This window comes from Girardinichthys multiradiatus, chromosome 6, assembly GCF_021462225.1.
Source record: "Girardinichthys multiradiatus isolate DD_20200921_A chromosome 6, DD_fGirMul_XY1, whole genome shotgun sequence".
NCBI classification, from domain to species: Eukaryota; Metazoa; Chordata; class Actinopteri; order Cyprinodontiformes; family Goodeidae; genus Girardinichthys; species Girardinichthys multiradiatus.
The window spans coordinates 7,140,633-7,201,580 of NC_061799.1; the positions used below are offsets into that span (position 1 = coordinate 7,140,633).

General features: G+C 38.8%; 1 protein-coding gene across 1 annotated transcript; it reads right to left on the bottom strand.

The window, feature by feature from the left end:
* Positions 1-18,446: 18,446 nt before the first annotated feature.
* On the bottom strand, positions 18,447-57,062 carry tbl1xr1b (tbl1x receptor 1b). The gene is made up of 16 exons (XM_047369068.1): positions 56,874-57,062; positions 54,517-54,573; positions 52,566-52,669; positions 52,239-52,384; positions 51,863-52,073; positions 48,292-48,418; positions 45,771-45,912; positions 40,491-40,554; positions 40,311-40,408; positions 38,217-38,277; positions 37,705-37,826; positions 36,142-36,216; positions 35,921-36,048; positions 31,781-31,946; positions 31,551-31,652; positions 18,447-19,292 (listed from the first exon to the last, which is right to left on the bottom strand). Exons 3-16 carry the CDS (start codon positions 52,621-52,623, stop codon positions 19,266-19,268), a joined length of 1,527 nt encoding a protein of 508 aa, XP_047225024.1. The 5' UTR covers positions 52,624-52,669; positions 54,517-54,573; positions 56,874-57,062; the 3' UTR covers positions 18,447-19,265.
* Between the last annotated feature and the right edge of the window lie 3,886 nt (positions 57,063-60,948).

The following is a 60,948-nucleotide window of genomic DNA, read 5'->3' on the forward strand; positions in this document are numbered from 1 at the left end:
TGGTGTCAGATGTCTGAGTAAGTGAAATGTTCTGCTAAATTTAACACGTGTAAAGTAATGCATTATGGTACTGAATAAGGGTTAAAGGCCCAAAGGGTTAAAGGCCCTTCTGAATAAGGGTTAAAGGCCCAAAGGGTTAGAGTCCCGGTGAAATAAGGGTTTGAGTCTCATAGTTGGAAGATACTACAAATTCTGTTTCCTGAGTTTGGCAACTCCACATGTTTTCTGACGAGAATTCATGATTTTGCTGGGTTGAAGTCTCTTGGTGTGGGAAACTATAAAGTAAAAGAAGGTTAGAGTCCTTCTGCGGGGTTCGAGGCCCCATAAACCAGTAAAAGAAGGTTAGAGTCCTTAAAATAGGGTTAAAAGTCCCCTAAGTTGTGCATTGTATTCTGGAGTCAGAAAACTAAGACCGGGCAAAAAAAACACAAAGGTTTGAATGCTGTGTTTTATTTGAGTTCTGTCTCAATAAAACCAGATTACAGATGTGGTAAAACTTAAAAACACATAGTCAAAAGTCCCGTGAAGCTATGAGCAGGCTGTGAGCCTGTGAGATCAGTAACAGTCAGGGTGTGAGTGTGTTATAAATAACATTTGTAACAAGACCAGCATGATAACCTATGAACTGAATACGATAATTCAGCAAGACTAGTTAGAAACTGGAGCGCATTTAGCGCACTCCAATAATAGATAGAAGTTGCATAAAACATAAACACATTTTCCTTGGTAAAACAAACCTTTAAAATGAGAATGGAAAAAATTGGGTTATTTTTGAAGGTAAGAAAGATTCTGATTGGACAGTGGTACCACACAAAAATTAAACTAATCTCATGTTTCCTAAAAGACTGCATAGAAAAGGCCTTCAGAACCGTAGAGTTATTTTCCACCACAGTACCAAGTTTTTTAAGCATGCTTTTTCTTTATTTTAAAACAGATCTGTATTTTTGTTTTGTTTTTGGCTTTTTAGCATAATGTTTGTCTGAAGCTTCTTATGAACTGGGTTAGGAGCAAATATGATCTGAGGTAAATTAGGAGCGTTGAACTAGTGATTTTTAAATCTGATTATTGTCCAAGCAGAAATAATACACTAACAGGTCTGGGGATATTCAACCAATCCTTCAAGAGAGTTAACATCATTGTTCAATGCAGTAGTACTCAACCTGTGGTTCCTGGACTCCTGAAGCCCGCAAGCCATAGATTTTGGGTCCATAAAATTATAATATTTAATTAAAGGTAGACCGATTACCTATTAAAATAGATCTAGGACAATGAGGGTTTTCTAGTCATTTGGTGGTTTTAAAATGCAATAATACTCAAAATTTCTACTCTGGGGAACACAGATTGGGGTTGAAGAGTTTTGTTTTGGAACCAAGATTAGGATTTTTACAACGGAATAAAGACAAGTAAAATCCTTCATTTTAGGAAAAGAAAAGAAATAAAGTCTCCTTGTTTGATTTCTTAGGGTTTAAAGATTAAAAGAATACATAGGAGTACAAAGGTACACAAGGTGATTTCAGATTACTAAAAGATAAAATATTGGAACATTTATCAGCATTTGGATTATTAAAGAGGGGTTCTAGTAATCATTTTCTCCCCAACTTTCAAAATTTAAAGAGCCAAATTGAGGAAAATTATGTGTCTTCCCTTTGAAACATTATGTGGAAAAAGTCCAGTTTGGAGTCAAGTTTCTTATTTTAATTTCTGATTAAGTCAAACACTGCAGTTTTTGTTTAGTTTGGGTATACTATAAAAATGTCAACGCCAGCTTAAAATACTTCTTTGCATTTAACCTGAGCAGAGAAATTCTTGAATGCAGCTGCGATCAAATTGAGCAAAACAAAAAGAGAATTATAACAATAACTCTCAGGATTGTAGTTATTATTATTACAGAGTTACAGTACAAAGAATTGGCAAAAGGTTTCAGCATCAGTGAATTTGGATTCATTTAAGAGAAAACTGTTGCTGTGCTTCTGAATAAATACTTTGTGCACTCATCTTAAAAAGGATCCCGAAGATTGTCATATCAAAATTAATCAATTATAGCATTAAAAGATATGGCTGAGAAAACATATTCTGAAAAGAGATTGTTAAAAATTTCTTTGAATTCTTGAAGTTTCAAATTTGGCCATTTGTCTGTCTTTGATGTTTTGTGTTTGTTTTATTGGAATGAATGTTTGATTATATGTTGCATGACACAATAATTCCATATTTGGCTCAGATTGTGTGCATTCTTGATTTTTCCTCTTTGAGAGAAGTTAAATTTCAGCTCTGTGAAACGACCTTGACAAAGAGATGCAGCTGCCTGAAAACAAAGATAAACTTCTGCAAACAGCAGAAGCCTGTCTCTACTGAGAGATGAAGATTGTAACTCTACCCTGCATGTGTCAAACTCAAGGTCCGCGGGCCAATACCGGCCCGCAGAAGTTTAGTGATTCTCTAGAAGTAGAGCCTTTTAATATGGTGATTGTGTGCTTGAATGTTATCTTATCAATCAATAAGCAGTTTTGTCTACATTCTGCCACAATCTGCCTTTTGAAAATGTTTTGAACCTTACTCTTTATGTATAAAAAAAAAAAAGAAAAATTGGCTAAAGTCTGCAGACACAAAATGAACCTGGATTGAAGCTCTAACTAAGTTTATTTAATCTGAGATCCTCTCCAAATGCAACAGTATATGTCAGTCTACATGAGATACTAACAACTTCACCTACTGGTATAATATAAAGATCTGATTGAATATGTGAAACAAACAATGATGAAAGTTTTTCAACAGGTGATGCTCATCCAGGAGGAAGACAGTGTTCCTAGGAAATGCAGCTCATTCATTAACAATCAATTTTTCTCTTATAGGTGGAAGTTTTGCTGACTAATCATAGGCTGGATCTATGAAACATTATGTGCACAGAACAAATGACCAAGGTTCTGACTGACTTATGAACCTCACTGACCTGACAATGATAACATGACACCCAACAGACAACACCTTTAAGGTGGACCCCACTAAGACCACCTTATTGATTCTTGGTATATTAAAAAAAAAAGAATTGAAGCGTTCAAAACAGACCTAGTGGAAACAAAAAGGGTTATGAGGAAACAATGTGCATTTTAAGAATAATAGAAGTCAAATTATGTTCAAATTTTTGCAAAGAAAATGACTCTGACAGAGAAATAAGTAAGTAGTGTGTGAATGTGTGTGAATGGGAATGACGGATTTCATTGTAATGCATCTTTGAGGGACCTTAAAAGCGCTAATAAAGGTCTGATGTTTTGATGATCTTTGCCAAATTTATATCTTAATAAGGTTTCCAGAATCTTTCCTGAAAAATCATATAAAAATAGCAAAAGTTCTACCTGTATTAAAAAATACTGATAACCATAAGAAAGTTCATAGATCCGTCTTCAATTTTTCATAATTCTTTCACAAACAGGGTATTTAAACTTTCATGTGGCCAAATGTCTGTGTTTGACTTTGTGTTTTTGTGAAATAAATGTCTGTTTCATGTTATGTAAAAATTAGAGTCTTCAACATTACCATAATAATATTAGGTCAGTTCTCTATGGTAAAACAAAAAGATTTTAACAGATGTTTAGACTTTTTCCAGTCAGGTTCAAAATGATTGAATTAGACTCAAACTTAACATAAGATGAAATGAACCTTAACAGAATTACTGGACTGGACTGAAATAGAGAAAACTTGAGTTAATTGAAACAAACTTTAGTTACTTGAACTAAATACAAAGCTGACTGAAACTGGATGTTGTATCTATAAAACTGGGTAAGACAAACTAAGATTATAAGATATAATATGCCCTTCATTTTTTTGTGTTCATCAGTGAGTGAGTTTTTATTTTTTATTTTTAATAAGAACTAAACCAAGCACTATTTAAATTAATAGCAACTACCAAAAATAGTGATCTCATTTTAAATGTAATGAGGACTTACTTTATTGAAAAAAAAATAAAATAAAGTCCCCAATAAAATAAAATATGATAAAAAAGAATAATAAGAATTTGGAGAAACAGAGGCTTTAAAACCTCTGCAGGAACAGCACTGACACTGTTGAAAGTAGAGGAAATAACTTTGCATATGTTTCCACAAAAGGCTGCATCTAAATTTTCCCTCACACCGAACATGTCAGATCTGTTATTTATAGATGCAGACATCCTGAAAGACTCACACTGACTGCAGCAACAGAAGTTAAAACTTGGCTGAACAGTGGACCTGTTAAACAGAATGATATCTATCAGATAGAAGATAAACCAATCCTCCCGAAACATTTATACAGCACAGCGGCTACAGTGACACATAGGGAAGACCCACGTGTCAAGGGGGGAATATGTTACATCTGGTAAAGCATTAATTCTACACTATACATTTTTCTGACTATTCAAAGAATTTTTGCAAATCATGCATAATGTGTTGCAAACTCTGCAGGAGGAGTAGTGAATGTATCGCTGAGGAATGTACAAAAAAAGTCTTCCCAACCCTTCCCCATGTCTCCTTCTTCAGGTTTCAGGGTAAATTCCATAGGGGGTGCAAACTAACATAACGTTTCAGAGCAAATCTGCATCCTATGTGTAAATTTGACGCTAAAATCGAGCCGCTTATGCTTGTTTTTTGGGGATATTTCTAAAAGGGAATGGCTGAGGAAGGAGGAAAAAGAGGGGGAGGTGGATTGTTTAAGTAAAGCGCAGCTTATAGCCCAACTTTGAGCCGTTATTGGCCTCTCCCCAAGATAGTCTGCGTCTCCAAATCGCAACCCCCCCATTAAGCACCACTGAGTCCAGAGCTTCTGTTTTCCGTGAGACTGATTTAATTTTATTGTATATTTTTCAGATCTTTATAAAAAATCATTATCTTTGCAATTGTTTTTTTCCTGTAACACCATTTAAACCCATACTGACCGCTTCGGACAGCCAGAGAGTGGGGGAATACTGGCTGTGAACGCCATGTTGAGGGAGAGCCTTCCAGTAACAGCATTGATACAAACAATCTTTGCGTTAATGCAGCTCCAGTTTAGGTGCAAACAGATGTTTTCTATGGCACGGAGGTGTTTCACAATACTACAAGGAGGGGGAAAAATAAAAAAAAAGAGGATAGTTTCTGCTCAGTCTGCCGTGGGATCATACCCTTCATCTCATTAGAAAATGGCGGGTGTTGCACCCTTCCCCTCCCCTCCATTCAAAAAAAAAAATATGCAAGTGCATAAACCTCCATGGTAGCAAAAATCGATATCTTGCAAGAGATTGCTCGAATTGTTTTTATATTTCTGCTTTTCTCTTTTTGCATTGTTTTAAAAAAAAAAAAAAAAAGCTTCAGCCAAGAATCTGTATGTTTTGTTGTTTGCACCACTTCCTAACAAATCCAAAAGGCTGGAGAAGAGTGACTTAATCGATCTATAGCAAGTCAAACGATTATTTACACATGATCCTATTTTATTATGATAAAAACAATGATTTAGTTTGCTTTAAAACGACTCATAGGAGCTACAAACACACCGTTATAGTATTATTTGGATTCAAAGGGCAACAAATGTCTGTATTCATTTTTCCTGAACTTTTAATTGTGATCTGATCCAATTCTGATGCAAATCCTGTGCAGCATGGGGTGTAAATTAATCATTTGACAACTTTTACTTGTTTTAAAATTGTATTTTACCACATTTATACCTTACAGTTTAATATCAAAGTTATTTAAATGCCTTTTAAGAAATCTGTATTATAACTTTCCTCCTGCAGCCTGAGCTTCTGTTTTGGTTTACAGTTTTCATTTTTGACTGATGAGCTAAATTTGTTTTCACATTTTTTAAACACCTTAAATGTAATCAGGTTTTGCAATGTCATGCATGAAAGAAGTAAAAAAATAAATGTGTTTTTGCATCAAGTTACCAAATATATTTCAATGATTATTGTAATTTTAAATGTGTCATTTAAAGAATTTGCTTTGTGTTTAGTAATTTTTCTTTTTAAAACATTTACTTACAGCATCTGAAACTGAAATAATATTTAAAAGTGTTAAGTGTAAACACCCGTTAACGTTATTCGTAAGTGATAAAAAACATTTATTTAGACTATTTTAGCAAGTTTGTTTGGATCAATGAAGCTGTCATATGTTGTGCTAGATTTTTTTTTTACCACTTAGGGTTTGCAAGAAATAATTATAATATGAGGATATTTTCAAATTTATAGTAAATTCATTTCTCAGACTGACAAAATTTTGCATTTATGATGCATTCAGGAATCATTTTTAATGTGAATAAATATCCTATAAACCCCCTCCAATATCTAGTTTTTATGAAACACTTTCAATTCCTATACTAAATGTTAAAAAATATTACATTTTGGTTTGTGTGTCATCTGTATTTTCTGTTAATCAGCAAAGCACATAGAATCCCATGCTTACTATTTCAACATAATCAGATCAGAAGACCTGTTTTTAAGCCTTTACCCCTCACCAGTTTTTGTTTTCAACCAACATTTGTGACATTTTCAATGGCTTCCAACTGTCAGACACAGTCCTGGTAGCTATCTTCAATTTGACTACAAATGCATGATAAAGATTTACTGTAATACATCTAAATTGGAAAACATGGGTGATAACTTCAGCGTAAAATTTTTGAATGAACTGATTTAGTTTGGAATCGGAATCCTTGTTTTTGCTTCCCGTCTGAGCATCAAGCTAAGGTGATCAAAAGGAAGTGGTCAGAACCCGGTTGGACCGGTCCATTCCAGGTCACAGAAAGAACCCCACACGCGGTGAGGCTCAAAGGTAAAGGTGACACCTGGTGCCATTGGGGTGTTGGGACCATACAGCCATGGGTTTCAACACTAAAACTCCGGTACATACTTTCCTGGAACTTTTCAAAATAAAGAGCATTAACCTTCTTCCAGCACAGCCAGGAAAGGGGGTAACTGCGGACTGCCTGTGGCGCCAATACCCAAATAAAAGCCCCACCTTTCCACAAGTCTTTTTCTTGGCTGGAGATCTTGGAACGAGAAGTCGGAAGAGGTGGTTGTCGGTGGTGAGACTACGTCGAAGAAGAACGGTTTTGGTGCGGCGCGGGAAAAACAAAAATAGAAATATATCGGATTCGGAAAAGGTGGATTTGGGCATAAAGTGGTATGTGAATGGTTCGGTTGGAAATGGAGACAGGAAATGAGGAAGACATGGATTTTGAAGGGTGGACGCCAGCTGGGAGAGGAAGAGGGAAAGGACGTGGAAGAAATAAAATAGATGAAGGAAAGGGAATTGGTGATATCCAAGGTAGCAAGCAAGAATTGGAAGGAAGCAGTTCAGAAGAAGAAAGGATAGTTAGGAGAAAAGTTATGAGGGAGGAATTTAAAATAATATTAAAACTTAAGAACGAGGAAGAACAGGATAACATCAGCCCCATTGTGGTGTCAAGAGAGATAAAAAAGAAAATTGGAGATGTTGAAATGGTAAAGATTTTGAGAGATGGAAACTTATTGGTAGTTTGTAAAAATGAAGAACAAAAGAACAAGGCTTTAAAGGTGGATAATATCTGCAAGAAAACGGTGTTGGAGAAAAAAATCATGGGAGAAAATAAAAAAATTAGAGGAGTGATTTATGGTATCCCTCTAGATGAAGATCTTGATAAAATTAAGAGAAGTATTATTGGTGCAAAAGTGAATAACTTGAAGAGATTGTCAAAAACAATAAATGGAGAAAAAGTAGGAAGTATATCAATCCTCAATGAATTTGACGAAAAAGAGTTGTCACAAAACATCAAAATAGGTTATCTCAGCTTTCAGGTTAGATCTTATATCCCTCCACCACTTCGTTGTTTCAAATGTCAAAGGTATGGACACATAGCAGCAGTTTGTAAAGGGAAGCAGAGATGTCCAAAATGTGGTGAAGATCACAAGTTAGAAGAATGTAAAGAAGAAGTACAAGAAAAATGTTGTAACTGTGGAGGGCAACATAGAGTTACGTATGGAGGATGTGAAGTAAGGAAGAAGGCAAAAGAAATCATACAGATTAAAATGACTAAAAACATAAGCTATGCAGAAGCAGTTAAAAATGTGAAGGAACAGAAAACAAGAAAGATTGAACAAATAGCAAATCAAATTCCACAGCAAAGCAAAGTACAGTCAGAAGAAAATGTTACAATATCAGTAGAAAAACTAATATTATTCGTAGCCTATGTTATCAACTGTACTGACCAAGCCAAGCATAAAACTGAGAAGATTAAAATAATAGTGAGAGGAGCTGAAAAGTTTTTGGGGTATTTGTGTTCAGGAAACATGGTTAAAAACAACATTGGATTTTGTGATAAAAGGATATGATGGTGTAAGAAGAGATCGACAGGAGAGAAGTGGAGGAGGATGTGGAATATTTATTAAGCAAGGGATACAATATCAGGTATTAGGGAAAGGGAAAGAACTTGAATATATAGTAATTGAGATATGGGAACAAGAAGGTAAATTTAAAATAATACATTTTTATAATCCATGTAAAACATTGTCAATTGAAATAATGGAGTAGTTAAATGAATATTTGGAAGGGAAAGTAATTTGGTGTGGAGATTTTAATGCAAATAGTACATTGTGGGGTAATTGTAATGATAAAAATGGACAAGTTATAGAAGAATTAATGGAAATAAAAAATCTAGTATGTATTAATGATGGGAGGGGAACAAGAATCAATGTAAGAACAGGGATGGAATCAGTTATTGATTTAACAATGGTTTCAAATGGTTTAGCTGGTAGTTGTGAGTTGATAAAAAATCAACAATAGGTAGTGATCATTATCCCATTACAATAAGAGTAGGATTAACTTTAAATAATAAGAATATAAATGTCAATAAAAAACTAAATTTTAATAAGGCAGACTGGACTAAATTTAGATACTTGAGTCAAATAAACTTAGAGAAAGTAGATATGAGAATGGATATAAATGATGTAAATTTAAAAATGTGTAAGGTAATCATGGAAGCAGCAGATAATTCTAAAAAGAAAGTAGGGTGTAAAAGTAATAAGAAAATGGTACCATGGTGGACAAATGAATGTAAAGAAGCAATAAAGTTAAGAAATAAAGCATTTAAGGTACTAAAAGAAAATCCAATTTATAAGAATTTAATTGATTATAAAAGAAAGCAAGCAATAGTAAGGAGAACTATTAAGAAGGTAAAAAGAGAATATTGGAGAAATTTCTGTAGCACAATAGGGAAAGAAACAAAAATAGAAAAAATTTGGAAAATAATTAAAAGAATGAATGGCATAAAGAGAGAGTTTGAATATCCTATATTAAAAATAAATAATATAAATATAGTAAAAGATGAAGATAAAGTTGAAATATTGGCAAGAATATTTAGTAAAATTAACAGTTCAAATAATATTAGTGAAGAGGGAAGAAAAGGAAGAGAAAATACAAAACTTATATATAAAGATGTATTACAGAGTGTTGAAGAAACAAATAATCTGTTAAATGTTGAATTTACTAAAGCTGAATTAAATTATGCACTTAGGAAGACAAAAAATACAGCACCAGGTAAAGATCAAATTTGGTACAGAATGATAAGGCAACTTGGTGGAAAATCGAATGATATAATATTACAATTATATAATAAAATATGGGAGGAGGGAAAATTACCACTGAGCTGGAAGGAATCAATTATAGTACCAATAGCTAAACCAGGAAAAGATAAATCAAATCCAGGAAATTATAGACCAATAGCCTTAACATCAAATCTATGTAAAATAATGGAAAAAATGATTAATAGTAGACTAGTATATTATTTAAATAATAAAGGATATATGTCAAAGTATCAAAGTGGTTTTAGAAAAGGGAGGAGTACTAATGATCCAATGCTATGCTTAGAGCATGAAATTAGAAGAGCACAGGTAAATAAAGAAAGTGTAGTGGCTGTATTTTTTGATATAGAAAAAGCATATGATATGATGTGGGTGGAAGGATTATTAATTAAATTACAAATGCTGGGCATTAAAGGGAAAATATTTAAATGGATCAAAGATTTTTTAACAAATAGAAAAATACAAGTTAGAATTGGGGAAGTGATCTCAGGAAAATATATAGTAGAAAATGGAACTCCACAGGGGAGTATTATAAGTCCGTTATTGTTTTCAATTATGATAAATGATGTATTTAAAGATATTGGAAAAGTAATGGGATGTTCACTTTTTGCAGATGATGGAGCTGTTTGGAAAAGAGGAAAAAATGTAGATTTCATTGTAAAGAAATTACAAGAGGTTATTATTGAAATAGAGAAATGGGCGTTACAATGGGGATTTAAGTTTTCAGTTGAAAAAACCAAAGTAATGATATTTAATCAGAAAAAAATAAACAAGGAAATAAAGTTAAAATTATATAACCAAGAATTAGAGCAAGTAAAGTACATAAAATTTTTAGGATTATGGTTTAATGAAAAACTAAAATGGAATATACATATTCAAAAAGTTGTTGATAAATGTAAGAAAAGTTTAAATATTATGAGATGCTTGGCTGGCAGTGACTGGGGAGCAGATAGGAAATCACTAAAACAGATTTACACAGGAATGATAAGATCTAACATAGACTTTGGTTGTATAGTTTACGGTTCAGCAGCTAAAACACATCTGGTTAAATTAGATATTATCCAACATCAGGCATTAAGATTATGTACTGGAACATTTAAAACTACACCAACAGCAGCAATAGAAATAGAAATGGAAGAAATGCCGTTAGAGTTAAGAAGAATAAAACTAGAAATAAATTATTGGTTAAATTTACAAGGTAATAACTTGGATCATCCAATTTGGGAAATGTTAAATCCATGTTGGGAAAAAGAAAAGAAAGAAATGAAGAGTTTTGGATGGACAATTGAAAATAAAGTAAAAGAATTTAAAATAATTGATTTAGAAATTAGTCAAACATCACCAATATCAATTATACCACCATGGATTCTACCAGAAACTACAGTAGATATGTCAATAATGGAAAAGAAGCTAGATATATCTTCCATAGTAGATAGTTATTCAGTACAGATACATTTAAATAATTATTATAGATATATTCAAATATATACAGATGCATCAAAAATAAATGGAAAAGTAGGAATAGCTTTTGTAGTACCAGAATTCAATCTAAAAATAGGAAAACGAATTACAGACGGCTTATCAGTATACACAGGAGAAATATTGGCTATATTATTAGCTTTACAATGGGTAGAAGACATAAAACCATTAAAAACAGTCGTTTGCTCAGATTCAAGCTCTGCATTATTAAGTTTAAAATATAATCAATCAGATAGTAGGATGGACATTTTATTAGAAATATTTCCTACAGTATACAGAATACAAAAAATGGGCTTGATAGTTATATTTGTGTGGGTTCCAGCACATATTGGAGTAGAAGGAAACGAGAGGGCAGATAAAATAGCAAAGAGGATAATTCAAAATCCTATTAGTTTTATAGTTAAAACAAGTAAATCTGAGGGAAAGAGTATTGTTCAAGGAAAGTTGATGGAAAAATGGCAAAAAAGGTGGGATGAAGGAAAAACAGGAAGATGGTTTTATAAAATTCAGAAGATAGTAGGAGAAAGAAGAAATGGAAGACGAAATAGAAAGGAGGAAAGATTGATAACAAGGTTGAGATTTGGGCATATAGGACTTAATTATACACTTTTTAAAATTCAAAAGCATGATACTGGTAAATGTGATTACTGTGGAAAATATGAAACAATAGAACATGTTATATTAGAATGTCATAAATATGAAAGAGAAAGAAGATATATGAGAAGAGAGTTTGAAGGTATTAAGGAAAAGGTTAATTTATTAGATATTTTGAGGAAGAATTTAGGGAGTAAACATATACAAATAGTGATTCGTTTTTTAAAGAAAACAAAATTATTTCATAGAATTTGATTATAGTAGATAAAATTGTGAAAGTATGGAGGATATAGAAGGGTAGAATACAATGTAATGTGTAAGTATGTCTATTTGTATATATACATATAGGTAAGATATATTTATTTATTTAATATGTAGAATTAAATATATATATATATATATAAATAGATAGACCGACACGAACCACACTCCATACCAGTAAGTGGCGGTAATGCTACTAAAAGTTTGTTGCTAACCGCCAATAAAACCAATAAGAAGAAGAAGAAGTCTTTCTCTTCCATACGGCCTTCCAGAGGGACCGGTCAGGAGGGAAACATCGCGCTGAATGTCTTTTGCTGGCAAAAAGACATAAATTCAACTGGATCCAAGGAGGCCATACGATCATGTGCAAAGTTAAGTAGAATGAAATACTGTCTGTGTATCTGGTATTTTCATTCATGAACGGGGAAATTAAGGTGTAAGAGTTGCTTACAATTTCTCTTCGAGGCCCCACAGAAGCAAACGGTGTTCCGAGAGAAGCCGGTGGAGAAGCTGTTTCGAAAAGCCGAGTCTGGAGGAAAGACTACGGCCGCAACCGTGTTTACGGTAACGAACAGCTGGTCACCTTCTGATCGGGAGAAACTGAGGAAGTTAGCGGGAAGCTAACTCTTTGTTCACAGAACAAACGCACCTTCTGATCGGGAGAAACTGAGGAAGTTAGCGGGAAGCTAACTCTTTGATCACAGAACAAACGCACCTTCTGATCGGGAGAAACTGAGGAGGCTAGCGGGAAGCTAACCTTTGTTCACAGAACGAACGCACCTTCTGATCGGAAGAAACTGAGGAAGTTAGCGGGAAGCTAACCTTTGTTCACAGAACAAACGCACCTTCTGATCGGGAGAAACTGAGGAAGTTAGCGGGAAGCTAACTCTTTGTTCACAGAACAAACGCACCTTCTGATCGGGAGAAACTGAGGAGGCTAGCGGGAAGCTAACCTTTGTTCACAGAACGAACGCACCTTCTGATCGGAAGAAACTGAGGAAGTTAGCGGGAAGCTAACCTTTGTTCACAGAACAAACGCACCTTCTGATCGGGAGAAACTGAGGAAGTTAGCGGGAAGCTAACTCTTTGTTCACAGAACAAACGCACCTTCTGATTGGGAGAAACTGAGGAGGCTAGCGGGAAGCTAACCTTTGTTCACAGAACGAACGCACCTTCTGATCGGAAGAAACTGAGGAAGTTAGCGGGAAGCTAACTCTTTGTTCACAGAACAAACGCACCTTCTGATCGGGAGAAACTGAGGAGGCTAGCGGGAAGCTAACCTTTGTTCACAGAACAAACGCACCTTTGGATCGGAAGAAACTGAGGAAGTTAGCGGGAAGCTAACTCTTTGTTCACAGAACGAACGCACCTTCTGATCGGAAGAAACTGAGGAGGCTAGCGGGAAGCTAACCTTTGTTCACAGAACAAACGCACCTTCTGATCGGAAGAAACTGAGGAAGTTAGCGGGAAGCTAACTCTTTGTTCACGACGGATATCTTCTTCAAACTTCGCCCTTGGACAACATTCCCTCAACAGTTTCAGAGGTTGGGTTTGGGCAGATTAACAGTTAGGATTAAATGATCTAAACGTTTTCATGTTATGAAGTTTGTTTTGTGGAACTCGGCTATCTTGGTGCTAGCATGCTACCTGTAGCACCCAGGCCGGTTCGTGTTCTTTGTATGTTTTAAAGCTAAGATAAACTTTATTTAAAGGGTGGTTTTAACCAGAACATTGCTCATAACGCGCCGTCAGCGCTTATGCATTTTAACCCTGGTATTTTAAAGGTAAGTGTTGATTCTGGTGCTAAGCTATCTCTAGCTTAGCACTTTAGCTAGCTTCTTTGTTAGCCCAACGGCCAGCCGGTAAGAACACATGTGCTAGCATTAAGGCTAGTCAACAGAAAGGTTGTTAGTTTTCAAGCTAGTGAATAATAGTCCCTGAACATCATTTGCTAGAGTTGATAACTAAGTAAACACCATTAAGCCCCATTTCTCCAGAAAGATTTGGCTCTTTTCCAAAATACTCAATAATATTTCTTCAAATATTATTTTAATAAATGAAGGCAGTTAATTAGACACCGTTGAGAATTAGTCATCCAGGAGGTTGGTTTTATTCAGCAGATCATTATTTAAAACATTATTTTATTAAACTAATATTTAATCTGATCTTGCATTGTGAATGGTTGTCTAAAGGTTGCTGATTATTTTCTAAGTTAGTTCCACAACTAACTTAACTTCACTTCCAGATTCTTCAAGATAATCCTTGGTTCTCAAACATAAACATTGCATGGTAATGTTGCATCACTCTTTTTGGTCATAATTTCTAATCATCTTTAATCAACTTGTTTATATTGTACATAGTCCATTAGTCTTCGTTATTCTTTAATTCTGCTTGGTAGTTTAGTTGAATTGTTTTAGCATAGTAAAGAGTTTGTTGATTGAAATATATTTGACTTTGAGTTGACTTATTTTTGTTAATAAATTCTTGTATTTTAAGAAATTGTGTGAATTCATTCCATATAAGTGCAGAGTTTATGCTGTTCAATAATGTAAGAGCTCGTCTCACACCTTTCTATTCTGTCCTAATACCATCGCCTTACTGGGCTGGTATTCACAGGACAATCCTTAACAGACCCAAATATTATTTGCTAAAATATTTATATTAAATAATATTCTCAGATTCATATTTACAACAGGGGTCAGTGTACCGCAGCCGAGAATCCACAGAGGTCTCTCACAGAAGTCAAGTCCAGGAAAATTTGAGAGAGAACACGACAACAGAAGAGCCACCTCCTCACCCTACAGAAGGGGCAGAATAATCCCTAGGGGTGAGGAGAAGTCATCATACCCATAGGTTAGTCTACACCTTGGGTTCAACAATCTGCAAAAGTATTCATACTCACATAGGGGCAGAATAATCCCCTGGTATGAATCTCAGGCTCCAGGTCAGTCTACACCTGTGAGTTGAAGACGACCAGGACAGCATACAGCAGAAGAGGCGGAAGTGATTGAGCTTCTCTCTCACAGGGTGGTTGTAAGCTGCCCTCCCACCCAGAACAGAACTGAATTTAAAAAAAATACTGAACTAAAACGTTTGTGTCTGTAAATTTTGTTTACAGGTATCAAAGATTATATTACTCACAAGTATTACCAGGAATGATGATGAGGAGCAGGAAGGCATGCTGAAGATTTAAAGTTGCTTAAAATATAACCTGTGGGGAATTTGGGGAATTAGAGAGTGAAGTCTTAACAGACTTCAAAAGGGGGAAATTGTTGGAAAATATTCATGCTATGCTTATAGGATTTGTATTGCTATGCTTAAGTATGTTTAATAATGTGTGTGTTTGACTTAGGTTACTTTTGCCCAGTGACGACAAGATATTTCTGTATGTAAGACTTACTTTTGCCCAGTGACAAGATATTTTTATATTTCTACATATAATAGGAAGTGTTGAATAGTCAGCTGAATTGGTGTCAGACAGCCAGATATGAAATCAGACAGTCGATTAAAATGTATTTTTGTACATGCCTGGCTTTTGAATAAAGACTGCTGTTCTTGGGGAAGTAATCAGAAGTTTCGGAAGGATTCGGACGATCTTCTCCCTGTACAGGCATCTAAAGACTGCAGTCTCCGTGTTTCTTTTAATTACTTTGTTTTTTTATTAATAACAGTATAGGAGGTCTTAGCTTTACCAAACAAACGAGCATGCAGGAGTTTAGGGACAACTCCAACAAAAGATAATTTTCTTTTTACTATGTTCAAAGTTTACACATGCTGAGATGCCTTTAAACAATGTGGGAAATCCCAGATGATGTCAGGGCTTGTAAGCTTCTAATTCGCAGCATCTACAGGTCCTTCTCAAAATATTAGCATATTGTGATAAAGTTTATTATTTTCCATAATGTCATGATGAAAATTTTACATTCATATATTTTAGATTCATTGCACACTGACTGAAATATTTCAGGTCTTTTATTGTCTTAATACGGATGATTGTGGCATACAGCTCATGAAAACCCAAAATTCCTATCTCACAAAATTAGCATATTTCATCCGACCAATAAAAGAAAAGTGTTTTTAATACAAAAAACGTCAACCTTCAAATAATCATGTACAGTTATGCACTCAATACTTGGTCGGGAATCCTTTTGCAGAAATAACTGCTTCAATGCGGCGTGGCATGGAGGCAATCAGCCTGTGGCACTGCTGAGGTCTTATGGAGGCCCAGGATGTTTCGATAGCGGCCTTTAGCTCATCCAGAGTGTTGGGTCTTGAGTCTCTCAACGTTCTCTTCACAATATCCCACAGATTCTCTATGGGGTTCAGGTCAGGAGAGTTGGCAGGCCAATTGAGCACAGTGATACCATGGTCAGTAAACCATTTACCAGTGGTTTTGGCACTGTGAGCAGGTGCCAGGTCGTGCTGAAAAATGAAATCTTCATCTCCATAAAGCTTTTCAGCAGATGGAAGCATGAAGTGCTCCAAAATCTCCTGATAGCTAGCTGCATTGACCCTGCCCTTGATAAAACACAGTGGACCAACACCAGCAGCTGACACGGCACCCCAGACCATCACTGACTGTGGGTACTTGACACTGGACTTCTGGCATTTTGGCATTTCCTTCTCCCCAGTCTTCCTCCAGACTCTGGCACCTTGATTTCCGAATGACATGCAGAATTTGCTTTCATCTGACAAAAGTACTTTGGACCACTGAGCAACAGTCCAGTGCTGCTTCTTTGTAGCCCAGGTCAGGCGCTTCTGCCGCTGTTTCTAGTTCAAAAGTGGCTTGACCTGGGGAATGCGGCACCTGTAGCCCATTTCCTGCACACGTCTGTGCACGGTGGCTCTGGATGTTTCTACTCCAGACTCAGTCCACTGCTTCCGCAGGTCCCCCAAGGTCTGGAATCGGCCCTTCTCCACAATCTTCCTCAGGGTCCGGTCACCTCTTCTCGTTGTGCAGCGTTTTCTGCCACACCTTTTCCTTCCCACAGACTTCCCACTGAGGTGCCTTGATACAGCACTCTGGGAACAGCCTATTTGTTCAGAAATTTCTTTCTGTGTCTTACCCTCTTGCTTGAGGGTGTCAATAGTGGCCTTCTGGACAGCAGTCAGGTCGGCAGTCTTACCCATGATTGGGGTTTTGAGTGATGAACCAGGCTGGGAGTTTTAAAGGCCTCAGGAATCTTTTGCAGGTGTTTAGAGTTAACTCGTTGATTCAGATGATTAGGTTCATAGCTCGTTTAGAGACCCTTTTAATAATATGCTAATTTTGTGAGATAGGAATTTTGGGTTTTCATGAGCTGTATGCCAAAATCATCCGTATTAAGACAATAAAAGACCTGAAATATTTCAGTTAGTGTGCAATGAATCTAAAATATATGAATGTTACATTTTCATCATGACATTATGGAAAATAATGAACTTTATCACAATATGCTAATATTTTGAGAAGGACCTGTAGATGATTTCGTATTACAGAACTTGTGGCCACTTTATATCTCTTAGTCTAAATATTGTTTTTGTATATGTCTTGACTTTGTGAAAAGAACAAAACACTCAATAAATATACAGTTTAAAAAAGGAAGACATAGAGATGAAAGTTATCAAAGTAGTGCAATGTGGTAAAGCGTGTAATCTGTGCAGCAGTGCAACATTATAACAGCTTGAGGCAGAAAGGTTTGCAGCAGTCTGGTGGTTTTGTTTCTGGTGTTGTGGTATGGTTTGCCTGACAGCAGCAATACCAGAGAGGGTGTGAGGAGTCTCTGACAATGTTCAGGCTTGAAACAGACCCTTGATCGAGGGTCAGGACCCACCAATGACATTTTCATCTCCCCTCACTATCCTCTGCAGGGCCCTGTTGGTCATATTGCAGCCAGAGTACCAGCTCCTTACCTGTGCACCCTTCCTCTTTAGGATAGGTAGTTGCTGGAAGCATCAGTTTCAGAGAGCATAGCAAGGTTCAGAGGTAAGCAATGAAATACATTTAGGCAATAAAACAGCAACATTCTGATTTTCAGCTACAGTATGTGCTTGTGTGTGTCATGGATCAAAGGTTTTTTCTATTCAAGGTGTATGTGTGTCTACTGCACATGTGAGCCCATATAAAATTCCTAATTGAATTTTAAACGTTTTAATTAGACATTATATGAAAATATGGTGAATACGGGGCCTGGTTAGTAATCAGAATCTGTTCATAGGGTAACTAGTTCTGCGCTCCTCTTGTCTTTATGTACGACTGGCAAGAAGAAAACGTGGAAGATGGTGTTCTGGTCAGATGAGAGAAAAAGTTCTTGACTTGCATGCAACACATCAATCTGAGCATACCATCCCTACAGTGAAACATGGTAATGGCAGCATCATGTTATGGGATGCATTTTTTCAGCAGGAACATAAAAGGTGCTTAGACTTGTTAGGAAGGAGCTAGATACAGGGCGATCCTTGAAGAAAACTGTTAAAGGTTGCAAAAGACTTGAGACTTAAGCAGCGGTTCAACTTCCAAAAGAGCTCAGTCAAAGTCCAGACCTAAATCCATTTAAGAATCTGAGAAAAAACTTGAAAGTTGATTTTCACATATGCTCTTTATTTAATCTGACTGAGCTAAAGCTTGTTTGGAAATATGAACGGGTCAGCTGTTTTCTCTATGCAGCTGTTACTGCAACTGTATACAAATGATTAGCAAACTTTTCACTATGCGTGTATGGTGTTGGACTATCACACAAAATCCCAATAGACTAGACAGAAGTTTCTGGCTGTAACTCGAAAGTTTTAAGGGATGTGAATACTTTTGCAAGGCACTGCTCAGTGGTAAAAATGGCAACAACAGAAACATCTGCGGGACATAAAAAGAGTTAGCATTTGTCATAATCTTTAAATCTGCATTTTCTGCATTCATGGAAGCAGACAGGAAATGAACAGATCTTCAAATGAAGGAAATGAAAATCCAATGGAATTTCTCAGAAACCCCTTCCTTCCCTTCCACTTACATGTCCTTATATAAATCGAGTTAAGGGCATTAAAGCCCACATGCAGCTCTCTGCAGGGCAGCAAATTCTGATGTGTATAAAATGCACACACCAACAGGTAACAAAACCTGTACAATTCCGATCTAGTGGAAAAGAAGATGAAAGGATGGAAGGATCCTGGAGTTTTGGTTGCTCTGTTGTGGATCCAAGGAATGTTAGACATACTCTTCCGATGTCCATACTGTCCAGACCGGGTTGTGTCTGATGACCATGTCCATGAAGAAGCGAGTGCTCTCGTCGTCTGCGACGGCGTGCCGCGGACTCTGATGGGACTACAGCAGTGTGGTGGACAGGCAGGGAAAGTCATTTGGCCATGAACACATTCGTAGTCGGTCCATAGCTCCTTCACACTGGTGTCATTTCCGCATTTCTAGCACACAAACCTGTAAAAGAGAAAGCCACAAGGGATTAGACTGTTGCTTTTCCTGTGCCTCATCACCTTCAGCATCTGCAGGGTGGAAATTTTTATCAGCCCACACTAAGAGAACTTTGATCTTTATCAGCAGACTTGCTGATAAAGATCACAAACACTTGCAGGAACCACTGCATAGAACCGCGGCTTCAGGCTCATCTCAGCATGTATGAAAGAGCTGCTGCTACATGTGCGCAGATTTACAAAATTCCTTTGTAGTTTGCCATGAAAAGAGATGAAGTTTCACATTGTGTAGAGACTGGTTGAAATACACAGCAGCAGTAGCCAACATGTGGCTCCTGAGTATTCAGATGGCAGATGACAAAAGTTGTTGGTCCCCTATCACAGTGAACCACAAATGTGTTTTCTAAATAAGGCTGGACAGCGCTGAGTGGAGACGACAAAATTAATCAGCTCAAGCGGCCCCGACAGGGAGATAGGATTTCAAAATAAAATCCAGCTCCCACTCTCTCTGTCAGTGACATGTTAAACACATGTGCCTCAGGAGGAAGTGAACTCATGAACTCAAACTCAATATCAGGGACTGTAAAGTGTCTCAGTTTTCATACTGTCTCGTATTTCTTTGATATGGTTTATTTAAACATCTGATTAACTATTAAACTATAATAAATGTGTATTTACAAGGGGTGCACAATAACGGGCCGATATTAGGAAATTATGACATCATATTTATCTGATTGATATCATAATGAATAGCCCCGATATATGTTGGTCAGCATGGTGATGTGGGTGCTTTTTTTTTTTTTATCAAGGACTCTCTCCTACATGACACCTGGATGTGCCATCACTACAATTGGATAAAAAAACCTTTCTAACTGGGAAAATAAAAATTCATTAAAATACTCCCTCATACCAGGAAACATCTCGGTCATAATTTTATTTAATTATTAATAGTGTTTTACCAACTTCCACGGTATGTTGCGCACAAACTACAAAAATATAAACGTAAAAAGGTCGAAAGAGTAACTATCAAACTGGGAGCGGGTATCTTCCGACTCCACTCAAATGCAGCACATGTGCAAACGTGTGTTAACAGAAAACATGGCGGCTGTAGTTTGAAACTTCTTTTAAAGTTTCAGAGGAAGACAATGCGGTGGCTTTGTGTAACAAATGTTTAAGTTACGTTTCACGAGGAGGGAAACACAGCATGACCTTTAACACGTCAAACTTGATCAGTCACCACAAACATAACCATCGTTGTTGACGCAGTATTCCAAGCATATCAGGATCCTCGCGCTGCTTAAGACGCTAGGTACAAGCCAGCCCTCAAGAAGCCATCTGGATTAAATACATTGACGAGGCTTTTGACAAATCTAGAAAGGACACAAGGGCTGAAGGGATTAAAGACTGACTTGACCACCAACCTTCACCCTTGTTGAAGATAGAGGCTGTTCTCAGCTCATTAGCCACTCGGAGCCGCGGTTTACTATGCCGAGTTGCTGCTACTTTTCTGATGTGTGTCTTCCAGCCAGGTATGATGTGATCGTCAAATGCGTTCGCACATTGCTTGACAGCAATGTAAATGACATAAGCTTCACCACTGATATATGGACTTGTGATGACAACCCTGTAAGCATGATGAGACATAGTCCAAAGTTGTCAGTGGTGCATTATTTTTGTTTCTATATTGTGAGGAATGGACTTTATCAGTTTGAATAACTGATTAAAATGATATATTATTAATATAATTAAATAAATGTACTTGGAATCTAAATTGTGGAATGCCCTTTTTACTTTGTATTTAATCAGTTCTAGAAGCATTTATGTATCAATAGGTAATGGAACTATTTAAAAAGATGTTAATTTCAGATATGGTTTTATTTGATGTATTTTAGCAAATGTTGGCTTGTTAATAGTTTTTAATTTCGAAAATCGTATCTTAATTTATTGAGTCAACTGTTTTTAGTATTTATTACAGTATTAATTTCATGATTTTGCACTTTTGCTTACTGGTCTTATCTCCAGGTATGTTATAGGCTATCAATTATTATTGGTTATCAGCCTTTGGAAGAAGAAAGTTATCGGTCATCGTTATCAATAAAAAAAAAAAAAAAAAAAAACTGTTATCGTGCATCACTAGTGTTTAGAATTTCACCACGAAGCAACTTTTGAATTCTTTACTGATTTTGCACACAACAGTGCATTTAATCCTGATTAAGAACTGGAATATTTGCTCAGCACTAAGAGATACAGATAGACATACGGAAAGATAAATAAATAGATATATACATGGACAGATACATGACGGCGGGTTTGTTCAATAACTGTTAAAATAGATTACGGTATTTATATTGATTATTATGCTATATTAATTGATAGTAGTTATTGATTGGGAATTTTGGAGGTCACTTTGGTGACTTAGGTTCAACTGTGGAAAGAAACACATTAACAGACCTATTTGGATTCTTCATGTACATCTTTCTCTATGGACTTTGAAGAGAATAGCAATGTGGGGCAGGGAGCTACATGATATGTGTCTCAAGAAGTCAGGTGAAGAGACAACTGGAGAGACTGAATAGGAATAAGGCTGCAGGTCCAGATCATGTCAGCCCTAGAGTCCTGAAGGCCTGTGCAGAGCAGCTCTGTGGGATTCTGCAGCACCTCTTCAACCTTAGCCTGGCCCAGAAGAAGGTTCCGGTGTTGTGGAAGACCTCCTGTCTTGTTCCGGTACCAAAGAAAAGTCATCCATCAGTCCTCAATGACTATAGACCTGTTGCCCTGACATCCCACATCATGAAGGTCCTAGAGAGACTCCTGTTGGCCCACCTGAGTAAGCAAACAGTAAACTATCAGGACCCCCTTCAGTTTGCTTATCGCTGTGGAGTTGGAGATGAAGATGCCATCATACACCTGCTTCAACAAACCCACTGTCATCTGGACAAAGTCAGCAGCACTGTGAGGATCATGTTCTTTGATTTCTCCAGTGTATTTAACACAATCCAACCTGATTTGCTATGTCAGAAACTCCAGAAGACTCAGGTGGAGGCCTCAACAATCTCCTGGATCAAAGACTACCTGACAAACAGACCACAGTTTATGAGACTGAAGGGTTGTGAATCTAACCAGGTAGTCAGCAGCAGAGGAGCACCACAGGGGACTGTACTCTCACCATTCCTTTTCACTCTGTACACCTCAGACTTCCAGTACAAGACAGACTCCTGTCATCTGCAGAAATACTCGGATGCAGTCGTGGGGTGGATCAGAGATGGACAAGAAGCTGAGTACAGGAAGGTGGTGTACCGCTTTGTGGCATGGTGTGGAAACATTCATCTCATTTTGAACGTGACTAAAACAAAGGAGATGATTGTAGATTTTAAGAGAAACAGGAATAAGTCAAAAACTATTTCCATCATGGGAGAAGAGGTGGAGGTGGTGGAGGAGTATAAATACCTTAATGTTCACCTGGACAACAGACTAGAGTGGAGATGCAACTGTGAAGCCATCTACAAGAAGGGACAGAGCAGACTGTACGTCTTGAGGAAGCTTAGGTCCTTTGGTGTTTGCAGCAAGATGCTGCATATCTTCTATAAGTCTGTTGTGGAGAGTGTGATCTCTTCTGCCATCATCTGCTGGGGAAGCAGCATCAGAGCCAGGGACTTAAAAAAGCTCAACAAGCTGATAAAAAAGGCTGTCTCTGTTCTGGGGACTCCTCTTGAACCTCTGGAGATCATTGTGGAAAGAAGGATTCTTCATAAAATAAAGAACATTATGGAGAACCCTGAGCATTCTCTTAATGAGACTGTCCTACAACAACAGAGTGTCTTCAGTCAGAGGCTTCTTCAGATCTGCTGTAAGACGGAGCGCTACAGGAGATCCTTCCTGCCCACAGCCATCAGCATCTACAACGGCTCTTTGAAGAAACCTTCATAATATGAGCTATAACAACATTTAATTTCCCTTTGGGATTAATAAAGTATTTTTGAATTGAATTGAATATGATTTAAAGTATTGTGTACTTTACATTTATACTCTTTTATTCTTCTAGAGGCGTCTTTTTCAGCCGCTCCAACTCAGCCCTGAGTTTTTCTTTTTTAAATCTATTTTTTAATACATGTTGTGTGTACAAATTATGAAGTTTATCATTTTGTGGAGAACTTTGTTTTAATTTTCTTTTTTTATGGTGTTTGTGCTCAGACTCCATGTGAGCGGCCACATTTCCATTGTTTACACCTGGGATCAACTGTCAAGCTCTTGATAACTCTGCTGTGCCGCCTTGCACCAATCCTGATATTTCCCGTGAGCTGAGTAGGAGGAGACACGGGTCACATCGGGCATCGCAACCAGAGGATAAGGTACAGCCCCGTCATCCCGTCCATCCTCACGGGAAATGTGGAATCCCTTCCCAACGAAGTGGATGAATAGACACACTCAGTCATGGCATTGATGTCCACTTCGTGTGGCTGGCACAGTGCGTCCGAGTCTGTAGCTTCAAAGCTTCCTGTGACCATTTTCTTACAGTTCTCTTTATTACAGGTTACCTCTGAACAAGGGGCTTATATTTCGAGCAGAGAAAAACAAGATTGTTATCCGATTGTTATCTAGAGGCAACGCAGCTGACAAACTGTTGAAACGTTGGAAGTGTAACAGAGAGTGAAGCGTGGTTAAAATCACCAGATATTGCCACAAACAGAGTGGGGTGTTGTGTCTGTAGCTTAGCAACAACTGAGCTGATGGGATCACATGCAGTGTCGGCAAAAGCTAAAGGTGGAACATAAATTGTTGCCAAAATAACACTGGTGAACTCTCTGGGTAAATAATATGGACGGAAACTTAGTGCTAACAATTCAATATCTGGACTGCAAGGACAACACTTCAAAGTAACATGTCCTGGATGACATCATCTGTTGTTCACAAGTACTGCTAGTCCACATCCTTTTCGTTTGCCCCTCCTAATTTTCTCTATAATCTTTGTCTGCTCATATGGTCAGAAAGCCTGGCAGAGACACGCTGGAGTCAGGGATATGATCCTGCAGCCATGTCTCAGTGCAGTGAAACACATAATACTGCATTCCCGATACTCTGGCTGGGTCCTTTGTAGGGCTTGGAGTTCATCCAACTTGTTTCCCAACAATGGTTTGAATTTCCTCCTTCTCTCCCTTCTCTTTGCTCCTGCTCTGCATCCAAGACGCCTCCTTTTCATCTCATCGGGAATTTGGGGTTGTAATTGAAGTATTATTTGAGCTTTTGAAAGATTATCAGCTGCTCCTGGTTGTAAAAAACAACCCTGTTACCATGGTGATGAATCATATTAAATGTCCAAAAGTAAAAAAAAAATATCTGCAAAAATCCTTCTAGCGGCACAGTATCCGATACTGGAAAGGATAATCATCCCAAAAAACCTATTTAATCCACCACAAGAGGAATTTGGGTTCTTAAAAAAATTAATCAGAATGAAAAGTAACAGAGCTACTCCAACCTGCTGCCACCTTTAGTGGGGCAATTCAAGAATTTTTTAATCTAGGGTCTTCACCAATCTCTTGAAGAAGACCCTCAAGAGACTGGTCCTCAACTTCTGGCGAGGTCCTAGTTGGATCTACTGCACTTTGCCTATCAGTCTGGCATCGGGGTGGACAATACCATCATCTACCTCCTGCACTGAGTTCTGACCCACCTAAAGAACCTGGGAAGCTCTGTGAGAATCCTGGTTTTTTATTTCTTCAGTGCTTTTATTACCATCCAGCCGTAACTCCTGAGGGACAAGCTGGAGCTGTCAGGAGTGGATCACCACTTGTCCCAGTGGATACTGGACTACCTCACTGGCCACCTGCAGTATGTGAAGATATGGGGCTGTGTCAGGCTGCTCTGCAGAATCGGGGTCCCACAGGAAGCTGTGCTGGTACCCCCTACACAGCTGACTTTTTATTAACTCCCAAGAGCTGCCATCTACAAACTTTCTCAGATGACTCTGCCATAGTCAGCCTTATCACAGGCGAGGACTGCTCAGAGCACAGACAGTGGACACAGGACTTTGTCGACTGGTGCCAGCAGAACCACTTCTTGATCTTGATTTTTATGCACAAATATACATGCACATGTTGTATATTTTTAAATCACCCACATATATTTTAATCTGAGTATGCTATTTTTAATAACTAAAGTATTTTTTCTTATATTGTAAATTTTTTCCAAACTGTACAGTTTATTTATTTAATTTTTTTAAAGATATTTTTCACCACAATAGGCCTTTATTTTTTATTTTTCAACAGTAGGCAGACAGGAAAGAGGGGCAGAGAGAGGGAGTGTCACGATCTGGGGTGGAGACAAAAGCGCAGACAAAAGCTTGGCAGCAGCATGTTGAATAAGTCTTCAGCTTTATTCAAAAACGTTTACAAAAAACAAAGCAAAAGCACTGCAGGTACAAAACATAGACAAAATCCAAAACTTACATAAGTTGACTCTGCAGGCACATGGTAAGCATAACACTTAGATGAGGGTAGTGAACGGAGTCGTGAACGAAGTGCAACGGAAGGAACCAGCGAGGAAACTAAGAACATGACCAACTAATATACTGAGGGAGACAAAAGGCAGATAATCAATGGAACTAAGAACAGGTGTGACAAGGAGGCAGGGAGGCTGGAGGAACGGGTGGAACTAATACATAGACTAAAACATGGCGAAGGGACTAATTAACAATAAAGAGACACAGACCTAAACAAACCTAAAGACAAAGATAAATAACCAAACGAAGCATAAGAAAACTAGAATAACCATGAACTAAAGGAAATAGAGAAACTGGAGGGAACAGAAGAACAACAACCTAAGACCTGGCAACCTAAGAACAAACAAAGAACCAATAAAGGGACCCTGAATACAAAAGTAAACAAACCTAAAACCACACTGACTGAATTTACTAGAAAAACAAGCAGAGAACATGAGGACTAGAATGAATACAAACAAAATGTAAACAATAACTAAAGCTGACCTAACAGGAGGGAGAATTAGAAGTATAGAAACTAAACTAAACATAAGAAACCATGCTAGAAGGGACTACAACTATAAAGGAAACCAACACAGAGAAAATAAGACTAATAAACTAGAAAATTGCAAAAGAGAACAAATACCTAACCATAAATAAACACAGAGATGCTAAACGGGAAACTGAACTAGGAAATCCAAGGAAACCGGAGCACTACAATAATGAATAATAACAACAACAACAACACAGAGAAAACCATACCAAGTCATAACTAAGAAAGAAACAATAACCAAAGGAGCCATGAACGAGGAGAGATGACAACAAACACTAGGAGGAAATAAACAATCAGGAGCAAGAGGAAATAAACAAAACAACCAGGACTACCAAAATACGAAATATAAACATCTTAGATGAAAGGTAACTAAACACAAACAAAGTCCAAAATGTCGTACCCCGACAGGAAGAGACATTGGGCAAAGGTCGCTGGGTCCGGGACTTGAACCCAGGACGGCCGCATCAAGGAGTATAGCCTCTATATCTGCTTAACCCCTACACCATCAGCCCCTGGCCCTTATTCTTATTTTTATCAAATTATTTTCCTTGAGTGCATCTGCATGCTTCAAATCGCCTTTCACTTTGCTGACAGTACACCTGAATTTTCCCACTGTGGGACAATAGAGGATATTTAATTTAATTTAATTTCTTTTTTTTTCAGCCAACAGTCACAGCATTTATTCGTTCGCTCAATGTGTTTTTTAAATTGCTGCATATAAGCTCAAGTCAACCTTATTTCCTTTAAAGAAAATTCTATCGATAATGAATCACTAACATACATTTTAACAATGAGTGATCTTAAAACTCGAGGGTGTCAGCGTTAAATAACCAGGACCGGAAGCTGGTTCCACAGAACTGGTATCAGAAGGCTCTGCTTCTATGCGAGCTCTCCCGGTAACAACTATAAGGTGTTTACTCAAGGAACGGAGATAAACATTGCTAGTAGTAATTGTGTTTTTTATTATAGGATAGGTCTTGGCTATTAAACCCATTGAGAGCCAAATAAATAATGACAGAATTTTAATTGCAATTCTAAACTACACAGGAAACAGATGAAGAAAGGCCAACAAGGGAGACGTGATCTCTTGGAAACAGGCAATATTCTGTCAACATAATTCTGATCCCGCAGTATTGCTTTAAGGCAACACACAGGATGCTAAGCAGGACTGATATAACAGCAAGGAGGAGACAAAAACATGGGTCAGGTTTTTGGGGTATTTCTACGACCAGAGGTCTATTATTTATTTAATTTATTTGGTTTAAATCTTTGAAATAAATTACTTTTTTAAGTAATCCAACACTGACAACACCATCAGTCGGATAGGTCTCAGCTTTTTTCAACCATGAATTTAACAGTAGAAAAATACTCTTCAAACAGGCCTTTACAACTGATAGGGGGTGTATAAATACACTCAGTTCATGAGATGAGGTGATGAAGGCTACTGGGCTCAGAAAAAAAGACACTACATTTCAGCAATACTTTTGAGCAAAACCTTTACAAACAACAACTGTTTTAAAGAAACTATGAAGAATTATCCAGATTAGCTTGATCATTTTTAAGTATTTCAGGTTTTGAAATAGAGGTTATAAAATACAGATTCAGTTCATTTTAAAACTGTGAAATAGCCCTTTAACCTACTGCTGAGAAGGAGCTACATCTCTGACACCAACTTCAGGGTTGCTGTCTAGATGTGGTGTACAGGTGCTTTATTCATGGTGCTTACCAATCATATCTATGTAACACCGTGTTGTTAGCACACTCACAGGGCAGTATTTGATAGTCCTCTCCAGCCACAGTTTGGGGAACTCAACTACTTTCTTACTTCAAACTAAGAGTCTTACATTTTGATATAATACGGTGTCAAGCTTAAATCCCCCTGCTTTATATCTGTGGCTCATAATAACAGCTTACATTTACTTTACAGGACAAAGGGACATGCTCAAGGCAACTGGATAGACCTTTAAGAGACAGACTTCCCTATGTTGGGACATTAAATATTGCAAGATCTTGTGCAACATGTTGTAACAGCCCTGGTAATTGATTAGTTTCTTTGTGCATTTTTGACAAACAGTTACAACTGTTGTAACGTTTTTCATGTTCCTCCATGATACCGCAACTGCACTGGTTGCAGACCCTGAGGAACTCAGTCGCTAGGTGTACGTTAGATTAAAAGTTTGTGTTTAAAGTAATGGTTACAGAACAGCTACACAGTTGGCTGTGGTACAAATCCAAGTAAAAGAAACAGGAAGTAGTGTCAAGATAGTGTCATAAAATGTACAAAGTTATATGGTTAATGGCGTCAGACTGAAAGACATATTTATCTAACAAAATAAGCTTATAAACACATATATGATTATTTAGGTGTAGTGAGCTGTTAGAGAAAGATACACAACTCATCATATTTAAGGTTTGCTGCCCATGTTTTGTGCATAAAACATATTTTAAAAACCTTAACCTTCTTTTTTTCCTGTCTTTATTCTGTTGGACTTGGTATCTTTTATCAGCAAACATGGACTGAATGTGGGAAATGAGGTTGTAAAGATGCTGAACGAGAATAAATGCTCGAGCTAAAATTACAGATGAGTTGGCTGTTTTATGGAGCTAAATTGGGGCCATAAAGTTTGTTCAAACGAAAAAAAGTTGAACCTGAAAAATAAAAGTTTGTTCAAACAAAAAAAGTTGAACCTGAAAAATAAAAGTTTGTTGACTCTATCTAACACTGACTCTTAAATAAACGACTCTCAAACAGTTTCTAACTTTCAGCTCCTTTAATCTAAATTAGGCAGGAATGATTACAGAGATCAGCGCCGAGGCTCGTCTCGGACCGTCTGTGAAAGGATGACGAAGAGCCCTGAAAGAAGGTCACATGTAGTTTTATATCTGGCACTCCGATGCAATGGATGTTTCCTCCCTCAGTTTTTATCAGCAGACTATGTGTCACCATTGTGGTGTCTATCTGGTACGTTGTGTAGTAGCGGGTGTCCATCCTTAATCTAAGTTTGCTGCTGCATTCTAATCAAACCAGTTACAGCCTGCTCCACCATCAAACCCAGTGCCCTAGCCACAGGTCATTCATGACAAACCTTGGGACATTTATCCTTGTAATCTGTGCCGATGAGCATTCTTGTCCTATTCAAACAAAAAGGAAACATTAGAGCTTATGCTTTATATCATTATGGTATAAGTGGGAAAAACTGCTTTGAGTTATATAAATAAAGGTTATCCTTAACAGGTTGATGTGGCATAGTTTAGGGCACAATGGTGCAGAAAAATATCAGCGCCCCAGAAACTGTCGCCTCTTCCGTTCTTGATGTCGCGCTCGCACTGTGTCTGTGCAGGGTGGTGGGCCGGTGGTTCAGCTTTGTGTTCACCGGCCCACTGCCCTGCGTCTGTAAAAGGCGGTTATTAAAAACTAAACATTCACAAAATAGGAAATGCCTAAGCCAGCGGTCCACCGGGGATTTCCTCGGTTGCCCCGTATGCCAGTTTGCCCCTGGCTGTGAGTCACTTCACTAAATGAAGACCAAACACGTTTAAATCAAAAATGCACCAGAAAACGAAACCCGAGTCCGGTCCATGTGAAAACAAGTCCAGGCTTAATTATGCAAAGATATTCGGAAAATACTGGCTCGTTTTGCATCTGGTTTCATTCCTGCCGCTTAGTCTGGCAGTTCTTTTGCTTTATGTTGAGAGCATGGGAAATCTCCAACACGGACTTAAAATGTAAATCTGTCAAGATCATATTTTCTCCTCTGAGATGCACGTCGTGTATTCACGTAAGCTGCTTCTATCGGTGAAGCATGTTATCTAAACCAGTCACATATATATAGAATATCAATGATGTATTACAGATAATTCCAGTTCCCACGGTCCCTGAATGCAACAGCTGGGAATATGTTGTTCAGCCGCTGTGTTGAGCTGTCAGTCATGATTCCTCACCCCCGTGATCTGAGGCCCCGCCCCCCACGCCAAAACAGGGCCAAAAGTTTGAAGCCGAAAAAAAAAATCTGAAAGTAAAAAAAAAAACTTGAATCTGAAAAGTAGTTTTGAACTTTTTTTTTTTTTTTTCAGTTTCACATGTTTTTTTTTTTCAGTTGCAAAACTTTTTTATCCAGTTTTCAAATTTTTTGGGGGGAGGTTCAAAATAATTTTTCAGGTTCAAATGGTTTTCTTTTGAACAAACTTTATGGCCCCAATTTAGCTCCATACCGTTTCCAGATAAATAATTTGTTAAAAACAAAAAAGTACCAAGGAAATACCAGGTCAGTTCAGGGGACTTCTGCTGTGATGCTCATATGCACTACTAAGGCCCTAGTTGTTAATTGAATAAATTGTTAAATTGCCAAAATGACTTGTTTGGCAAATGTTTCATAGATCCGTGGCCCCCTGGGAGGGCACTACAGGGGCCTCAGAAAGGTTGGGGACGATTAAAAAACAAAACAAAAACAACCCCACTGTTCTTAGTCTCTACAGTTGAATGTTATTCAGTGGGATTAGAGTTTTGTTAACACAAACATAATAATATGCTTACATTAAATAAATGTATTGATAATTTAATAGTTAGTAAAAGACATTTTAAAAACTTGATGTTTCTATGGGTTTTGCAAAAGGGGGTCCTCGCCCTGAAGCTAATGCTGTTTGGGGGGCATGGTATGCAAAAGTTTGGGAACCCCTGTCATAGATAACCCACAATGTGAACTCTGGTGCTAGACCCACCAATACATTTTCTTTTCAACTTTATCTAAAGGGAAACAAAAATGGTTTCTCTCCAAGAAGCATATATAAATGCAATTAGCTGTTAATAGAGCTGCAACAATCAGCATCTAAAACAGATGCTTCTATCTTTTCAATAAGGATATTACAGACTGCATCTTTTTCTGATAATGTGCAGCTTTAGCACATTTATCACAGGATGGTTTCATTTCATACAGTATATATAGCAATAACATATCTTGTCAATCAGGTTGTAGTGGCCCCATCTAGTGTAATTGAAAGGTACTGCCAATTTTATATTTTACAATTTTATGTTTTTGGGCTATTTCAGGTTGCCTCCTCACCTTTAGGCCCAGAATCACAACCATAGCACTGAAATTTCAATATTTATACAGGTTAAAGAAATAATCCCAGCAACACAAGCCAAGCACCACGGTTCTGGTATGAACTGAACTTTGATATGACCCACAGACATCTTATAGTCTCACCTGTATCAAACGTATAAGACACAGAGGAAAACTCACCGACCCATCTGACGCACTGGCTCCAACTCTGTCCCCTGCAGCATTCCAGCACACCTCAAAGATCCCACCTGTTCCTCGGTAGCTATGCACTAAAGCACCCGTCTGCAGGTACAAATACATAGACTTAGATTTAACATCGTTAACAACTGGCTTCAGAAATACTTTTCTTAGCCCAGTGAGTATTTACATGTTTATGATTTTATCTCTGTGTAAAGCACAGTTTTTAGGACCTGAGTATTCCAGATATGGACACACTTGTCGAAGGAGCCGCTGGCGAGGTGCTTGCCGTCAGGACTGAAGGCCACGCTGTAGACGGGCTCCTGGTGGCGGGTCAGTGTGTGGATACACACCCCACGTTCCACGTCCCACAGACGTACAGTTGAGTCAAATGATGCACTTTAAAGGAAGGAAAAGCAGATACAGAGTAAGCACATAGTCATGAGCCCGAAGGTGTGTGCTGCAAATTTAGAATAGTATGTGTTAAAATGAAAAGGACTAATAACTAGAAAACATAGCAAAACCAAATCATAACAAAACATTAATTAATTAAAGGAAACAAATCGTTCAAAATCTACTTTTTTAGCCCTTAAATACATTTTGTTGTGTACTTGGAGTCTGTAGAAGTGGAAAAAAGTTGAATTTAGTCTTTCCAGGTGCTGCGTTTATTTTTTTATATTCTGTTTGGGTATTTATATATACCTATATATATTCATATTTCTCGATCTGTTCGGTTTTCTCTATCCTCTAATTACGTTTTTCCAACTGTTACGTCACAGAATTTGCTGCGGAACAGCTAAATAAGGTCATGGACTTCCGGCTAACCGATATCACTTATCCGTCATTTTTATTTCTCGCTACGATTTTGTAGTCCAAGCTCAAGTGTGTCTACACTGTTTGGTTCAGTTGTTGGGTGTATTAATCCACACAATTTATTACACCGTCCCCCAGCATCAGAATCTCTTCAAAGTGTATTTCTCATGGAAATGTTCCCACATCAATGGGGAAATTCTTATTTCCCTGCTTCAAGGACGAGTTCTTCAGCAACCTCCCCCAGTATCAAAAAGGATTTCTGAAAGACTTCATCTGATTAAGCGGTCAGTTCCTTCTGTCTATAAAAACAACGGACACAGCAAAGCAGCAAATAATGTTAAAATGACAATAAACTATTTTAGACATAAATTTATTGTGTATTGATACGACATCCTAGCCATTGTTCTGATAGCAGTACCATCGTGCTTTCTGCTCATGTTATTGCTGTGCTGCTTTTGGCCCCTTGAAGACTGTACTGCATGTTTTGAATATAATTAGTACATAAAGGGCCTGATCCCATATAGTGGGGGCTAATTTGCGTGTACTATAAATAAATTGCACGTCCCAAACGTAGGCATGTTGCGTGCGATTTTCAAAGATTGCACTTGCAATGGATAACAGGTACAGACCGCCTTATTTAAATAAGGAAATTGCGTGTGCTACTGGCTGGAACAAGAAGAAAAGCAAACAGATCCTCTGCTGTGTTGCTAGAAATATGCAGGGATTGTTTTCACCTGCTAAGAAGTGATTTTAGCATCCAGTTTGCAAATAAAGGATTTAATCTGCATTATAATGTCTTTAGTTCTTTAATTATACTATCAACATCAAAGCACAGTGGGTCTTTTGCATGATGTGCAATTACAAGCTGCGCGCGCTGGATCAGTTATGTGCGCATTTTGCCATGATCAGGTTTGTGCGCATTTAGTAGATGATTACTAACCGCGATGTTACGCTGGAATGATGTTGCAAGTGTTGCAAGGAGTTTTACCATAGGAGAAATATCATGGCTTTTGTTCGTCTGGGGGAATCCCAAGGCGTTCCCAGGCCAGCCGAGAAACATAGTCCCTCCAGCATGTCCTGGGTCTTCCTCTGGGCCTCCTCCTGGTGGAACGTTCCCGGAACACCTCACAAGGGAGACGTCCAGGAGGCATCCTAACCACATGCCCGAGCCACCTCAACTGGCTCCTCTCCTCGTTGAGAAGCAGCGACTCTACTCCGAGTCCGTCCCGGTTGACCGAGCTTCTCACCCTATCTCTAAGGAAAAGCCCAGACACCCTGTGAAGTAAACTCATTTCGGCCGCTTCTATCCGTGATCTCGTTCTTTCGGTCATGACCCAAAGCTCGTGACCATAGACGAGGGTGGGAACGTAGATCAACCAGTAAATCGAGAGCTTCGCTCTTTGACTCAGCTCTCTCTTCACCACGACAGACCGGTACAGCGCCCACATTACTGCATCTCCGTCTATCAATCTCCTGCTCCATTTTTCCCTCATTCGTGAACAAGACCCCCAGATACTTTAACTCCTCCACTTGAAGCAGGACCCCCCGACCCAGAAAAGGCACTCTACCCTTTTCCGGCTCAAGACCATGCCCTCGGACTTGGAGGCACTGATTCTCATCCCAGCTGCTTCACACTCGGCTGCGAACTGCTCCAGTGAGAGCTGTAGATCACAAGCTAATAGGACCACTTCATCCGCAAAAAGCAGAGACGCAATCCTAAGGCCACCAAAACGGATCCCCTCAACACCTTAGCTGCGCCTAGAAATTCTTTCGATAAAAGTTATGAACAGAATCGGTGACAAAGGGCAACCTTGGCGGAGTCCAACCCTCACCGGAAACGAGTCTGACTTACTGCCGACAATGCGGACCAAGCTCTGACACCGGTCATACAGGGACCTAACAGCTCGTATCAAAGGGCCTGGTACCCCATATTCCTGGAGTACCCCCCTCAGGATTCCCAGAGGGACACGGTCCAACGCCTTCTCCAAGTCCATAAAGCACATGTAGAGTGGTCGGGTGGACTCCCATGCACCCTCTAGGACCCTGCTGAGGGTGTAGGGCTGGTCCAGTATTCCACAGCCAGGACGAAAACCACACTGCTCTTCCTGAAATTCTCCCATGAGAATGACCATGGGTCATTATCATATGTTTTGCATGTTCATGAAGGCAGACACGCTAAAATGTTTTCACCCGCAGTTCCGCTGATTTTGCACACGCAATCCGATTACCACTTTGTTTGTAGATCAGCTTTGCTGACTCAAACAGGTTTGCATGCGGTTTTGGACACGCAATCTTTTGAAGATCATGGGGCAAACAGTTCAGCATTGTCTTTGCCGTTTCTCGTTAATTATACCGGCAGGTTGTTATTGCTAAGAACAGATGATCAAAGCATCAATGTGTCCCCATAAACAGTACAGATTCAAAGCTACTTAAAGGGGTTCCCCAAGGTTTAGTACTTGGACCACTGTTGTTTCTTGTGTTTATCAATAAAATATGGGAAGTTTCTAAACTGTTGAAATTTGTTTTGTTTGCATACTAAAGATTTTTCTTCTGGAAATTACTTAAATAATTGATTAAACACAATGGTAGTTAAATAGCTTAAAGTTTGATAATAATTGACTATAAATAAAACAAAATGTCATTTTTGCCAATACTTTAGCTTACTCAACAACTAATCGTTTGATAAATGATTGCCAAACAGAAATGTTTCAGAAATTAAATACCTTGGAATATTTACAGACAACATTTATTTATGTTTCTGTCGGAAGTGACATATAAAGTATTTAAAATAAAAGATTTCAATAATGAAATGAATTTCAACAGTGAAAGATTCAGGTTTCAATATATATTTTGAACAGTTCTTTTATACTTCCATATATAAGTTTTTGTTTATTCTTCAAAACAGAGCTAAGATTTGTTAAGGTTATTTACAGAGAACTAACACTTTGTGTTGAGTTAAATACATTAAAGTTTCTAGATTACAGTGGAATCATGTTAAACCACACTGGTCAAAAAGTAAATCTATGTAATAATCTAAAAGAATGTTACACATTAAGAAATTAAGAAAACTATCTCAAACATTATTTTCTGTTGGAGAAATTAGTAATTTTGAGATCTTTTTTTCTAACTAGTACAACTGTAAATTTAGATCTGCAAAAATGTACTTTCTATTACTAATAATGTAACTATTATTACCTTTAATGTCAGTTTTAGAGGAGAAGGGCAAATGACAGAATTATGTTCGATAACATGTTTGCTTAAAAACTCCTACCGTTTATTGCATGTTTTGCTTTATTTTCCACTTTTGTGAGCATCTCTTAAAAACAAATATTTTACAACGTCTAACTGCTACAGCTGGCACTAATTTGATATTTATCTCACTACTTGCAACTGAAGCAGAATCTAAGTCTAAGGATTTATAAAAGGTAGAGAAATACATTGTTTGTATTGCTACTAGTAGGCTGGTTACTGATTATCACAACTAGCAAATCCACCTGGTTTTCCAACTTGCAGCTGGATCATGGAAGCAAAGAAAAAAGAAGGTGTCTGTGAACTGTTACCTGGCCAGCATGAGGTTTGCACTGGGATTATTGGTCTCAGGGCCTGTGGGGCTCCATTTGATGGTGTAGATTTCTTTACTATGGGCCTGGAGGTCATGGACACATGAATCCTGCTTCATACTCCAGATCTACAGCCGAAGGAACAGAGGCATCATTGAATTCAACATATGATAGATTAAAAAACATTTTAGAAGGCAAACTTGCTTTCTACGTGAACTGACCTTAAGTGTCATGTCATCAGAGCAGGAGGCCAACAAGTTGCCTGTGGGATCCCACTTTATGGCATTCACTTCATTCTAGAGATAGTACGATTCAAACAATGAAAGAACAAGTATACACTCTCTGACAAGTATACACTCTCTGCTATGTGCTCAGATATAACTGCAGTACATCATTTGAATTAGATAAACAATGGAAAGGGGGAAGAGAGAATGAAAATGTAGCAAAAAACATACATGGACTATCAAAATTAGAGAAGCTCATAGAAACTCAGAAACCTTTTTCTGGGCAGTGAAGTGTTTAGTACAGGGCCTAAACACTGCCAGGTTACCCTGATGACAACACTCTTTGGTGTGGAGGCAGTTTATGAGGGAAGAATGTTGACGTACCACTGAGGTGTTTAAAATAAGCAAGAAGCTGTTTAAAAGAAAACTGTATTTCTTGCAATACAGAGCAACGCCTTCAGCGGACACAAGGAAGGCTAAACGGAAAGCAGCAAAGTTGCTGGTTTTTCTTTTTAAGTATGCAATCTTTGTGTAGTGGTGGTGGCGCAGGAGTTAAGTGCACAAGCAATTTATGGAGGCTTTGGTCCATGACACAGGTGTTACAGGTTCAAGTCCCAAGCCATTGACATTTGCCCCATTTCTTCCCCTTTCCCATTTCCATTTCCTGTCAGCTTACTTTCCAAAAAAACAGAAAAGAATAAAGGCCAATAGTGCCCAAACAAAAAAAGTACTGAATCTATGACTGTCGTGGAGCAGGCTGGATAGGGAAATGTTGGCACCCTCTTGGAAATCCAAGAGTAAAGGTAATAATCTATGTTCTCCAGAATATGCTCTTACATACTCTTAGATCTATTTTACAGGGACAGCTATCTCACACTTGTGATGGGACAACTCATCTGCTCCTAATATGCAAATTCAATGACCACTCATAATAATCTGAATTATTGTTTTCTGTACTCCTATAATCTGATAATCCAGAGTTGGCCAAAATCGGTATCAGCAAATCAAAGCTTTATAAAAACTAGAGATAAGCCAAATAACATTTAAAACGTTTGTGCAACACTTTTGCTGTTTGCAGATGTGTGTCTAATGCATGAAGGAGACAATGATTTAACCTTATGTTAAAATATTTCTGAAAGCTGCTGGAGGAAAGACACCAGCTACCTCAGAACCAAAGCTATTTTTCAGCACTGCAGTGTTGCTTTTAAGATCCATTAGCCTACTTCCAGTTATTGGACATGTTCTATTTAAGTAGTTTCTTGATTCAGCAGGTTTACCAGTAATCAAACCTGAATGCAGGTAGTAAAACTGAACTCAGCTTTTGTGCTCAATTACAGTTCTATCATGATTTAACAAGGGGGGCAAATAGTTTTTCACACAAAGTCAGCTTGGTTTGGATAGCCTTTATCCTTAAATGAAATCATCATTTGAAAACAACAAAGAAGAAATCCGTAAGAGGGCGAACATACTGTCATAATGCTATTACTGGAGCAAACCAGGCCAACAGAGCACCTGTGTTTCCACCATGCATATGAGTGAGCATTGTGATAGCTGTCGTACCAAGTGTCCCTGGAAACTCTTGACAGGTCTGTCCTGACCCAGCTTACACACATGGATGCACATGTCAGTGCTACAGGAGGCAAACGTGTTATTGTTCTGCCAGTCTACATCTAGAGCTGGTGCTGTTAGAAGGCAGAGAAACAGAAGGCCATCATACAGACAAGACATGAAAATGATGATCTGAATCTAGATATCATATTACAAATGGCATTCACAATGTGATCCCATATTATCAGGGCATGGAAATACACTTTAGTCTTAAGGACTCTGGTCTAAGTGTCACAATACACAAAACCAGAGGCACAGAGCAGTTGTGCAACCAATCTTAGCTGGTTGATGACAACATCAAACATATTTGTTAGGCTGTAAAAACACCCTGAAGACAGAGAGAACTTGAACTTCTTAAAGGTAGGGTCTTGCTGCAGTTCACCACAAGGTAAAAAAACTGGTCTAAAAACAGACTGCTGCATGAAAAGTCAAGAGGAGCAAACCAGCTGACTCTCGTCACTCACCTGAGTGGAAAGGAAACTGCTGCTTTGCTTCTCCTGTGTGTGCGTCCCAAATAATTGTTGTCTGTGTGGAGGAAGAGGGTTAAACGATTCACAGTAAACTCACACTGTTTATCTCTTTACAACATCTCTATAACTGATTAAAAGTACAAGCTCCTCTCTCTCTTCCTAGTACAGGTGCTCGTGAGGCAGCTAATCAGATCTCATATCCAGCGACAAACATTTGGTGCTTAAGGACACATTCACACTGCTGGTCCAATCCAGGGATCGGTCCAGGGATCAGTAAAAGGGAGAAAATTCCCACCTTCAGTTGGCGCGGTTTGCTTTTACACAGAGATTTTAGACTGCAGTTGCAACAATCGATTGTTTCGGGGGCAGTATGGCTCCAGTATTGTGCTGATTGAGAAGAAAAAAGCCTTGAAGAAGAAAGTCCGTCTCATAAAGGTTTCTGTTGCTTTGGTGTTCAAATGTATTTGTGTGCCTGCACCTCTTCCATACTCCACAAATGACTTGCTGCTCCTCCCGCACCTGTTGCTGTGCACTCCCTGTCAGCTGGCTCACAAAAATGATTCAGCACTTTTCCCACATTTCCAACTGAGGCTCTTTGGAAATATTTACAGTAGCAGAAAACAAGAACAGTTGTGTTTTAAAGACTATAGGAGTGCCACCCATCTCTCTTATTAAAGTAACAACACAGGTAACTTGTGTGCTGAACAGCTGACTGCAGTCTGACCACCTTGCTATAAACTCATCGTTACTCCATCAAAGGGTTGGGTAATATTTTTTTCCCATAGGGCCACATAAAACCGTGAATTTTGTTGAGGCCTAAACCATTCCCTGAACCTAATGTTTCCATGTGTGTTTGATAATAAACCATAAATTGAACTTTTATCTCACTATAGCAACAGCAGGTTTTGCAACTGAACAATAAAAAGTGACCCACACACCGTCTACATGAAAATTAGCTTTTATATCTACCAAACATAAACGATCGTGTTTTACAGACACAAGTGTTGAAATAAGTACTGTCTTGTTTGTCACTGTCAGATAATATAAATTCAAGTGAGAATTCTTGAGAACTAATCCAGCTCTGTTTTCACTAAACTGAGTGCATCGCATTAACTTTTACTGCTATAAATAAACATTTTGTTTCATCTCAGGCTATAAACTCTGCATTCTGATTCAATCTTTTTTTCTTTTGTAGCATAAGCTGAAATTTCTTAGTGCAACCTGCATCTCCCCCTGTTTACAACTGTAGATCCTGCTTACATTGGTGCACTGCTGGAGGACGAAGGTCCTTAAGAAGCGACTGAGGTCAGCAAACAAGATGTATATTGAACAGCTGTATATTAGGATTTGCATTAAGAATTAATACTTCTTGCAAGTTTGATATATGATATTATAATACTATGATATAATTCTGTGAATAGGCATGTTTCCTTGAAAACTGATATTAAATGAAAGAGGTATTTATTCTACATTTTTGCTCATGTATTAAAATCCAAATAATAAATACATGTAACAAACATTACTATAACTACTCATTTGTTGTATTGACTTAAGAGCAAAGTAAATAATTGTTAATTTTTTGTTTCTATTAAAAACGGATCACTAGATCATGTTCTACATTTTGTTTTAGTTTTCATGCAAATATCAGTCTCATACCAGCCCATGCCTTGTAAAGAAACAACGTTGTACATGTCATTACACTTCATTACAGTAGATGGCGATGTTTACCCATCATTTGCTATAATTCTGACGGAGTGAGCTGGATGCTCTATTTTATGTAGCTGTCAGAAACATTTGTAGAGTGCAACAAGAAGCTGATGTGTAATTTCATGATCAACACCATGCACCAATTTGACAGAAATCTGTATATATGACAACTACATATATTCATTAATGACACTTTATATTCATTATTCTTAATCTCACATTTGTAAATGGACCTACAGCTATCCTTGTTCTCTTTATTCTGTTTCAGATTTAGAAGAATCAGCAAAAGGCTGGCTATTTTGAAACAACAGATCAATTTAAAGCATGAAACACAAAATACGGCATGCAGCTAAACGCCAGCTGAAAATCAATGAGGCTTACCTTATCTACTCCAGCACTGAGGATAAAGTTTCCTTTCTTATTCCACTTGAGTGCAAATATCGGGCCTTTATGCTGACCCAAAGTACTGGCCAGGTTTCCTGAAGACAAAATAATCAGGTGACTATTGGAACAAGATAAATGCATGTGTGGCTGGGGTGTAATTAAAGCTGTGAGTGTTACCGTCTTTTGTCCATATCCTAGCAAAGCCATCATATGAGCCTGTTGCCAGTAATGTGCCCTCGCTCTGGAACGAAGGAAGGAAGGAAGGAAGGATTCTGTTAGGATCAGACTCGACGTAAAATTGTTTCATCTTCATATTTACGACTTTTTCACTATTTTACACAATGTACTTGCATGTGAGATTCACTTTAAGACAAAACATTAACTTTTAACGTTTTACGTTGTGTCTGACCTTGGCAGTGGAAAAGTATTTTTTTGTAGGAAGAATGAAATGATGCTAGGCAACCACAGGGGAGGCCTTGAACAATGAGATGTTAGATTAGATGAACAAAAAAGAAATTATACAGTGTTTTATAAAAGTATTCAAATCGCTTGAACATTTTTCTCACATCGCAGCTACAATTCTCCTTACTGGGTTTTCTTTATTATAAAAAACCAACTCAAAATAGTCCATAATTATAAAGTGGTAGTCCAGCCCATATTGCTGCAAATACAGCTGGAAGTACTAAACATTGTGGCCATTGGTCATTGCAAAATAGCTCAAGCTTGGCCAGATTGGATGGAGAGCATACAGGGGTTGGAAAATGAAACTGAAACACCTGGTTTTAGACCACAATAATTTATTAGTATGGTGTAGGACCTCCTTTTGCGGCCAATACAGCGTCAATTCATCTTGGGAATGACATATACAAGTCCTGCACAGTGGTCAGAGGGATTTTAAGCCATTCTTCTTGCAGGATAGTGGCCAGGTCACTACGTGATACTGGTGGAGGAAAACGTTTCCTGACTCGCTCCTCCAAAACACCCCAACGTTTCTCAATAATATTTAGATCTGGTGACTGTGCAGGCCATGGGAGATGTTCATCTTCACTTTCATGTTCATCAAACCAATCTTTCACCAGGCTTGCTGTGTGTATTGGTGCATTATCATCCTGATACACGGCACCGCCTTCAGGATACAATGTTTGAACCATTGGATGCACATGGTCCTCAAGAATGGTTCGGTAGTCCTTGGCAGTGACGCGCCCATCTAGGACAAGTATTGGGCCAAGGGAATGCCATGATATGGCAGCCCAAACCATCACTGATCCACCCCCATGCTTCACTCTGGGCATGCAACAGTCTGGGTGGTACGCTTCTTTGGGGCTTCTCCACACCGTAACTCTCCCGGATGTGGGGAAAACAGTAAAGGTGGACTCATCAGAGAACAATACATGTTTCACATTGTCCACAGCCCAAGATTTGCGCTCCTTGCACCATTGAAACCGACGTTTGGCATTGACATGAGTGACCAAAGGTTTGGCTATAGCAGCCCGGCCGTGTATATTGACCCTGTGGAGCTCCTGATGGACAGTTCTGATGGAAACAGGAGAGTTGAGGTGCACATTTAATTTTGCCATGATTTGGGCAGCCGTGGTTTTATGTTTTTTGGATACAATCCGGGTTAGCACCCGAACATCCCTTTCAGACAGCTTCCTCTTGTGTCCACAGTTAATCCTGTTGGATGTGGTTCGTCCTTCTTGGTGGTATGCTGACATTACCCTGGATACCGTGGCTCTTGATACATCACAAAGACTTGCTGTCTTGGTCACAGATGTGCCAGCAAGACGTGCACCAACAATTTGTCCTCTTTTGAACTCTGGTATGTCATCCATAATGTTGTGTGCATTTGAATATTTTGAGCAAAACTGTGCTCTTACCCTGCTAATTGAACCTTCACACTCTGCTCTTACTGGTGCAATGTGCAATCAATGAAGACTGGCTACCAGGCTGGTCCAATTTAGCCATGAAACCTCCCACACTAAAATGACAGGTGTTTCAGTTTCATTGTCCAACCCCTGTAGATGTCTTTTTTCTAGCAGATAAATTAGAGATCTGCTAGAAAATGACTTGCCCAGAATGAATGGAATACATCTCAGTAACTACAAAGTTTATTTGAATTGTTCTAGTACCAGAATAAAGGTAAAACTCCAGAGAATACTCCAGGGGTCTAAAAATGAACACTCATGTTACTGGGGGACAGTAAATGAATATGGCACACAGTAGAAAAACACAAAAGCATTTCCATCTACAAAATGATGTGAAAATCCATTTAAACTTATGCACTTTCAAGAAATTATCTAGCAAACCCCAGGACAAGATCTGACCATTAGCTGTGCCACACTTCATGCAAAAACAGTGGCTTAAACGTTTTAGAGAGGTGTTAGTTTATAAAAGTCCAAGTTCTAAATGAGCCATTTTGGCAGCATGTTTGCCATTTGAACATTCTGTTTTCTTTAGGTTCTCTTCTCCTCACTTATGCCTCACCACAGACAGTCATTGCATTGGTGATAACAGTTGATTATGGGGTTCTTTGGAAAAATCACATCAGTGTGTAACCAAGGGCACTTGGTTTAGGTCTGGACTTTGACTGGGCCAGTCTAACACCTGAATATGCTTTGATCCAAAGCATTTAGATGTAAAACTGGTTGCATTTTCTTAGGCCACAAGTCTTCTGTGGCCTCTAGGAGATTTTCTAGAGATTTGCTCTGTATTAAGATCTTGCCATCCGCCCGTGAATTCTGTGCAGGTTCTCTGTGCCTGCTGAAGAGAAGCATCCCCACTGCATGATGCTGCCACCACATTTCACAGCGGGGTGCTTGAAATGATATGCAGGATTACTTTTCTGCCACACAGCATTTTGGATGAAGGCCAAAAAGTTACATTTTGGTCTGATGTGACCAGAGTACCTTCTTCCACATCTTTGCTGTCTTCCCTGCATTGGCTGGTGGTATAATCCAAGGAGGACTTACCTTTAACTTTCCTTTCGTAACTTGGTGTAAGTCATAAAATCTCTAAAATATATTTAAGTTAGTTATAATGTGAATGTGCATGAATACTTTTACAGGCCATGTTAATTGCTATTTGTTTTATCCCATTCTTTTTATTGGGGCCTGCCATAGCAATGCATAGGAGGCACCTATTACTATTCACCTCTAAACTGGACTCTTTATTATTATTCTTCCATCCAGATTAATGCGGCCCGAACCGTAGCGTGCCCCCCCACAATATATATATATATCAAAACGTCCGGCTCGGTCTCGGGAGGTGTGCTATTACTTTTATTGGCGTTACCATGGCGACGTAATTAACGAAAAACCACCCCCCAATATCCCATAGAAATGAATGGAGTCAGGGGCGGAAGGAATCCTCAAAATTCACTGTTTTTGAGGCTCTACTGTATCGCCATACTTTCACCTAGAAACACAGTTTGACTTTCAGTTTGTAGAGAAATACGCCGGCTCTTCAGAAAGGAAAACGGTTTGTTGATATCTGCTACAGTTTCTCTAAAATTAGACTCCAAGCAACACAAAGTTTGCGAGAAAATCCCATTTCTACAGTGGAGATGGCAGTTACTAGAGTGTAGAAAGCGGGGATTTTTTCAGGAAAAATTATTTTTAACTCGCCCTCACGGCCACAAATTTTGCTCTAAAGTCACTATTTTTGGTCAGTTTGTAGGGCCGGGCCTCTGCTTTCACACAATATCTTTAAAATTGTTCAAGTCTCACGGTTTTCTGTCAAACGCACCTCGATCACCAAGAGTCAGTACAATTCTGTAGGCCTTCTCCCATGTATTTTCAATGAGAATTTGACCAGTAATCCATGAATGACACCATTTCTTTCCATTGTCTTATTTTATACTGTGAATGACATAGAGCTATGAAAATCTCCATGCTCGGGGACGAGGGATGGCTTTCGCCCACAGTTCAAAATTTTTTCAAATACCATGTATGGTTTCCGAGATATTAGACTTTGTTCAGGAGCATGTACAGGCATTTTTGTCTTTTTCTCCATTTTCCCTCTCTTTTCACCTAGTGTTGTGTCTTTATTACTATATTTTCAACAAAAAAGGATGGTTATTATCGTTCCCCTGTCCGTTCTGATAAAAACGGTCCAAGAATGACGTCGATAGCCCTTACGGTTTCAGAGTTATGGGCAGTAGTTCAGGAGCAAGGGCCTCCATGTTAAAAGCCTAGGCCGGGGGAGACACAAAGTGTCGTGCTGCGTGAGAAATAGCAGCTGTTGGGCGCTCATTAATTACCATAGCAACAGAACACAGCTGCCAGTGAACTTAAGTAACCTCTGACAGAGAGTGGCTCTGAGGCTGAGCTCAGGCCAGAAGCTTCCATGAGTGATCACAATAAGTCAGTCATAGCCAACAACCACACTAGACTTTCAAAATAAGACCTACACATACTCTACAAACTAAAAGGCTTTTTTCACACTGAACATCAACCTTCCATATGTACTGATTTTTTTTTAAAGCTGATAATAGCATAAACAATTATTTTAGACAAGCAAGCAGGTTCTATATGACTAATGGAAATAACCCAAACTTGAAAGGACAACCCTGCTAGATTTTCAAAATAAGACAAAATATGCTCTACAAAATAAAAGCCTTTACATTTGAAATTATAAATAATTGGAGGACTGGGCTTCACACTACTGTTGGAGCTCACCCAGTGTAGGAAATATGACTATGCGGGTCCTTTGAAATAAGGCCTTCTGAACCTTTCAAAATAAAAGCCTCAACCTTCCATACTTACTAATGATTTTTTAAGCTTATAATAGCATACATAATTATTTTTAAATAGCAAACAGGTTCTATATAACTAATGGAACTAACCCAGACCTAAAAGGACAACCATGCTGGACTTTCAAAATAAGACAAAATAAAAGCCTTTACATTTTAAACTATAGATCATTGCAAGACTGGGCTTCACACTATTTTTGGAGCTCATCAAGTGTTGGAAATGGGACTATGTTGGCCCTTTTTAAAATAAGGCTTACTGAAAATTTCAAAATAAAAGCCTCAGTCTTCCAGAGTTACTAGTAATTTTTTTAACTGATAATAGCATAGACAATGAATTTTAAATAACAAGCTCCAGTCCGAGAAGCACGCACCAAGAGGCAGGCCCCGTCTAAATTTCTTCCGAAGTTTTCTAGTTATACTATAATATACATTGCAAGTGAGACTCACATTAACATCAAATATTAGCAGTGAATGTATGCTATGCCACTGCTTGTGCTACTTACGTAAACAGTAAGAGAAAAATGTATTTTTCTTCTGGAAAGAATGAAAATACTGCATGTGGCCAGATGATAGGCCTTAAGCAATAAGAAGTGGTTTTATGCACAAGCGCACACATTCATGCACAGAGCTACAAACATTTCTAGGTTAGATTACAAAAACTGAGGTTAGAACAGTTATACAACTAAACAAAACACAAACATGCTCACATTCCAGTCCAGTGAGGTGACGTCTTTGTTGCTGGGTACATCCTGACCGCCCTCCCGTATGCAGTGCCTCAGAACCAGCTGGGTGGATCCACCTGTGCTGTTTTCAGTCAGGTTCCAGATGCGTGCCGTTGAGTCTCCAGACCTGCCAGGGTCAAGACAAGCTAACGTTAAGCACCGAGGAATGGATTGGATGTCTGAGATCAATGCTAAAAATGCTTTAAAACTGACCATCACAGATCCTGAGCTGGGTTGGGGTTAAAGGCATTTAATCGAAACCTGAACCCAAACCTTCAAATCCAAAACTCTTTTTTTAAAAATTCCTAATAAACCTTTTTCACATGATCTGTTGAAGAAAAAAGGAAAGGCACATTTTACAAGCAAAAAAAGTCATTTGCACTCAGGTGGTTTATCTTTATATCTGGCCTTACAGGTACAGGATTGTCCTAGAGATGACTTTATTTTCACCATTTGTATACTTTTAGAAGGTGTCCTTATTTCTAAGAGAATGGCTGAAAACAGTCACTATCCAGATGAACACTTACCTCCATAGTATCTGTTTTTAATGACAGAGCCAACCCTTATTACAGATAAACATAAAACCAATCCTTGCATTTAAAAGGTAGTCTAGTGCATTCAGATTCTTTTACACATTTCTTCTTTTCTGCAAGTGCAGGAATGTGTTTGGAGCCAAGCTAACAAGCCCAGAGACGTAACACTGGAGGTGTGAACAGTAAAAAGGGCACCTGGTTCAAAAAGTGGGTGTTATGACTCAGAGATTAATACAATGTTTGACTCGGACCTTTTAATTTAACAACAACAAAGTGAAACACTGTGGCTCCTCCAGCAAAGGGCTATGTGATGAAATTACATTTGCAAAAAGCAGATAAACATGTAGATAGCAGATTGTAACTGCTATAAATTGCACCATTTAACATACAGAAATGTTAAACCCTATATCTACCCTCTGATCTATTGGTAAGATATTAACCTGATGCATTAATGTCTTGTTCTGGTAGCTGAGATCGATTAACAGTAATATTTTAACACAACATAAAACAGAAAGGTTTATTTTTAAGATAACCTTCTGTGTGTTTTAAGTTAGAAATTATTTGTATCTGAGAAACAGAAGATTACCGTATTTTCCGCACTATAAGGCGCACTTAAAAACCTTTAATTTTTTTCAAAAAATGACAGTGCGCCTTGTAATCCGGAGCGCCTTATATATGGATCAATTGGTTAATCCATACTGGTTGTACACGGCGCTCTGTCAAAATGTTTCAGTACGACTGGTAAACTACAAAGCTGCACCGCTTGCAGCATTACGGCTATCGTAGTCAGGGGTGTCGCCGAAGTAATAGCGGTAAACACCTGTACTGTGCTTACTCCTAGTCCAACACCACTTGTGTGTGTATAACGTTTGAATGTACTGTTGCAGGAATTGCCTGAACTATATGTGATTAGAAGCTCAGTGTGTGGGGTGTATGTTTCGTGTGTGTGTATGGAAGATGTTGACATTACTCCTCCGGACAGAGGTGGCGCTGTGTGCTGCCGTAGCTGAGAATCAAGAGTGAAGGAGTGACGTCGGTATTATTGTGTGTGTGGGGTGGGTAGAGACGGCGACCGGAGCAGCGGTGTATGAGTCTGTAAGCCCTGTGTTTTTTCGTGCTGCAAAGTCATTAAAAAGAACCCCGAATCTCGTCAACAATTCAGTGTTTTGATGCTGTTTCTTCATGCTCAACTCAGCAACGTATGAGTGAGGGAGTTAACCCCGAGGAAACTAGTAACTTCGGCCCTGGAGAAAGCGTCTCCCCTGTGTCATCAGACTACGGTCAGGGGACAGAAACAGGAAAGGTTAACAGTACTAACATTTGATTTAGTGCATCAAACTGTTTCTTTTACGTGTTTACTGAATCAGGGAAAAGTTCCCTTTCACGTTTTAACTAACGTTTGATTTCAACTTCAACTTCATAGACTCCAATGCATTCCTAACGTGCGGTTGGCTCTATTCAATAGAATTCTATGTAGAGGAGACCTTACCATGAGAGTGAATGGAGTTATCAGAACGCTGGTTTGTAGTGTATTAATAAAGTTTGACTGACTTATCTCACTGTTTTGTTGACATTCTCTTTAGCACAGCTCCATCTAGTGGATGCATAACGCAACCCCAGTCAAACGTTTGACTGCAGTAGCTTCTATTCTATGCGCCTTATAATCCGGTGCGCCTTATAGTGCGGAAAATACGGTAATGAGTTTTTTTCAAAGTTTTCTTACAACAAGAAAAAGGTTTGGTTACTGTTAGAACATCAAGTTGTTAACTAAAGATTTTCCTCCTAAAGAAGCCAATTATCAGTCCAATATTTACTCATGTCTGCAAATAGAACAGGACAGTTCAAATGCATGTTTCTGGCAGAGGAAAACCATTAAAAGGACATTTTTATTAAGTCCCGTACTGCACTGGTACACTTTGTAACTCTTTATGCGGAACCAGAGATGTAAGCACAGACAGAAACACACTACTGACCCAGAGGCAAGGAGGTCGTTTACTGGATTCCAGGCACAGATAAAAACCTCCGATTCGTGGCCTCTCAGGACCATGGCTTTACTGTGTGGGATTTCCACATCCCGGTCCATCATGTCTGAGTGGTTATCTACAAGAGAGAGAAGTCAGTACATTTAAATCAAGAAATAGGTGATAATATTTAGAATTTACTGACTACTATACAAACATTATACAAGTTAAACTTTCGAGAATAAAGGAAAATGACCAATATACTGTTTTTTTATCAGAACTAATGTGAATGAAAGTGTTTCTCAAGAATAAGGAACACGGGTTAAGCAAAGCCCAAATTAACAGTCTGACACAAAGAATCCCTGATTAAACATTTAAGGCCAATCTCTAGTGATGAATTCAAAATTTTTGCTTAAAATCCTGGGGAAAAGGTTACAAGTATTTAGAGAAGCCGTTAGGGACATTATTCTGAATTTGCTCTCACACACACTACTGAAATGTTACTTGCTTTTACACACACTGCTAAATCACTCTGACACGTACTACTGAAACACTTTCACACAAACTACTGAAACGCTCTCACACGCACTACTGAAACGCTCTCAGATATACAGGGGTTGGAAAATGAAACTGAAACACCTGGTTTTAGACCACAATAATTTATTAGTATGGTGTAGGGCCTCCTTTTGCGGCCAATACAGCGTCAATTCGTCTTGGGAATGACATATACAAGTCCTGCACAGTGGTCAGAAGGATTTTAAGCCATTCTTCTTGCAGGATAGTGGCCAGGTCACTACGTGATACTGGTGGAGGAAAACGTTTCCTGACTCGCTCCTCCAAAACACCCCAAAGTGGCTCAATAATATTTAGATCTGGTGACTGTGCAGGCCATGGGAGATGTTCAACTTCACTTTCATGTTCATCAAACCAATCTTTCACCAGTCTTGCTGAGTGCATTGGTACATTATCATCCTGATACACGGCACCGCCTTCAGGATACAATGTTTGAACCATTGGATGCACATGGTCCTCAAGAATGGTTCAGTAGTCCTTGGCAGTGACGCGACCATCTTGCACAAGTATTGCACCAAGGGAATGCCATGATATGGCAGCCCAAACCATCACCGATCCACCCCCATGCTTCACTCTGGGCATGCAACAGTCTGGGTGGTACGCTTCTTTGGGGCTTCTCCACATCGTAACTCTCCCGGATGTGGGGAAAATAGTAAAGGTGGACTCATCAGAGAACAATACATGTTTCACATTGTCCACAGCCCAATATTTGCGCTCCTTGCACTATTGAAACCGACGTTTGGCATGAATGACCAAAGGTTTGGCTATAGCAGCCCGGCCGTGTATATTGACCCTGTGGAGCTCCTGATGGACAGTTCTGGTGGAAACAGGAGAGTTGAGGTGAACATTTAATTCTGCCGTGATTTGGGCTGCCGTGGTTTTATGATTTTTGGATACAATCCGGGTTAGCACCCGAACATCCCTTTCAGACAGCTTCCTCTTGCGTCCACAGTTAATCCTGTTGGATGTGGTTCGTCCTTCTTGGTGGTATGCTGACATTACCCTGGATACCGTGGTTCTTGATACATCACAAAGACTTGCTGTCTTGGTCACAGATGCGCCAGCAAGACGTGCACCAACAATTTGTCCTCTTTTGAACTCTGGTATTTCACCCATAATGTTGTGTGCATTTCAATATTTTGAGCAAAACTGTGCTCTTTCCCTGCTAATTGAACCTTCACACTCTGCTCTTACTGGTGCAATGTGCAATCAATGAAGACTGGCTACCAGGCTGGTCCAATTTAGCCATGAAACCTCCCGTACTAAAATGACAGGTGTTTCAGTTTCATTGTCCAACCCCTATACTACTGAAATGTGTTTAAATTATTTCAGTGGAAACAGAAGGTTTCAGTAGAAATGGAAAGACTGTTTGTCCCAGAAGAATTTTTTCCTCCAAGAAGTTTTCCTCTGTACACTTTCTTAATTTTCTTAAAAGATGCGGAACAACACAAAAAAACTACAAAAAAAAAAAAGAAAATTTGTGAATTTTTGAATGTATCTGTTTAATTAACCATCCATTTAAAATGCTCAAATTATTTTTTATGTTCAAAGGTATAAAACTATAACACTCTAAATAAAGTAGATTGATAATGAAAAATACTATTTCATTTAATGTAATGGTAAAACTTTTAACACTTAAACACTAAAATATTAACTTTCTGAACAAAGCTTAAATACATTTATTTGTAAAGCCTAATAATAATAATTCAATATCATTTGACTGAATTATATCTGTGTTTAACTTTCACTCAATGGGGAAACCCAGCGGGAGTTTGAAAACGATGTGCAGAGATTTAGGCATCCTACCCCCGGTATAGCGAGCCTCGACTGCCTGGTCACCTGACAGCTGGCGAGGCGAGCAGGCTGTTAGCCCATGTTCCAGCACATTTGCAATTATGCAATATCTTAGTAAACTGAGCAGATATTTCAGGTTTACACAACTACATTATCGCCGGAAAACATTAAAAAAGTTTTATACTACACTTGGGGTAGTTGTGTATTTCACCAGAAACCTACAGTGAAATTATGAAATACTAATTCTGGTTATAATATAGATGACCCTCTAATATAATCTGAATGATTGTGTTGTCACCTCTCATGGTTTTGGAGAAATAAATTCCTGAAAGTGGGACAAATGCATATAATGGTTGAGCATTTTGAGGTATTTTGCCAAGATATTTCTCCAAAACTGTACAGTAAAATATAAAATATTTATTCTTTTACATGAAAGTTGTAAAAATTTAATTAATATAAATGTTCTGTAGGTTACTTTTCTGTTTTCCTCTTATTTTCTCAACCGTTGCCAGGATCGGCGTCCTCTCTGCTCCATTACCGTAATGAACCTTGGATGCGCTACGCTAATCTTTAAGAGAGAGCTAGTGTCGGCTGGCGTGACCGCGTATTTCTGACTGTCGGCTCACTTGACCGCAGTTTTCTTCTGTACAGTTGATGTCTCCTCATTGAAGCGACGCTGCAAGCCCTGCAGTTCGAGCAGAAGTTCAGAGATGCGGGGGATCAGAGTCTGCTGCTTTAGTCAGCGCTAACCAATAGGGAAACGTCTTACAGCGTTCGTCTTTAGGCCCCGCCCAGGATGTTCATGTTTCCAGAACTCAAAATTCGTTGAGTTCAACCAAAAACAGAGAGCGTCAAAACCAAAAAAGCGAGACTCGTAACCAAAGATTGTTGACATGTGCAAATAAAAGTTTATGTTTTGCAAATAACTTTTTTCTCTTTGTGAGAAAAAACTCTGAAAGTTTTGATCACAACTTAATATTTTTTGATTGAGATTAGTTTTTTTTGATTGAATATTATTTTTTTGATTGAGATTAGTTTTTTTTTATTGAGATTAGTTTTTTGTTTGATTGAATAATATTGAGACAAATTTAACTCCATAAAATCCTACCTAATTTTTCAGTGTATTCTTAGTCTAACATATTGTTTTTTCCTAAAAACCACCACAGCAGCAGCATGGTATGTGTGGAGATGTTTTTACAACCACAAGTTTACTTACTGGCTAAGGCATGTGATCCATTTTCTTTGCCATTGGTGGATCCCTCTCCATTCTTGGAGCTTCCCTGTGGCCCTGTGCTGCTGCTGCCAGCTGCCACCTGCTGAGCCAGTTTGTCCCTGTAGGCCTGCTGCCTGGTCTGGACTACATCTGGCATAACGGCATCAATCAAAGACAGCGACTCAATGGGCCGTCCGTCAAACAAGGTCCCATCCTAGACAGAAAAGAGGCAACTTTATATTCAACCTTCTCTAGGATAAAATCTCTCAGATCTTTAATGATCTGTGGACATTGTTGTCTACATAAGGAACAATGTTGAGAAAATATATAAAGAAGCAAAACCATGATGGGTGTTTTCCCTAATTAAGAGGAAGCTGACCTCATTGATGCTGACTTCAGCCTCCACATACTGCAGGCCCTTCTGAATGATGGAGATGAGGGCAGCAGGGGGCACCAAGGCTCCATTAATATTCGACTGGCTGATGTGGCTCTCTATGCCAAAGGTGAATGCTGAGTGGGAGAAGCCTAGAGGAGGGATGGAAAAATTGGAAACAAGTATGGAGTCAGAGCTCGTTAGCCGGGCGCCCAGAGGAGGCCTGTATAGCAGCAAAATTAAAATAATTTTTATTCGACTGTAAATGTTGAAACTTTTCTAAGCAATAGCATAGAAAGCAGTGCATTGTGCAGTTCTGTCTGTCAGATGTACCTGACTCTTGTAGGTATCTGTAAACCAGGAAGTTGACCTCATCACAGCTTATGCTCATTTTCAGTCCTGCTAGTTAAACCATTGGGTCAGCACAGGTCAGCAGCCTGTAAAAAAATTAAGACAGAAGCACAGAAAGAAAATGAATATCGGCTGCATTACACACAATAACATTCAACCAGACAGTTAGAAAGATCTTAGCCGAATGATACTTTTTCCATCCTACTTTCCCTAAATATACATGCCTCTATGCTGAAGGCAGGGCACCAGTTTCCACTCATTAACCTACATCTGGAAATGATCCCTACAGTGCTTGTGTTTGTGCTCTATTTTTGTTCATGCAGAACCTACGCTGTTTAAATGGAAATGTGGAAATAAACATGGAGTGTGGAAAAAGAACAGAATGTCCACTGTTTGCATTCTGCCACCCCACTGAATGAGTCAACACTTCTTCTGCTGTGTCCCAAAGGCTGACATCCAAGATCAACTGAACCCACAGGGCTGGAATCCAGTAAAAGCCCCCCAGAAACCCATGACAACACGGTCAGAAGGTCCAGTTGGCTACTTTTCCTAAACAACAGAACTCAAAAGATGAAACTCAAAGTTTAATTATAAGAAGCCCAGATTTCTTTAACATAACTTGCAACTTGCAACTTTAACTGACTTGCAAAAGTATTTACACCCTTGAACTTCTTCGTGACAGCTAGACATTTTTTTACAATTTAAAATCTAAAGTGAGACATGCATTTGTATTCAGCACACCTGAGTGTATACTTTGGGTACCATAATCTGTTACAGCTGCAGGTTTTCTGCAGCCTCTAACAGGTTTTCTTCTGGTATTAATCTGTATTTAGCTCCATCCATCTTCTCATCAACTCTGAACCGCTTTCCCATTTCTACCTAAAAAGAAAATCATTCCCACAGCATGATGCAGAACACTGTTACCCAGCGTTCAGTACGGTGGCGGTTGAATCATGTGCGGCTGTTCAGCTGCCATGGTACTGGTGCACTGCACAAAGTGGATGGAACAATGAAAGGAAAGACAACTTCAACATTCTGCAGCTCCACATCCAATAAACAGCCAGAGGATCCTGTGCCAGAAAACCAAGTAATTCAAATGAAATCTACCAATTCACAGTTGGCAAATATCGAGGCAGAGTCTAATTGATGGCTACAAAAAGTACGTGGTGACCACATCCAGTTGCATTTCAAACCCTTGAATTCTTGGGACAAATTACACAACAGGGCACGACTACGTATACAGAATCAATTTATCTTAATTACCAGGAAAGTCTGAGTATCAAGAACTGACGAATACAGAAGTTACTCAAGAGTAGTCAGTCTAAAATAATTGAAGGTTTCCAGACAAATGTTCCAGCCATTAATGTCAATATGTAACTGATACTTAGAACCTACTAATAGGTGTACGTTTGAGGTAGATGTAAATGTGCTTCTGCTTCACGCCTGACGTGGTTAAACTGTCTGAGGTGAGGACAGACTTTACAAAATAAGGAATAAGTTACAAAGTCTTTACAAATACAGTTTTAATAAATATGCAGAAATGTGGCTCTGGATAAATACTACAATAAGACATTAACAATCATCATCATCAAAAGAAATATAAAATCAAGTTTATGAAGTGGTTTGAATTAAAATAACAAGTTTTGTATTCATTTGTATCTGCTGTTTGCTGCTTAAAACTGATCTAGATCTGACCAGTTGATTGCATCCACACTACTGTCAACTTTTACAACAGTTTAAAGGCCCCACTTTTTTAGCAGCTGAATTTGGAGTAAACTGCAACTGTATAGAAGGAACAGTTAGGTATACAAGACCTATTACTGAATATATATAACAAAGGTTAACCATCGCTGCGCCCAGAAACTAAGACAATCTTCTTTTCCTCAGCTTATAACAGGAATGTGGTCATCAGTAAGAAGAGCCAATACACTACCTATGTGATCATCAAGATGTCTTCAGTTGCACATGATGGCCGCCTCGTCTCTGGACTCTGGAAATGAAAAAAACAAAGAACCTGAATGTTCACTAACGACCTCATTAATCTTAAAATACGCCATATCTGCAAACTGTGGTGCTTCTTTCCTTATTTCAAACAATAGTTTTTTTTTTTATATATTTTACACTACAGTCAACATGACAACACATTGAAAAATGAAACAAGTCTGTGTAAACTACATTAGTAGTGCATAGTTTAAAAAAAACAAAAACAATATTTGCAAAAATACCCAAAGCATATGGTTTATCTATAAGCTTGTTTTAATGTGACCTCAACACCAATAAGCATTTAATAGAGAAATATTAACTAATTAATATTATTAATTCACAGTGAGCTCATTAGTTTGAGTTGAGCAACTAAAACACATTATATACATTAATTACAGACTCATGTTTTCAAACCTTTATTTCTGTTAATTATGATGGTTTTTCACTTGCAGCTTATGAAAACATGACATTTAGGATTAGTATATTACATCAGACAAAAAAAAAAACATTTTTATACAGGAATGTGGGTTTATTGACATGTATCTTTAACGCCAGCTTTTTTATTTGATAACTAGTTCCTCCATTTTTGGACATTTGTGTTCTAAATTGGCAAATCTGTCTGTGCATGTGTGCATTGCTCCACCCACGTAAATGTCCAAATGTGACCTGCGCGAATATATTGCCCATCGTCATTAGTTGGACTGACAGGTATCTGTTGGAAAAATGCAGGCTAATGCTGCATTCCATTAACCTTGGAAGTCGGAATTGGGAAGTCGGTCATGTCCGAGTTGTAGCATTCCAGTTTCCTGCTTGTTTTTGTTTGTATTGCTAGCAACTGCAACAGCAGCCTTACAACAACATCGACAATAACACTGTTCTACGTGGTATTTCGTGCATATAAACAAAGTTGACACATCTCATCGTATAAACACTGAAAAGTAGCACGTGTACGACTGACTAAATGCTGCAAAAATATAAAAAAACTGCTAAAAACAGTCACAGTAGGAACGTTTTACTACTATTGATGCGAATAGCAACCATTTTAAATGCGGAAGTTGGGTATGGTCATGTTGCCCCGAATTTCTGACTTGTAATTCCGACTTTCGCAGGCGTTCCAGTTCCAACTTCCAAGTACACATGGAACGCAGCATAAGAAAATGACATCAGCATCTCTATAAAGCTTCACTTTTCCTTCCCATAGAAAGTACTCCTGGATCAGTGCTTCTGTGTTCTTATTGTGTCTCTGCTCTGTTCTCTCAAACCCCCAGTCAGTCGTGGCAGATGGTCGCTCACACTGAGCCTGGTTCTGCTGGAGGTTTCTTCCTGTTAAAAGGGAGTTTTTCCTCTCCACTGTCGATACATGCATGCTCAGTATGAGGGATTGCTGCAAAGTCATACATGCTCATCCAGGAGGAGTGAATGCTGCAAGTCACTGACTGGATGCAATCTGCTGGGTTTCCTTAGATAGAAAATCTTTTTATCCAATTTGAATAAATAACAGAATCTGACTGCACTGTTCAATGGTTAGGATTAATTGGAATGTATGTACCTGACTGTTGTGAAATGCCTTGAGACAGCATGTGTTGTGAATTGGCGCTATATAAATAAAATTGAATTGAATTAAACTTTTTTAAATGATTGACTAAAATAAACTAACATTTCAATGATATACTAAGTAATTAAGCTGTACCTGTAAATGAGCAAAGGCTTATACTTACTAAGAAATGGAGCGCCAAACCATCTACAGATTTGTAAAAAGAGCTAAACAGACGGCATTGTGTACATCAGATGGACCAGCGCAGTTTATGGTTTTTTTTGGAAGTACCACCATGGTAATTCTTAAAATAATCAGTAACGTGGAACATCTGGAGCGCCTTACTGTTCAATCAACCAATGCAACTCAATTGTTTATGAAACAAAAGTTATCCTTGTGGTAGTGTTCACTACAACCGTGTAACCTTAGCTCGCTGGCTCCCATGCGTGTGTAATTAGTTCAGCATGGCGCCGGTTGTAACCGTCAACACACACATGCCAGTCAGTCAAGGCGGGGTACGGTTTGTTTATTTTGATACTGGAACTTACGTCGCATGTTTATTATACTAACTTTGTATTTGCACTTATTTCCATTGCGTCATTACAACTTATTCCTGTAATGTTACCTCCCCCCAAAAAAAATAAATGTCTGCTTTGAACCATAAGGTCGTCATCATGCTGCTACTTCCGTGGACTTGCAAACAAGCTATCTAGCTAACTGGATAAACCTAGCATGCTATGCTAAAGACAGTGTAGCTACAATGTCACACCTACTTGGGTTAAAACTTCCAACAGACGGTATCTTCCATTCGCTCTAACGTTTAAGTCAGACCATGTTGTCGCTTTAATCCATTACAAGGTTGCTCCATTTAGCGCATAGTTGAACTGTGGTGAGGTTATAATATTGAAGCTAAAACCCGGCGGTAAGAAGCCAACAACGGCTTCAGACACACAGCGGAGTGACCTGTCATGCTAAAATGAGCTGCTTGTAACTACTGTCGTTCAGAACCTCAGTCACTAGAACCTGTTGCAAAAATTATTAACCCGTGGTGAAAGGAGTGAAGCATGTATTTGCAGTGTTGTCGGTCAGCGTGACAGAAAAGATGGATAACGTGCATTAACTTGATGTAGTATGGACTTAATTCTTTACTGGTATCTCTAACTTATTTTTAAAAGGCCATCAGACACCTGCATGTGTTCAACACAAGCTGACAGCGTTAAGTAAACATGAATTCATGGCCCGTTACTTACGTTCATACAAAAAATTAAACCTCTTTTCTTTTTAAAAACGAGCGAAGATATAAGAAAAGTACTGCAACTAACAGCCTAGCCTTGAGAAGTTCGTTCGGAATCATCATAACGGACCCTTGTCGCCCATCCCCCACTTCACCTCATTTTTTCTTGGTAAGTCACCACTAGCTGTGGATTAATGCCCCCCCCCTGCCATTCAGACTAGGAAAGTCAACAACAAGCTTACATTATCATTGCAATCTGAATTTTACTTTTTTTTTTTTGGTTGCTCTGACCAGCAGTGTGCAGCAAGAGGTGAAAACAGACAACTTTGCATTAATGTATGCTTTGTATTGCTGAAGGAAACTCCAGTCACTCCAGCATTTCCTCTGGCAGCTCTTGCCCTTGCCAAGCCCCTTCTTCCACAACCTACACATAACCAAACACAAGCTTTAGTGCCTTTCAGCCTAGCTTAGAGATGATAACCCGGGGGATGCCTAAAGGACATCACCCTAGAGGTTTCTACAGAGCAGACACAGAACAGAACAACTCCCTCTACTTATAACAGAAACTGTGGAAAGCTTGCGTGTGCGCTGAATGCACCTGAGGAGACTCAATGTACTTTTGGGTCAAATACTTCTTGGAACATTTTGTGGGTCTTCAGAACTGGGATATCCAGCAGGACAACATGCCAATGACTTTTTGGCTTATTGTAATTTGCATTGAATATTGAAATGTTCAGCGCCCACAGAATGACAGAAAACCACTTCATGATTTCAAGTATTACTCAGTACAATACATTGCAAAAATATCATTTTTGTCACAGTACCACCATAAACTTCAATGGTTTTTATTGGGATTTTATGTGCTAGGCGGCCACAAAGTAGCATGTGGCTGTGCAATGGAAGGACAATTATACATTATTTTTACAGACAAAAATCTCAAAAATGTAGCCTTGTTACACTTTTATGGATTTTCATGCCAAGAGTCAATTCTTTCTAAAGGTGTCCTTCACTGTTTTGAAATATGTCATTGCCACCTTTGCAAATTTCCAACCTTGTTCTACACCTGCTTATTCATGGAGGGTTGAGGGGGATGGGAAGCTTGTGTCAATGCAGGAGAGAAGGAAGCACCAAGAGTGCTTTGCACACTTAAAGACTGAAACATTTCCCCATTCAGTCACGGTTTTGGTAATTTGTTTGACCCACATGCACAAACACTCTCAGGAGACTGGAAAGAGTTTAAAAGGTTTATTGAAATAAATGATTTGTTAGTGAGATCTTGATTGGGTCCTTCACTAGGGAAATGGACTGCAGCATCACTGGGGAAGAGAGGAGTTGTGAGCGGGAGAAAAGTGATTAGAGAAATGAAGGAGATAAATGCAGGCTTACAGGTGGCTTCAGAAGATGACGCAAACAGAATGAGCAGGAACTGAGGGTTAGGTCCAAGTGTGTGTGAGATGGAGGGCGGAGAAAAAGGGATAGTCGGAAGATATTGGGTGTCGGAGGGCAAACAGGTTGCACATAGAGAGGAAAATAAGGAGCTTTGAGGTTGCCGGCTACAGAGGAGATCTTCCAGAAGATCCTGCAAGGAGGTAGATGGCTTGAGAGTATGGACCTGGAGTCAGTAGAGGGAAACCTTAACAAGGAACAATGCGAGGTGAGAGTCAAACTAAGCTGAAATATAAGGAAACACAAGGAGACTCAGGAGGCTTGTGTTACCACTTTGGGTTAACAGTTAAACACAAAAGGACTGGCAGCCAGCTCCTCATATACTCCAAACAAACTTGACCAGGCCTCCGATGCTCCCATCCACAGGTGGAAGTGTGCCTTCCAGTGGAGAACCTAGGGACTCCAACAGAACTACATTCATAGAAATACTTTATTGATCCCCAAGGGGAAATTAGACCCTCTGCATTTAACCCATCCCTTATAGGGAGCAGTGGGCTGCCGTTGTGCAGCGCCTGGGGAGTATTCTGGGGCTAAGGGTCTTGCTCAGGGACCCAGAGTGGCAATCTGTGGGATAAAAACCCAGCCCCTTGTGTCCCCTCCGGAACACAAACCTCCTGCTCTAAGCACTAGGCCACCACTCCCTATTCAGAACACAAACCCCGGATTCCTGATACCTTCTGCTTTGCAAAATAGCTCAAGCGCAGTCTGTTTGGGCTGTGATCATGATTTTTCAGTCTTGAGTTGGACTTGGCCATTCTAACACCAGAACAAGCGTTGCTCTAACCCAGTGGTGTCCAAACATTTTGCCATGTTGGCCAAAATTGTGAAGTTAAAAGTACTCACAGGCCACAAAGTAAAAATTTTAAATACGTGTTCAATAAAAAACTAAACATGCAATATTTTCATGAAAGAAACAGTGGTAGTAGTCTGATTTTTGTAGAAAACAAATCTGTAATTCATGCTAGATCCAAAATATAAAAAAGGGTCTTGTGCTTAAAAGACAGATATATAATTTCAGAAATTTTAGGGTCAATGGTCAGAGGCTATTCTACGTAACAAGAACAGGATAAGGGTCACTGTTTTTTTTTCAAAAATGCTTGATGCATCTAATGAACTGCTAGTACCAGTCAATCAATTTTGTAACATTCTTCGGGGAGCAACACAAAATCATTCTGAGGGCCACAATTGGGCCTTGGGCCACACTTTGGACACCTTTTTGGAAAGCATACACAGTGTTTGATGTATGTGAAACTGAAAATGCAGCAAAGAAATTGGACTGCAGCTCAGCTCATCTGCTTGTTCAGCAGGATCTATTTTAAGTCACTGAGAAACAAAGAGGCAGAAGCCTTTCATGCTGAGTGTACAACGATTTTTTCTCCTTCAAATAGGAATGCAACCTGCACTGTGGAGCTTCACCTCAAATAACAAACACAGGTCCCCCCCATCTGCCCTTCAGACGTTGTCTTCCTGTTATTTATTTTTTTTCCTGAAAAAATTTTAGACCGATGTGTAAGCGTCGGCCTAAAATATAGGGGAAAGCGTCCTTTGATACAGCTGCACAGAGATAGACTCATATAACCTCACAAACCAAACAGGATACGGAAATATTGCAGCCGAGTTGAGCTCGGGTCAGCCAGCAATAATCCCCCATCTTGTCGGACTGTTGAGGAAATGACTGCTTACAGAGAAGTTATGGAACAGCAAAGTAGCTGGAAGAACAAGAAGAAATAAACAAGCCGTACAACATTTGCAAAGGCTGCTCAAAGGGGCTTTGTGTGGATTTCTTATGAACAGTGTTCCTTTAACTTAAAGATGCAATCTGTCAATTTTTATATAGTTGATTTGGTATTACATGAACAAGTAGTATTATGAATTAATTAATTTGTAATGTACCCTGTCAGGCCAAGAAAACAATATGGGTTTGTGTGGGTCTAGTTGCCTTACAGTGTTGGGGCAGATTTACTGCTTATGTTTAGCATTGCGCAGACAACCAAAGCCACAACAATGATAAACAAAAATCGAAAGAACAACAACAAATAGTGTAATGAAATTAGTGGAGACTACCACCATGCATTGGCCAGTACAATAGTTGGTTACCATGAAGACGGAACTTGGGCTTGTGGATGGCCTTTATTGCTGGTAAAACAGTCCCTGCTAATGGTTATCGC

Excerpts from the sequence above, each read along its gene's own strand:
- tbl1xr1b (XM_047369068.1), bottom strand. The coding sequence starts at position 52,623 with ATGAGCATAAGCTGTGATGAGGTCAACTTCCTGGTTTACAGATACCTA. Across the intron at positions 31,653-31,780 it reads TCCATATCTGGAATACTCAG|ACGGGTGCTTTAGTGCATAG; the intron begins GTCCTAAAAACT and ends TTGTACCTGCAG. Across the intron at positions 19,293-31,550 it reads CCAGTGCGTCAGATGGGTCG|GTTTGTGTGCTAGAAATGCG; the intron begins GTGAGTTTTCCT and ends TCTCTTTTACAG.